At 36.2% G+C, this 72089-nt stretch overlaps 1 protein-coding gene across 5 annotated transcripts; it reads right to left on the bottom strand.

Annotated features, from left to right (window-relative positions):
* Positions 1-28343: 28343 nt before the first annotated feature.
* Positions 28344-50083, bottom strand: LRIF1 (ligand dependent nuclear receptor interacting factor 1). Of its 5 annotated transcripts, none has more exons than XM_060139384.1 (4): positions 45623-46225; positions 33294-34803; positions 31761-32033; positions 28344-30937 (listed from the first exon to the last, which is right to left on the bottom strand). In XM_060139384.1, exons 1-4 carry the CDS (start codon positions 45688-45690, stop codon positions 30500-30502), a joined length of 2289 nt encoding a protein of 762 aa, XP_059995367.1. In that variant the 5' UTR covers positions 45691-46225; the 3' UTR covers positions 28344-30499. The 5 variants fall into 5 exon arrangements, with proteins under 5 accessions (XP_059995367.1, XP_059995368.1, XP_059995371.1 ...); XM_060139385.1 differs by having other exon boundaries at positions 33294-34795; positions 45623-45687; XM_060139388.1 differs by lacking the exons at positions 33294-34803; positions 45623-46225 and adding an exon at positions 49859-50083.
* Between the last annotated feature and the right edge of the window lie 22006 nt (positions 50084-72089).

The raw sequence follows: 72089 nt of genomic DNA, 5'->3' as shown, positions 1-72089 counted from the left end.
TTTCCCTGGTGGCGCAGTGGTTGAGAGTCCGCCTGCCAATGCAGGGGACACGGGTTCGTGTCCCGGTCCGGGAGGATCCCACATGCCGCAGAGCAGCTAGGCCTGTGACCCATGGCCACTGAGTCTGCACGTCCAGAGCCTGTGGTCTGCAACAGGAGAGGCCACAACAGTGAGAGGCCCGTGTACCGCAAAAAAACAAAAACAAACAAACAACAACAACAAATAAAAGAGCAAAAGATATCCCAGAGACTTCCATCTAAACACTAAGGCCCAGCTCCACTCAACAACCAGTAAGCCACAGTGCTGGACACCCCATGCCAAACAACTAGCAAGAGAGGAACACAACCCCAGCCATTAGCATAGAGGCTGCCTAAAATCATAATAAGTACACAGACATCCCCAAACACACCACCAGACGTGGTTCTGCCCACAAGAAAGACAATATCCAGCCTCATCCTCCAGAGCACAGGCACTAGCCTCCTCCACCAGGAAGCCTACAAAAGCCATTGAACCAACCTTAGCCACTGGGGGCACACACCAAAAACAACAGGAACTACAAGCCTGCAGACTGCAAAAAGGAGAACCCAAACACAGTAAGTGAAGCAAAGTGAGAAGACAGAGAAATACACAGCAGATGAAGGAGCAAGGTAAAAACCCACCAGAGGAAACAAATGAAAAGGCAATAGGAAGTCTACCTGAAACAGAATTCAGAGTATTGATAGTAAAGATGATCCAAAATATTGGAAATAGAATGGAGAAAATACAAGAAACATTTAACAAGGACTTGAAAGAACTAAAGAGCAAACAAACAATGATGAACAACACAATAAATGAAATTAATTAAAACTTCTCTAGAAGGAATCAATAGCAGAACAACTGAGGCAGAAGAATGGATAAGTGACCTGGAAGATAAAATAGTGGAAATAACTACTGCAGAGCAAATAAAGAATAAAAAGACTTGAGGACAGTCTCAGAGACTTCTGGGACAAGATTAAATGCACCAAGATCCGAATTATACGGGTCCCAGAAGAAGAAGAGAAAAAGAAAGGGACTGAGAAAATATTTGAAGAGATTATAGTTGAAAACTTCCCTAATATGGGAAAGGAAATAGATAATAAATTCCAGGAAACACAGAGAGTCCCATACAGGATAAATCCAAGGACAAAACCTGAAGACACATATTAATCAAACTATCAAAAATTAAATACAAAGAAAAAATATTAAAAGTAGCAAGGAAAAACCAACAAATAACGTACAAGGGAATTCCCATAAGGCTAAAAGCTGATCCTTCAGCAGAAGCTCTGCAAGCCAGGAGGAAGTGGCAGGACATATTTAAAGTGATGAAGGAGAAAAACCTACGACTAAGATTACTCTACCCAGCAAGGACCTCATTCAGATTTGATGGAGAAATTAAAATCTTTATAGAGAAACAAAAGCGAAGAGAATTCAGCATCAGAAAACCAGCTTTACAACAAATGCTAAAGGAACTTCTCTGGCAGGAAACACAAAAGAAGGAAAAGACCTACAATAACAAACCCAAAACAATTAAGGAAATGGTAATAGGAACATACATATCAATAACTACCTTAAATGTAAGTGGATTAAATGCTCTAACCAAAAGACATAGACTGGCTGTATGGATACAAATATAAGACCCAGATATATGCTGTCTACAAGAGACCCACTTCAGACCTAGGGACACATTCAGAACTGAAAGTGAGCGGATGGAAAAAGATATTCCATGCAAACGGAAATCAAAAGAAAGCTGGAGTAATAATTCTCATATCAGACAAAATAGACTTTAAAATAAAGACTATTATAAGAGACAAAGAAGGATACTACCTAATGATCAAGTGATCAATCCAAGAAGAAGATATAACAATTGTAAATATTTATGCACCCAACATAGGAGCACCTCAATACATAAAGCAAATACTAACAGCCATAAAAGGGGAAATTGAAAGTAACACAATCATAGTAGGGGACCCTAACACCCCAATTTCACCCATGGACAGATCATCCAAAATGAAAATAAATAAGGAAACACAAGCTTTAAATGATACATTAAACAAAATAGACTTAATTGATATTTATAGGCCATTCCATCCCAAAACAACAGAATACACATTTTTCTCAAGTGCTCATGGAACACTCTCCAGAACAGAACATATCTTAGTCACAAATCAAGCCTTGGTAAATTTAAGAAAATTAAAATAGTATCAAGTACCTCTCCTGACCATAACACTATGAGACTAGATATCAATTACAGGGAAAAATCTGTAAAAATTACAAATACATGGAGGCTAAACAATACACTACTTAATAACCAAGAGATCACTGAAGAAATCAAAGAGGACATCCTAGAAATAAATACCTAGAAACAAATGACAATGAAAACACAATGACCCAAAACTTATGGGAGGCAGCAAAAGCAGTTCTAGAGGGAAGTTTATAGCAATACAATCCTACCTCAAGAAAGAAGAAATATCTCAAATAAACAACCTAACCTTACACCTAAAGCAAATAGAAAAAGAAGAATAACAACAACAAAACCCCAAAGTTAGCAGAAGGAAAGAAATCATAAAGATCAGATCAGAAATAAGAGAAGAAGAAATGAAGGAAACAATAGTAAAGATCAATAAAACTAAAGGCTGGTTCTTTTAGAAGATAAACAAAATTGATAAACCATTAGCCAGACTCATCAAAAAAAAAAAAGGGAGAAGACTCAAATCAATAGATTTAGAAATGAAAAGGGAGAAGTAACAACTGAAACTGCAGAAATACAAAGGATCATGAGGGATTACTACAAGCAGGTATGTGCCCATAAAATGGACAACCTGGAGGAAATGGACAAATTCTTAGAAAAGCACAACCTTCTGAGACTGAAGCAGGAAGAAATTGAAAATGTAAACAGACAAATCACAAGCACTGAAATTGAAACTGTGATTAAAAATCTTCCAACAAACAAAAGTCCAGGACTAGATGGCTTCACAGCCAAATTCTATCAAAAAATTAGGGAAGAGCTAACACCTATTCTTCTCAAACTCTTCCAAAATATAACAGAGGGAGGAACACTCCCAAACTCATTCTATAAGGCCACCATCACCCTGATATCATAATCAGTCAAAGATGTCACAAAGAAAGAAAACTACAGGCCAATAACACTGATGAACATAGATGCAAAAATCCTCAAGAAAATACTAGCAAACAGAATCCAACAGTACATTAAAAGGATCATACTCCATGATCAAGTGCGTTTTATCCCAGGAACGCAAGGATTCTTCACTATATGCAAGTCAATCAATGTGATACACCATATTAACAAACTGAAGGATAAAAATCGTATGATAATCTCAATAGATGCAGAAAAAGCTTTTCACAAAATTTAACACTGATTTACGATAAAAATCCTCCAGAAAGTAGGCATAGAGGGAACGTACCCCAAAATAATAAAGGCCATATATGACAAACCCACAGCCAACATCATTCTCAATGGTGAAAAGCTGAAACCATTTCCACTAAGATCAGGATGAAGACAAGGTTGTCCACTCTCACCACTATTATTCAACAGTGTTTTGGAAGTTTTAGCCATAGAAATCAGAGAAGAAAAAGAAATAAAAGGAATCAAGATCAGAAAAGATGAAGTAAAGCTGTCACTGTTTGCAAATGACATGATACTATACATAAAGAATTCTAAAGATGCTACCAGAAAACTATTAGAGCTAATCAATGAATCTGGTAAAGTAGCAGGATACAAGATTAATGCACAGAAATGTCTTGCACTCCTATACACTAATGATGAAAAATATGAAAGAGAAATTAAGGAAACCTTCCCATTTACCACTGCAACAAAAAGAATAAAATACCTAGGAATAAATCTACCTAAGGAGACAAAAGATCTGTATGCAGAAATCTATAAGACAATGATGAAAGAAATTAAAGATGATACAAAGAGATGGAGAGATATACCATGTTCCTGGATTGGAAGAATCAACATTGTGAAATTGACTATACTACCCAAAGCAGTCTACAGATTCAATGCAATCCCTATCAAACTACCAATGGCATTTTTCACAGAAGTAGAACAAAAAATTTCATAATTTGTATGGAAACACAAAAGACCCTGAACAGCCAAAGGAAACTTGAGAAAGAAAAACGGAGCTGGAGGAATCAGGCTCCTGACTTCAGACTATACTACAAAGCTACAGTAATCACGACAGTATGGTACTGGCACAAAAACAGAAATATAGATCAATGGAACAGGATAGAAAACCCAGAGATAAACCCATGCACATATGTTCACCTTATTTTTGATAAAGGAGACTAGAATATACAATGGAGAAAAGACAGCCTCTTCAATAAGTGGTGCTGGGAAAACTGGACAGCTACATGAATAAAATAGAACAGTCCCTAACACCATACACAAAAATAAACTTAAAATGGATTAAAGACGTAAATGTAAGGCCAGACACTATCAAACTTTTAGAGGAAAACATAGGCAGAACACTCTATGACATAAATTACAGAAAGATCCTTTTTGACCCACTTCCTAGAGTAATGGAAATGAAAACAAAAATAAACAAATGGGACCTAATGAAACTTAAAAGCTTTTGCACAGCAAAGGAAACCATGAACAAGACGAGAAAACAATCCTCAAAATGGGAGAAAATATTTGCTCATGAAGCAACTGACAAAGGATTAATCTCCAAAATTTACAAGCAGCTCATGCAGGTCAATATCAAAAAAACAAACAGACAAACAACCCAATCCAAAAATGGGCAGAAAACCTAAACAGACATTTCTCCATAGACGATATACAGATAGCCAATAAACACATGAAAGAATGCTCAACACCACTAATCATTAGAGAAATGCAAATCAAAACTACAATGAGCTATCATCTCAGAGCAGACAGAATGGTCATCATCAAAAATCTACAATCAGGGCTTCCCTGGTGGTGCAGTGGTTGAGAGTCCGCCTGCCGATGCAGGGGACACGGGTTCGTGCCCCGGTCCGGGAAGATCCCACATGCTGTGGAGCAGCTAGGATCCGTGAGCCATGGCCGCTGAGCCTGTGCGTCCGGAGCCTGTGCTCCACAACGGGAGAGGCCACAACAGTGAGAGGCCCGCGTACCGCAAAAAAAAAATAAAATCTACAATCAATGCTGGAGAGGGTGTGGAATAAAGGGAACCCTCTTGCACTGTAGGTGGGAATGTAAATTGATAAAGGCACTAGGGAGAACAGTATGGAGGTTCCTTAAAAAATTAAAAATAGAACTACCATACGACCCAGCAATCCCACTACTGGGTGTGTACCCTGAGAAAACCTAATTCAAAAAGAGTCATGTACCACAATGTTCATTGCAGCTCTATTTACAATAGCCAGTACATGGAAGCAACCTAAGTGTCCATAGACAGATGAGTGGATAAAGAAGATGTGGCACATATATACAATGGAATATTATTCAGCCATAAAAAGAAATGAAATTGAGTTATTTGTAGTGAGATGGATGGACCTAGAGACTGTCGTACAGAGTGAAGTAAGGCAGAAAGAGAAAAACAAATATTATATGTTAACACATATATATGGAATTAAAAAATGGTACTGATGAACCTAGTTGCAGGGCAGGAATAAAGATGTAGACATAGAGAATGGACTTGAAGACATGGGGTGGGAGTCGGAAGCTGGGGCGAAGTGAGAGTAGCATCGAATATATACACTACCGAATGTAAAATAGTTAGCTAGTGGGAAGCAGCAGCATATAACAGGGAGATCAACTTGGTGCTTTGCCATGACCTAGAGGGGTGAGATAGGGAGGATGGTAGGGAGGCTCCAGAGGGAGCGGATATGGTGACATATGTACGCATATGGTTGATTCACTGGGACGAAGTGAGAGAGTTGCATGGACATACATACACTAGCAAATGTAAAATAGATAGCTAATGGGAAGCAGCCACTTAGCACAGGGAGATCAGGTAGGTCCTTTGTGACCACCTTGAGGGGTGGGATATGGAAGGTGGTAGGGTGATGCAGAGGGAAGAGATATGGGGATATATGTATATGTAAAGCTGATTCACTTTGTTATAAAGCAGAAACTAACACACCATTGTAAAGCAATTATACTCCAATAAAGCTGTTTAAAAAACAAAAAAAGAACAAAACAAAACAGAAAAAACCCACAATGATCTATCACCTCAAGTCTGTTAGGATGTCTATTATCAAGAGACAAGAGACAAAAATATTGATGAAGATGTAGAGAAAAGGGAACAATTGTGCACTGTTGGTGAGAATGTAGACTGGTAGAGCCATGGTGGAAAACAGTATGGAGGTTCTTCAATAAATTAAAAATAGAGCTATCATATGACTCAGCAATATCTCTTCTGAGTCTATGTGCAAACGGGACAAAACCACTCTCTTGGAAAAGTATCTGTACTCTCATGTTCTTTGCAGCATTATTTACAATAGCAAAAGCATATAAATAACCTAGGTACTAAGTGTTCATTATGAATGAATAGACGAAGAAAATGTGATACCCACACACAGATTGGAATATTACTGGTCTCAAAAGAAGGGAATCCTGTCATTTACAACAAGATGGATTAACCTGGAAGGCATTATGTTAAGCGTAATAAGACAGAAAGAAAAAGATTAATACTGTATGATATCACTTATATGTGAAATCTTCTTTTTTAAATGTCAAACTCATTGAAATACAATATAAAAGTGGTTGCCAGGGTCTGGGAGGCTGGGGAATTAGGGAGAGGTTGGTAAAAGAATACCAACTTTCAGTTATAAGATCAATAAGTTCTGAGGATCTAATGTGTAACATGGTATCTATAGTTGATTAAACTGTATTGTATAATTGAAAACTGCTAAGAAAGTAGACCTTAAATGTTCTCACTAAAAGAGGAAAAAGTAAATATGTGAGGTACTGGATGTGATACTTAACTTGATGAGGGTAATTCTTTCAGAATGTATATTAATATCATATCATCATTGTACACTTTAAATATCTTACAATTTTATTTGTCATTTATACCTCAATAAAGGTGAAAAAAAAGAAATTCTAAAGATGTATTTGCTTAAAGCAAGTACAAAATGGTGCTAGACAGAAGATCTGAGATGCATAAGTTAATGAGAAAAGAAAGTGGGCAAATGTAAGTGAACATATATGAAACAATAATATTAGTGTTTATTGGAATTTAAAATTTTACTTAAAAGATATACTCAAATTGTCAGACAACAATAACATTTAAATTATGAGAGGTACATATATGAAGTTAAAGTGTTCTGAAATCTGTATAATCTGGGAGATGAGTAAAGATTTCAATTAAATTAAGACTTTGGTAAGTTAAGTTTGCATGTTGTCATTGGTTGGGTTACCACTGAAAGTACGGAAATAACACAAATAGCTGCCAAACTAGTAGAGGTAAAAAATAAAATGTTTAAAAAAAATACTTATTCAATCCAAAAATATCAAGAAAGGACCTTTCTACTAGTGGAACTAACAGAAAGCACCAAATAAAATGGCAAATATAAGCCCAACTACTTCAATAGAGAAACTAAATGTAAAATCATTAAAGGTCCAATTTTTAAAAAAAAAATCATTAAATTGGATAAAAACAAAATTAACCTAACAATAATAACAACAAAAACTGTCTTTACATCAGGCAGAAAGTACTTTAAGGAAAACAACATTATTACAGGTAAAGAATCACTTCATTTCACCAGAAAAAAATTAAATATTTTTATGTACCTAATTACACAGCCCTAAAATATATAAAAGCAAAAATTGACAGAACCATAGGGAGAAATAGGCAAGTAAATAAGTATAGTGGAAATTTTCTAGAAAACGTCTTTCAGTGGTAGATAGAACATTAAAAAAATCAGTAAAGATTTAGTAAACATGATACATAAAATTGACCTAACAGACCCATATAGAATGCTATCCAACCAATCTGAACAATACAGATTGTTTTCAAACACACATAATATTAGTTTACTATTTCTATTTCACAAATTTAGTGGCTTAAAACAACATAAATTTATTCTCTTACAGTTCTGGATATCCGACGTCTAAAATGGACCTTAAGGAACTAAAGTCAAGATGCCATCAGGTCTGATTCCTTCTGGAGACTCTAGGAGAGAATATGTTCCTCTTTTAACTTCTAGAGCCTATGGCATTCCTTTGCTCCTGGCCACATCGCTCCAAACTCTGCTTCCATTGTCACATTGCCTTATTCCCTCTACAGTCAAATCTGCCCCTCCCTCCTTCTTGTGATTACATTGGACCTACAGGGATAATCCAGGATAAATTCTCCACCTCAAGATTCTTATCACATCTGCCAAGTCCCTTTTATTGTTAAGGTAACTTATAGGTACTGGGCATTTAGACATCAACATTTAGGGGGGCATTATTTAGTCTACCACATAAATAAACATTTACCAAATTTGACTATATAAACGATCATAAATCAAGTCTCAAAAATATCAAGTGATTAAAATCATACAGGGTATTCTTTTACCATAATGCAATTTTGCTAGAAATCAATAACAAAAGATAACCAGAAAATCTCCATATATTTGGGAATTAAGAAGTAGACTCCTAAACTGACATGCATTAGAGAAATAAACAATGACAATTAGAAAACTTTTAAACTGAAAATAAAAAATACATACTCTTAAGGGATAGTGGTTGAGAATTTTTCAAAATAGATTAAATGTACAAGATGGAGTTAAAACAGTGTTATACTGAGATTTAATTTCTAAATTCATATATTAGAAGATAAAAAAGATTGAACATTTAAGATCTGTGTATTCACCTCGGGAAGTCAAAACAGAACAGAAAAATAACCTGAAAGTAAAGCAAAATAAATAATAAAAAATAAGCAAGAATTAGTTATGCAACAATATGTAATAGGTAGGATCAATAGTACTAGAAATATTCTTTTTAAAAATCTGGTATAAATCGGGACTTTCCTGACAGTTCAGTATTTAAGACTCAGTGCTTCCACTGCAGGAGGTATGGGCTCATTCCTGGCCAGGAAACTAAGATCCCACATGCTACATGGTGCAGGGCCCCTGCCCCCCAAAAGAAAAAATCTAGTATAAACGAAAAACTTCTGGTAAGATTGTACTGGGAAAAAAAAGAAAAAGGCATAAATGAAAAATATGAAGAATGAGAAGAGCTATCCCTAGAAATTCCAGAGAGATTAAGAGTATTGTGAATAACTTATGATGATACATTAAAAACACTAGTTGAACTGGGAAAAGTCTTAGACAATTTTTTTTTTTTGCCGCACTACTCGGCTCATGGTATCTTAGTTCCCCCACTAGGGATTGAACCCAGGCCCACAGCAGTGAAAGTGCCAAGTCCTAACCACTGGACCACCAGGGAATTCCCTGGGAAAAGTCTTAAAAAAATAATTTATCAAAACAATTTCAAGTAGAAAACATGAAGAGTCAATAACTGTTTATAAAATTGAATCAATAGTCAAAAATATTCTCATAAAGAAAATCTAGGCCAAGATGGCTTCACTGGTGAGTTTTACCAAATATTTAAGTAAGAAATTATTTTAATCTTCCAAAAAACAAAAACAAAAGAAAAACCAGGGTATAGAAAAAGATTGAATACTCCTCAAGGTAAACTTGATACCAAAACCTAAAAGAACAATATGAGAAAGGAAATTAATAAACATTCTTAGTCATAAATTTACATGCAAAAATCTTAAAATATTAACAGAATTAATTTTGGAATAAATTTCTGGATAAAACATCATTATCATGTTAGGTTTATCTTAGGAATGATACAATCAATGTAACTCACCATGCTGACCAAGTAAAGGAGAAAAACATTATCCCCTCAATAGATGTAGAAAAATCATTTCATAAAATTTAACTATATCACTAAGTATTAAAACAAAAATGAAATACCTTGTAATAAACTAGTAATTAGAAGGGAATTTTTGTAACCTATTTTGATGGATGATGTTATGTGGCCTTTGCTAGGTCACAGCACCCAGATATTTGGTAAAGCACTATTCTAGATGTTTCTGTGAAGGCATTTTTGCATGAAATTAAGATTTAAATTAGCATATTTTGAGTAAAGCAGAATGCCCTAGGTAATGTGGATGGGCCTCACTCAATTAGTTGAAGGCCTTAAGAAAACTGCCCTCCTTCAAAGAAGAGGGAATTCTGCCAGCCGACTGCCTTCAGACTTAAATGGAAAACCTCCCCTAGGTCTCTCACTTGCCAACTTACTCTGTGGATTTTCCAACCTCCTCAGTTGCATGAGCCAATTTCTTAAAAGAAATCTCTTTCTCTCTCTCTCTCTCTCTGTCCCTCTTCTTCCTCTCTGTCTCTTCAGTCCTCCCTTTGTATCTGCAGGGGATTGGTTCCAGGAGCCACTATGTACACAAAAATACCCAGACATTCAAGTCTCATAGTTGGCCCTCAGTATCTGAAGGTTATGCATCTGCATGTTCAAGAACTAGAGATGAAAATTTCAATCTGTGGTTGGTTGAATCTATGGATGTGAGAATTGTAAATATAGAGGGTGAATATATATTTATTGGATAAAATCCACTCATAAGTGGGCCCTTGCAGTTCAAACCCATGTCTTCAAGGGTCAGCTGTATATATAGACATATATGTATATGTACACATATACACACCCTATTGATTTCTCTTAAGACCCCTGACTGATATACCTACAAAAGAGTATTTACCAAAAAAACAAAAAACAAACAAACAAAAACAAAAAACAAACATTATTCTGCATGGGAAAATTTTGAATTTCTTCTCTTTTATATTGAGAAAAAATAATTATTTCATATTAAACCAGAGATTCTGGAGCAAGAGAATAAGGCAAAGAAAATAAATGGATGAGAATGGAAGAAATAAAGCCACCATTATTGGCATATGATATGTGACTGTGTATGTAGGAAATCTAAAGAATCTACTTATAAACTATTAGAAATAATAAGATATACCATCAATATAAAAAATGTATCTTGATATACCAATAGTGTCTAGTAGAAAATGAAATTTTAATCAGATATCATAAAACTTTTTTTAATTAAGTAAATCAAATGACAAATCTAATAATAGATGCGAAGAATATTATGGAGAAAATCACAAAACTTTACTGAGAGAAATTAAGGTAGGTTTAAATAAATGGACACCCCATCTCATGGATTGAAAAGACTGACAAAAATGTCATTTCCCCAAAAATTGATTTATAATTTAAATATTATATTATCAAAAATACAATCAAAAGCACAATAATGTATGAGTATGAGTAAGACAAGAGCTGACAATGATTCTAAAATTTAAATGGAAGTTGACAGAACTGGAAATAGTCAAGATACTCTTGAAGAACTATTGATATAAGGTAGGAGACTTGATCTATGAAATATACACATTATTAAGCTAAGGTAATGAAGATAATATTGGCATAGGGATAGATAGTTCAACCAATGGAATAGAAGACAAAATATAGAAACACACTCATGCATATATGAAAACTTGATATATGACAGATGTGGCACTAGAGAGCACTGGAGAAGTGATGGATTTCTTAATATATGGTGCTGTGACATTTGTGTACCAATATGGAAATAAATAATTGTACTCCTACAAAAATCAGTTCCAGAATCAGTGCTGTTTAAATGACCATACCACTCAAGGCAATCTACAGATTCCAAGCAATATCAAATTACCAATGGCATTTTTCACAGAACTATAACAAAAACATTTTAAATTTGTATGAAACAACAAAAGACCCACACAGCCAAAATAATATTGAGAAAGAGGAATGGAGGTGGAGGAATTATACTCCCTGACTTCAGACTATACTACAAAGCTACAGTAATCAAAACAGTATAGTTCTGGCACAAAAACATACACACACATCAATGGAACAGGATAGAAAGCCCAGAAATAAACCCACGCACTTATGATCAGTTAATCTGTGACAAAGGAGACAAGAATATACAATGGAGAAAAGAAAGCCTCTTCAATAAGCAGTGCTGGGAAAACTGGACAGGTACATGTAAAAGAATGAAATTAGAACATTCTCTAAAACAATATACAAAAATAAACTCAAAATGTATTAAAGACCTAAATGTAAGACTGGATATTCTAAAACTCCTAGAGGAAAAGATAGGCAGAACACTCTTTGACATAAATTGCAGCAATAGTGTTTTGGATCTGTCTCCTAGAGTAATGGAAATAGAGATGAAAATAAACAAATGGGACCTAATTAAACTTAAAAGCTTTTGCACAGCAAGGGAAATCACAAACAAAACGAAAATACAACCTACAAACTGGGAGAAAATATTAGCAAAGAATGCTACCAACAAGGGATTAATTTCCAAAATATAAAAACATCTCATACAGCTTAAAATCCAAAAAAACAAACAACCCAATCAAAAAATGGGCAGAAGCCCTAAACAGAAATTTCTCCAAAGAAGATATAGAGATGACCAACAGGTACATGAAAAGATGCTCGATATTGCAAATTATTAGAGAAACACAAATCAAAACTACAATGAGGTATCACCTCACACCAGTCAGAATGGCCATCATGAAAATGTCTACAAATAATAAGTTCTGCAGAAGGTGTGGAGAAAAAGGAACCCTCCTACAATGTTGGCAGGAATGTAAATTGGTGCAGCCACTATGGAGAACAGTATGGAGGTTCCTTAAAACATTGAAAATGGAGTTACCTTATGATCCTACAATTCCACTACTGGGCATATATACAGAGAAAACTCTAATTCAAAAAGCTACATGCACCCCGGTGTTCGTTGCAGCACTATTGACAATAGTCAAGACATGGACGCAACCTAAATGTCCATTGACAGATTAATGGATAAAAATATGTGGTGTATATATACAATGGAATCTAGTCATAAAAAAGAATGAAATAATACCTTTTGCAGCAACATGCATGGACCTAGAAATTATAATATTAAGTGAAGTAAGTCAGATAAAGATAAACATCATATGATATCACTTATATGTGGCATCTAAAAAATGATACAAATGAACATATTTACAAAAGAGAAATAGACACTTCGACATGGAAAACAAACTTATGGTTACCAAAGAGGATAGCAGCGGTGGGGGGGGAGATAAATTAGGAATTTTGATTAACATATACACACTACTATATATAAAATAGACAAACAACAAGGACCTACTGTAGAGTACAGGGAACTATATTTAATATCTTGTAATAACCTATAAGGGGAAAGAATCTGAAGAAAAAAGAATATATATATATATAACTGAATCACTTGGCTGTACTCTTGAGACCAATACAACATTGCAAATTACATGTCAATAAAAAATGGTTTAAAAATAAAAAGATAAATGAGCATACAATAATACATAAATAAACATTATACTAACTTTTTAAAATTATTTTTAAAAAATCAATTCCAGGTGAAATAAATACCTAACTATGAAATAAAAAGAAATATAAAGTTTTTAGAATATAGGAAAATTTCTTCTTGATCTTGGGGTAGATAAGGAATTTTCCAAAAACATGACAATAATCACAGAAAGAAAAGACTGATGAATTTGATTACTTTCCACATATCAAAAAAATCCCCAAATAATGAACAGACAAACCACAGAGGAGGAGAAAATATCTGCATCACAGATAATCAACAAAAATCTTCTATTCAGAATGGATAAAGAATTCCTACAAATGGACAAGAAAAGTACAATATAGAGAAAATGGACAAAAGACTTGAAATGGCACTTCACAAAAGAGGAAATTCAAATGACTGGTAAACATGATAAATTACTCAGACTCTTTAGGAATCAGGGAAATAAGATACCACTGCATACATACCATTTTGGCTAAGTAAATAAATAAATACTAGAGCTGACTAATTCCTGTGTTAGATAGGATATGGAATATTGGGAACTCATACGCTGCTGATGAGTACATAAATTAATACAACCCCTTGTACAACAGTGTGACACTTTCTGTGATGCAGTAATTCGACTGTTAGATAAGCATCCTACAGAAATGCATAGTTACATGCACAGGGAAATAGTATAAATTTTTGTTTTATAGAAGCATTGTCTATAACAGTTAAACACTGGGAAATTCCTAATGTCTATCAACAATAGAATGGATAAATTGTGACTATTCATGCAATGAAATACTACATGGCAATGAAAATAAATGAACTAAAGGATGATTCTTTAAAATGTAATATTGGATGAAAAAAACAGCACTCTGATAAATATATACAGTATATTTCTATTAAGCACCTATAAAGTTATATGTTATATTTTACACCAAAATATTTTAATTACCATTTTTAATGTATCAAAAATATAAGTATCTAGAAATAAATTTCTAAAAAGTTATGCAAGAGCTTCTTGAAAAATATATTAAAACTCAATTGAGGGGGGACCTTGAAGATGGCGGAAGAGTAAGACGCGGTGATCACCTTCCTCCCCACAGATACACCAGAAATACATCTACACGTGGAACAACTCCTACAGAACACCTACTGAAGGCTGGCAGAAGACCTCAGACCTCCCAAAAGGCAAGAAACTCCCCACGTACCTGGGTAGGGCAAAAGAAAAGAAAAAACAGAGACAAAAAAATAGGGACGGCACCGGCACCAGTGGGAGGGAGCTGTGAAGGAGGAAAAGTTTCCACACACTAGGAAGCCCCTTCGTGGGCGGAGACTGCGGGAGGCGGAGGGGGGAGCTTCGAAGCCGCGGAGGAGTGCATAGCAATGGGTGCGGAGGGCAAAGCGGGGAGATTCTCGCACAGAGGATCGGTGCCGACCGGCACTCACCAGCCCGAGAGGCTTGTCTGCTCACCCGCCGGGTCGGGCGGGGCTGCGAGCTGAGGCTCTGAGGCTCGGGTTTCGGTTTCGGACGGAGCGCAGGGAGAGGACTGGGGTTGGCGGCTTGAACATAGCCTGAAGGGGTTAGTGCACCACGGCTAGCCGGGAGGCAGTCTGGGGAAAAGTCTGCACCTGCTGAAGAAGCAAGAGGCTTTTTCTTCCCTCTTTGTTTCCTGGTGCGTGAGGAGAGGGGTTTAAGAACGCTGCTTAAAGGAACTCCAGAGACGGGCGCGAGCCGCGGCTAAAAGCGCGGACCCCAGAGACGGGCGCGAGCCACGGCTAAAAGCGCGGACCCCAGAGACGGGCGGGAGACATTAAGGCTGCTGCTGCCGCCACCAAGGGGCCTGTGTGCGAGCACAGGTCACTCTCCACACCCCTCTTCCGCAGAGCCTGTGCAGCCCGCCACTGCCAGGTTCCCGGGATCCAGGGACAACTTCCCCGGGAGAACGCACGGCGGGCCTCAGGCTGGTGCAAAGTCACGCCGGACTTTGCCGCCGCAGGCCCGCCCTGCACTCCGTGTCCTTCCCTCCCCGCTGGCCTGAGTGTGCCGGAGCCCCCGAATCAGCTGCTCCTTTAACCCCGTCCTGTCTGAGCAAAAAACAGACGCCCTCCAGCGACCTACACGCAGAGGCAGGGCCAAATCCAAAGCTGAGCCCCGGTGAGCTGTGAGAACAAAGAAGAGAAAGGGAAATCTCTCCCAGCAGCCTCAGAAGCAGCGGATTAAAGCTCCACAATCAACTTGATATACCCTGCATCTGTGGAATACCTGAATAGACAACCAATCATCCCAAATTAAGGAAGTGGACTTTAGGAGCAAGATCTATGATTTTTTTTTCCCTATTCTTCTTTTTGTGAGTGTGTATGTGTATGCTTCTGTGTGAGATCTTGTCTGTATAGTGTTGTTTCCACCATTTGTCCTAGGGTTCTATCCGTCCATGGTTTTTTTTAAAAATTTTTTTCTTAATTATCAATTTTAATTTTAATAACGTTATTATACTTCACCTTCGTTCTTTCTTTCTTTCCTTCCTTCCTTCCCTCCTTTAGACAACAAATCATCCCAAATTGAGGAGGTGGTCTCTGACAGCAAGATTTATGATTTTTCCCCCTTTACCTCTTTTAGTGAGGGTGTATGTGTATGCTTCTGTGTAAGATATTGTCTGTATAGCTTTGCTTCCAACATTTGTCCTAAGGTTCTATCCGTCCTTTTTTTTTTTCTTAATAAGACTTTTTTAATTCAATAACTTTCTTATACTTTATTTTATTTTTACTGTATCTTCTTTCTTTCTTTTTTCCTTCTTCCCCTCCTTCCTTCCTCCCTCCCTCCCTCCCTCCTTTCTTTTCTTCTTGCCTTCTTTCCTTCTTTGCTTCTTTCTTTCTTTCTTTCTTTCTTTCTTCCTTCCTTCCTTCCTTCCTTCCCTCCTTTCCTTCTTTCTTTCCTCATACTTCTACTAATTCCCTCTACTTTTTCTCCCTTTTATTCTGAGCCATGTAGATGAAAGGCTCTTGGTGCTCCAGCCAGGAGTCAGGCCTCTGCCTCTGAGGTAGGAGAGCCAACTTCAGGACACTGGTCCAAAGAGACCTCCCAGCTCCACATAATATCAAACGGCGAAAATCTCCCAGAGACCTCCATCTTAACACCAGCACCCAGCTTCACTCAACGACCAGCAAGCCACAGTGCTGGACAACCTATGCCAAACAACTAGCAAAACAGGAACACAACCCCACCCATTAGCAGAGAGGCTGCCTAAAATCATAAGGCCACAGACACCCCAAAACACGCCACCAGACGTGAATCTGCCCACTAGAGAGACAAGATCCAGCCTCATCCACCACAATACAGGCACTAGTCCCCTCCACCAGGAAGCCTACACAACCCACTGAACCAACCTTAGCCACTGGAGGCAGACATCAAAAACAGCGGGAACACGGCAGATGAAGGAGCAAGATAAAAACCCACCAGACATAACAAATGAAGAGGAAGTAGGCAGTCTACCTGAAAAAGAATTCAGAATAATGATAGCAAAGATGATCCAAAATCTTGGAAATAGAATAGACAAAATGCAAGAAACACTTAACAAGGACCTAGAAGAAATAAAGATGAAAGAAACAACAATGAACAACACAATAAATGAAATAAAAAATACTCTAGATGGGATCAATAGCAGAATAACTGAGACAGAAGAATGGATAAGTGACCTGGAAGATAAAATAGTGGAAATAACTACTGCAGAGCAGAATAAAGAAAAAAGAATGAAAAGAAATGAGGAGAGTCTCACAGACCTCTGGGACATCATTAAATGCACCAACGTTTGAATTATAGGGGTTCCAGAAGAAGAAGAGAAAAAGAAAGGGACTGAGAAATTATTTGAAGACATTATAGTTGAAAACTTCCCTGATATGGGAAAGGAAATAGTTGATCAAGTCCAGGAAGCACAGAGGGTCCCATATAGGATAAATCTAAGGAGAAATACACCAAGACACATACTAATCAAACTGTCAAAAATTAAATACAAAGAAAGCACACTAAAAGCAGCAAGGGAAAAATAACCCACAAGGGAATCCCCATAAGGTTAACAGCTGAACTTTCAGCAGAAACTCTGCAAGCCAGAAGGGAGTGGCAGGACATATTAAAAGTGATAAAGGAGAAAACCCTGCAACCAAGATTACTCTACCCAGCAAGGATCTCATTCAGATTTGATGGAGAAATTAAAACCTTTACAGACAAGCAAAATTTGAGAGAGTTCAGCACCACCAAACCAGCTTTACAACAAATGCTAAAGGAACTTCTCTAGGCAAGAAACACAAGAAAAGGAAAAAACCTACAATAACGAACCCAGAACAATTTACAAAATGGGAATAGGAACATACATATCGATAATTACCTTAAATGTAAATGGACTAAATGCTCCCACCAAAAGACACAGATTGCTGAATGGATATGAAAACAAGACCCATATATATGCTGTCTACAAGAGACCTACTTCAGACCTAGGGACACATACAGACTGAAAGTAAGGGGATGGAAAAAGATATTCCATGCAAATGGAAACCAAAAGAAAGCTGGAGTAGCAATTCTCATATCAGACAAAATAGACTTTAAAATAAGGACTATTAAAAGAGACAAAGAAGGACACTACATAATGATCAAGGGATCGATCTAAGAAGAAGATATAACAATTGTAAATATTTATGCACCCAACATAAGAGCACCTCAATACATAAGGCAAATACTAACAGCCATAAAAGGGGAAATCAACAGTAACACATTCATAGTAGGGGACTTAAACACCCCACTTTCACCCATGGACAGATCATCCAAAATGAAAATAAATAAGGGAACACAAGCTTTAAATTATACATTAAACAAGATGGACTTAATTGATATTTATAGGACACTCCATCCAAGAACAACAGAATACACATTCTTCTCAAGTGCTCATGGAACATTCTCCAGGATAGATCATATCATGGGTCACAAATCAAGTCTTGGTAAATTTAAGAAAATTGAAATTGTATAAAGCATCTTTTCCGACAACAGCGCTATGAGACTAGATATCAATTACAGGAAAAGATCTATAAAAAATACAAACACGTGGAGGCTAAACAATACACTACTTTATAAGGAAGTGATCACTGAAGAAATCAAAGAGGACATAAAAAAATACCTAGAAACAAATCACAATGGAGACACGATGACCCAAAACCTATGGGAAGCAGGAAAAGCAGTTCTAAGAGGGAAGTTTATAGCAATACAATCCTACCTTAAGAAACAGGAAACATCTCGAATAAATAACCTAACCTTGCACCTAAAGCAATTAGAGAAAGAAGAACAAAAAATCCCCAAAGTTACCAGAAATCATAAAAAAAGAGATCAGTAATATATGAAAAAGAAATGAAGGAAATGATACCAAAGATCAATAAAATTAAAAGCTGGTTCTTTGAGAAGATAAATAAAATAGATAAACCACTAGCCAGACTCATCAAGAAAAAAAGGGAGAAGACTCAAATCAATAGAATTAGAAATGAAAAAGGAGAGGTAACAACTGACACTGCAGAAATAAAAGAGATCATGAGAGATTACTACAAGCAACTCTATGCCAATAAAATGGACAATCTGGAAGAAATGGACAAATTCTTAGAAATGCACAACCTGCCAAGACTGAATCAGGAAGAAATAGAAAATATGAACAGACCAATCACAAGCACTGAAATTGAAACTGTGATTAAAAATCTTCCAACAAACAAAAGCCCAGGACCAGATGGCTTCACAGGCGAATTCTAACAAACATTTAGAGAAGAGCTAACACCTATCCTTCTCAAACTCTTCCAAAATATAGCAGAGGGAGGAACACTCCCAAACTCCTTCTACGAGGCCACCATCACCTTGATACCAAAACCAGACAAGGATGTCACAAAGAAAGAAAACTACAGGACAATATCACTGATGAACATAGATGCAAAAATCCTCAACAAAATACTAGCAAACAGAATCCAACAGCACATTAAACGGATCATACACCATGATCAAGTGGGGTTTATTCCAGGAATGCAAGGATTCTTCAATATACGCAAATCTATCAATGTGATAAACCATATTAACAAATTGAAGGAGAAAAACGATATGCTCATCTCAATAGATGCAGAGAAAGCTTTCGACAAAATTCAACACCCATTTATGATAAAAACCCTGCAGAAATTAGGCATAGAGGGAACTTTCCTCAACATAATAAAGGCCATATATGACAAGCCCACAGCAAACATCATCCTCAATGGTGAAAACCTGAAAGCATTTCCACTAAGATCAGGAACAAGACAAGGTTGCCCACTCTCACCACTCTTATTCAACATAGTTTTGGAAGTTTTAGCCACAGCAATCAGAGAAGAAAAGGAAATAAAAGGAATCCAAATCGGAAAAGAAGAAGTAAAGCTGTCACTGTTTGCAGATGACATGATCCTATACATAGAGAGTCCTAAAGATGCTTCCAGAAAACTACTAGAGCTAATCAATGAATTTGGTAAAGTGGCAGGATACAAAATCAATGCACAGAAATCTCTGGCATTCCTATATACTAATGATGAAAAATCTGAAAGTGAAATCAAGAAAACATTCCCATTTACCATTGCAACAAAAAGAATAAAATATCTAGGAATAAACCTACCTAAGGAGACAAAAGACCTGTATGCAGAAAATTATAAGACACTGATGAAAGAAATTAAAGATGATACAAATAGATGGAGAGATATACCATGTTCTTGGATTGGAAGAATCAACATTGTGAAAATGACTCTACTACCCAAAGCAATCTATAGATTCAATGCAATCCCTATCAGACTACCACTGGCATTTTTCACAGAACTAGAACAAAAAATTTTGCAATTTGTATGGAAACACAAAACACCCTGAATAGCCAAAGCAATCTTGAGAACGAAAAAAGGAACTGGAGGAATCAGGCTCCCTGACTTCAGACTACACTACAAAACTACAGTTATCAAGATGGTATGGTACTGGCACAAAAACAGAAAGATAGATCAATGGAACAGGATAGAAATCCCAGAGATAAACCCATGCACATATGGACACCTTATCTTTGATAAAGGTGGCAGGAATGTACAGTGGAGAAAGGACAGCCTCTTCAATAAGTGGTGCTGGGAAAACTGGACAGGTACATTTAAAAGTATGAGATTAGATCACTCCCTAACACCATACACAAAAATAAGCTCAAAATGGATTAAAGACCTAAATGTAAGACCAGGAACTATCAAACTCTTAGAGGAAAACATAGGCAGAACACTCTATGACATAAATCACAGCAAGATCCTTTCTGACCCACCTCCTAGAGTAATGGAAATAAAAACAAAAGTAAACAAATGGGACCTAATGAAACTTAAAAGCTTTTGCGCAGCCAAGGAAACCATAAAGAAGACCAAAAGACAACCCTCAGAATGGGAGAAAATATTTGCAAAGGAAGCAACCGACAAAGGATTAATCTCCAAAATTTACAAGCAGCTCATGCAGTTGAATAACAAAAAAACAAACAACCCAATCCAAAAATGGGCAGAAGACCTAAATAGACATTTCTCCAAAGAAGACATACAGACTGTCAACAAACACACGAAAGAATGCTCAACATCATTAATCATTAGAGAAATGCAAATCAAAACTACAATGAGATATCATCTCACACCAGTCAGAATGGCCATCATCAAAAAATCTAGAAACAATAAATGCTGGAGAGGGTGTGTAGAAAAGGGAACACTCTTGCACTGCTGGTGGGAATGTGAATTGGTTCAGCCACTATGGAGAACAGTATGGAGGTTCCTTAAAAAACTACAAATAGAACTACCATATGACCCAGCAATCCCACTACTGGGCATATACACTGAGAAAACCAAAATTCAAAAAGAGTCATGTACCAAAATGTTCATTGCAGCTCTATTTACAATAGCCCGGAGATGGAAACAACCTAAGAGCCCATCATCGGATGAATGGATAAAGAAGATGTGGCACATATATACAATGGAATATTACTCAGCCATAAAAAGAAACGAAATTGAGCTATTTGTAATGAGGTGGATAGACCTATAGTCTGTCATACAGAGTGCAGTAAGTCAGAAAGAAAAAGACAAATACCGTATGCTAACACATATATATGGAATTTAAGGAAAAAAATGTCATGAAGAACCTAGGGGTAAGGCAGGAATAAAGACGCAGACCTCCTAGAGAACGGACTTGAGGTTATGGGGAGGGGGAAGGGTGAGCTGTGACAGGGCGAGAGAGAGTCATGGACATATACACACTAACAAACGTAGTAAGGTAGATAGCTAGTGGGAAGCAGCCGCATGGCACAGGGATATTGGCTCGGTGATTTGTGACCACCTAGAGGGTTGGGATAGGGAGGGTGGGAGGGAGGGAGACGCAAGAGGGAAGACATATGGGAACATATGTTTATGTATGACTGATTCACTTTGTTATAAAGCAGAAATTAACACACCATTGTAAAGCAATTATACCCCGATAAAGATGTTAAAAAAATTCAATTGAAAGCCATTACAGAAGACTTAAATAAATGGAGAAAGGCACCATGCTTAGAGATTGTATCTATTAACATTGTATACATGTTAATTATCTCCATTTTATTGATTTAATTCAACCTGAATACATGCCCAACAGATTACATTATGGAATTTGACAAGATATTTCTAAAATTTATATAAAAATGCAAAAGATCAAAAATGCCAAGATACTCTCGATGAAGAAGAGTAAGATAGGGTACTTACCAAGATTTATATTAAAGCTATTATAATTTAGACACAAGTACTCACTAGGACATAGATATCCCCTCACTTAAACTTAGTTACAGCTTTTAGATATACTAAGATATGTACATAAGTAAACTAAGAGAAAGACCAGAAGATAAACCCATACATATATGGACACTTGCTATATGATGAAGTTGGTATTACATGTTAGTCAAGAAAAGACGAACTTTTCAATTAAGAATCTTGAAACAATTGGTTAATCATTTGGAAAGAAATGGAATTGAACTCCTTGTTCACACTATACATACACGAAAATCAATATGAAGTGAATTAAAGACCAGTCTTTGAAAGGGAAAAGTTCTAAAACTCTTAGCAGAAATTATTAGAGAATTTAAAAAATAAATTCAGGGTAGTATATAAGTCAGAGTTCAGTCAGAGAAGTAGAACCAGTAGAATGTGGAATATGTGTGTGTGTTTGTGTATGTGTAAAAGGATTTGTTCCAGGAATCTAACTTTCTTGCCTCCTTGTAAGGAGCTATTTTCTCCCTATCTGATCCTGAATCTTCAAGTCCACAGGGCAGGAAATCAGGAAGAATAGATGAATGTGGCATGAGGGAGAGGAAGAACAATCTAGAACACCCAGGGCCAAGCTGAGGGACACAGGATAGATTGAAACCTGTGTCAGTTCTTGTTGTCTGTGACCTTGATGCTACACATGTCCTCTTTGTCACAGAGCTAAACACAATTACTTGGCCAACAAATAAGAGAAGCTGAAGAGAAATCCAGGGGAAGATGAAGTAGTTCCAGATCGGGCCACACCTCATGTCAATGAGATGCACCAGTAGATCAGAGACAATGTGTGTGAGCTACAAAGTGGCTGGTGCTTTGCTTTTGCCCTCCAAGTCTCCTACAGGAGTCTGTCTCTCTTGTAGTCGACCCTAACTAGAAATACTATATACAAAAGGGAATTCTGGGAAATGTAGTTTAGCCTAGCCAAGCTGACATAGTACAAAGCCACCAGAGGTGGAAATATTTTTCTTAAGACACAATGAGCAGGGAATTCCCTGGCGGTCCAGTGGTTAGGACCCTGTGCTTCCAATGCAGGGGGACTGGGATCGACCCCCTGGTCAGGAAACTAAGATCTTGCAAGATGTGGGGCCAAAAAAAAAAAAAAAAGACAAAATAAGCTGTAATAGCACATGTTAAAGTAGTTTTATTCAAGAAGGAAAGATGAGAAGTATATTTTCTGGGCTCCTGAATATTTGAGAATATCTTTTTCTTGATATCATATTTCATTCAGAGCTTAGGTTCGTAGAAAATTCTTCATTTATGATTTTTCCCCTCAGAACTGTAAAATTTGTGCTGTTTTTATTTTTCCCTTAATATTCCTGAAACAAAAGCAGAAATTTATGAAAGTTTTTGGCTACCTTTTAAGCAATATTTTTTGTCTGAATAGTTTATAGTATTCATTCTGTCTTTCTAACCTAAACCTTTTGTCAAAATGTGGTAGATACACAGTAATGTTTCTAGCCATAAAAAAATTCCTAGCCTTCATTGCAGTTAGAGGTGGTCATGTAACGTAGTTTGGCCAGTGATCCAATAACACATGAAGAGAGTTTTTGCTTTCCTAATATATCTCTTCTTTTTTGCCGCTTTTTTCCTGCTCTTGAAACTGGAATAAGACATTGGAGATGAAGCAGCCTCCACATGACTATTCATTCTCTCTTCATGTTCACTGGCAATACATCAGTGAACAAAATAGTCAGACCTCTCCCTAACTTTAACTTAGGTGCAGCTTAAACTCTGCTGTATATCAATGTGTAATAATATAATTAAATAAGTAAAATATGCAGAATATTGATGATGATAATAAGGGCTATGGGAAAAATAATATCAGAATATGGAACTCCAGGAGGCTGGTAGGTGCAAAATAAAATAGGGTGGTGAGGAAACTTTCACTGATAAGATGATATTTGAGTAAAGATGAAAAATGTGAAAGAGCAGCCCATGAAGTTAGCTAAAGGAAGAACAACCAGTGGTATCTGGGAATAAACAAATGCAAAGACCTGAGCCATGAATGTACCTGCTATACCTAAGGAACACCAAAAAGTTAGTTTGGCTAAAATTCAGTGGGGATGGGGAGACTAGTAGGAGATGAAATTAGAGAGGAAGCAGGAGAACAATTAGTGTAGGGCTTTTCCACCATTGTGCAGAATTTGGCATCTAATTTGAGTGAGATAGAAAGCCACTAGAGGATTTTGAACAGTGGAGGGAATGTTCTGATTTACAATTTTTAAATATTTTGTCTTGTTTATAAACTTTTTATTTTGACCTAATTTTAGACTTACAGAAAACTTGTAAAAATAGTACAAAGAGTTCCCTTATATCCCTTATCCCACTTCCCCTATGTTAACATTTTACATCAAAAATGGTAAATTAATACTAGTGCAATATTATTAACTAAGCTACAGGTCTTATTCAAATTTCATATTTTTTCCTTCACTGTGTCCTTTTTCTGTTCCAGAATCCTGCTCTGGGTCCTATATTACATGCAGTTTTGTTTTGATTTTTCCTCCTTAGTCTCTTCCAGTCAGCAACTGTTTTTCACTCTTTCCCTTGTCTTTCATGACCCTGACACTTTGGAAGAATACTAATCAGTAATTTTGTAGAATGCCCCTCAAATTGGATTTGTCTCATATTTTCTCATCATTGGAAAGAGTATTAGCTCAGGCTGCCATAACAAAATACCACAGACTGGGTGGTTTCAATAACAGATATCTATTTCTCTCAGTTTTGGAGGTTCAAAGTCCAAGAGCAAGGTTCCAGCCAATTCAGTTTCTAGTGTGAGCTCTCTTCCTGGTTTGCAGATGGCAGCATTCTCACTATGTCCTCATTTGATCTTCAGTGTGAGCATGCTGGCTCAGCGCATTTTGCTGGCAGGGGTGGTTGGAGGGGACCATTCTGAAGTCTCATAAGGACACTAATCCTATTGGATCAAAGTCCCATCCTTATGACTTCATTTAACCTTAATTACTTCCTTAGAGGCCCCATCTCCACACTGGGGGTTAGCTCCTCAATGTATGAATTTTAGAAGGGACACAAACATTCAGTCTATAACAGGTTTTGTATTTTTGGAAAGACTACCACCTACAAAAATATCTTTATGCATCATATCAAGGGATTCATGATATTGATATGTCTTATTACTGGTGATATTTATCTTGATCATTTGGATAGGTTGGTGTCTGCTAGGCTTCTCCCCTATAAAGTTACTTTATTTCCCTTCATAGTTAATAAGTATCTTTGGGGAGATGCTTTGAGACTGCAAATCCTGTTTCTTCTCAAACTTTTGCTCCCTCATTTTAGCATTCATTGGTGAATCTTGTCTGCAACAGGTATTACTAGGGCACTTACAATGATGATTCTCTATTTCCCCTTTCCATCTACATTTATTAACTGATATTCAATTGTGAGGAAAAGCTGTCCCTTCTCCTTCATTTATGCATTTGATTTTTATATTTGCATAGACTCACTGGGTATATATTATTCTAGGGGTTAAACTCAAACACTGTTTTTATTATTCACATTATTCCAGTTTTGGCCATAAGATGCTCCTTCAGATTAGCTCCTCTGTTTTTGATAAGCCTCCAACTTTGGGGGGAGAATTTCCTTATCTTCTGACCTCACAAAATGTTTTAGGTTCACCTTGTGTTTTCTTTGCTCCAGCCTGCCCTGAAATCAAATTATCTAAGAAACCCTGGTTCCTTATGTTAGAGAATCGTGTTTAGAAACCAAGATCTGGTGCTAAGTGTGCTCATTGTTCTGGAGTGTCACTGCCTCTAGGCCTTCTCATTGAATGAGTTAGTTAGGAAATATATGAATGTATACTAACCCCCCCATATATATATATTTCTTTATCTGTCTGAATATATATCAAAAACCATGAATTTATACTGATGCCTCTTATTGTAATCCAATACCACAGGATTTATTTTAGCCTTCTTCCTTTCCTTATGTCTTTCTCCAATTGTAAGAAGCCTGGCTTTCACTATCTACAATATATGTACTTACTTTTCAATTCTAGTATACACACAAATGTAGTTTCAGGATTGCTAACTCATATCCCTGTGAGAAAAACATTTACTAACTAGATTACAGTGCTTAAGTCTTTAGCTTTGTGCTCACTGAAGATACTGCTTCTAAGTTACTTAGGTTAGTTGTTTCTTTTCCATCCCCTTAAGTATGGTCATTTTATTCTTTCACAATATATTTACTTTCATTTGTTAGTATTTGCATTCCAGTTTGTGTTGTCATCATTTCCTGCTTGGTTTTAATCATTTGCTTATTTAGGGGTATGTGAAGAGTATGCAAGACATTACTCATTCTAAGAGTTCTACAAAAAGATATAATCAGAGAAATGTTACTCTACTTCATCCTTGCTAACCTATTGCCATTCCCCTCTTCTTTCTATCCCTTTCCTTTAGGTATCAGTCTTGTTAGCTTTTGGTTTATCCTTCCTGTATTTTTTTTTGTACAAATAAACAGATGTTTGTGTATTTTCTTATAGCTCTTCTTTCTTATATGAAGGGTAGCATGCTATACTCTTTTGTGCTTTGCTATTTCTCATTTTATAGTATGTCTTAGAAATCACTTCATATCAGTTCATAAAGATCTTCCTCATTCCACTGTGTATACATATCATGGTTTTTTCAACCACTTTCCTATGAATGGGTATTTAGGTTGTTTCCAATACTTTGTAATTAAAAACAATATTATAATTAATATTTCTGTATATATATTTTAATATTGTTGGAGGTATATCTTTAGGATAGATTCTTAGAAACAGAATTGCTGGCCCCATTGGTTGAAAGGTAAATACATATGTAATTTTGTTAGACACCATGAAATTTCCCTCCAGAAAAATCGTACCAATTTGTATTGCCATCAGCAACATATAAACAAGTCTATTTCTTCACAGTCTTGCCAAAATAATGTTTCCATATTCATAAATATTTTCCATTCTAATGAAAAATGCTGAGTGGTGTTAATTTGCATTTACCCAATTTCCAGTGAATTTGAATATTTTTCATGTTTGAAGATCATTATATATTTTATCATAAATTGTTCATATAGTTTTCCCATTTTTCTATTGTTTTTTTTCCTTTCCCCCTCATTACTTATACATTTAACAAAATTACTTGGCTATCGTGATAAATAAAGGTTGTAGGAGGACACTGATGGAAGCAGGGAGACAGTTGGTGCTTTCAATAATCCAAATGAGAGATAATGCAAGGTTGTCACAGTAGAGGTGGTAAATAATGATCAGATTCCAGGTAAATGGAGAAAATTTCCTAACAGACTAGGGCATGAGAAAAAGAAAAATCAAGGTTTACTCCAAGTGTGTACACTTGAACAAGTGGAAGCCTGAATTTGTCATTAACTGAGATAAAGAAGATCTTGGTTGAGGCAAATTGTGGGTGTGGATAATTAGAACGTAGGTTTGGCCTGTGTTAATTTTGAGATGCCCACTGGACTTCTAAATAGAAATGTCAAGAAGGTGTTTGGATACACGATGTTGAAGTTCAAAAGAGAGTTCCTGAATATGGATGGTAATTTGATCCATGAGAACTAGGTGAGACTATCATGACTGAATATAGGTATAAAATAAAAGACATACAAGGACTGAGCTGTATGTAACTCCAATATTATGGATCATAGAGAAGGGAAGGAATCAACCAGGGACTAAGGAGCAACCAATAAGGTAGTAGGAAATCAAGAATATGGTGTCTTGGTAGCAAAGTGAAGAAGAAATTTCAATGACAGACTTATAAAAAGTGTCAAATGCTACTGACAGGTCAAATAAGATAAAGACTAAGAACTGACCATTAGATTTAGCAATATGTTGATTGTTGAACACCTTGAGAAAAACAGGTTTAGTGGAGTGGTCAAGACAAAACCCTAATTTGAGAGAATTTCAGAGTGAGAAGTAGGAGTTTGAGACCATCAGTATAAACAAATTTTGAGAATTTTGCTATAAAGAATTCAAGCCACATTTCCATACCATGGAATTTATTATCAGAAGAAATGTGGTTCTTGATGATTCCATGAGCAACAAAGCCTTAATAGTAAAAGAAGCAGAAAACATCAAAAGGAGAAGGTAAGAAAATGAAATGAAATGAAAATGGATGCAACATGTCTATGAGGATGATTTTAGTTGAATTTATTTTATTTAACAAACATTGATACATTGCTATGTGTCAAGCACTATTCAAGGATTTGTAAATACAATTCATTCAATAATCTTCCAATCCTCAAAATTCATTTGAGATTGCCCTTTTTCCAACCTTTAAATGTAGTCTGACATGAGCCCACCATTTTAACTTCTCTGTTTATACTGTTTCCCTAAGTGAAGTTTTCCAGACCTATGACTTCAAATAATATCTATTTACTGATAGCCTTTAACTATGTATCTCCTAGCCCCCAAATTTAATGTTTTAGCTTGATGGGAAAGTGAATTTTTAATATTTTAGTTTGTATTTTCAATTTTCCCACAATGGACATGTACTGGTTCTTTTATAAAATGTTTAAAATTTTTTCAAAGGAGGTAATAATTCATGAAATTATATTCCCACTGATAGATAAATTAAGACTGACAATTGATCACTGCATCTAGCAACATGGAAGTCACTGGTGTCCTTAACAAGATCCATTTTGGTGGAGTAGGGGGAGAAAAATCTGCCTGGAATAGTTTGGCAGTTCCTCAATGAGTTAGGGTATGACCAGCAATTACACTCCTAGGTATATACCCAAGAGACTTGAAAACATTATGTCCACACCAAAACATGTATCCAAACGTTCAGAGCAACACAGCAACATAACATCCTAGTAGCCAAATGTGTACACAACCAAAATGTCCATAGACGAATGATAAAGTGTGTTATATCCATACAGTGGAATATTACTCAGCAATTAAAGAATTACATACTAATACATGCCACAACACAGATGAAACTTGAAAACATTAAGCTAAGTGAAAGAAACCAGTCACAAAGGGACATATATTGAATGATTCATTCCATGCATATGAATATCCCAAACAGGCAAATTTATAGAGACAGAAAGTGTTGGTGGTTGCCAATGGCTGGGGGAAGGAGGGTCTGGGAAGTGACTGCTAATGGGTATGAGGTTTTTTGGAGGTAATGAAAATGTTCTAATTAGATCATGTTGATGGTTGCACAACTCTGTGAATATAACCACCACTGAGTTGTACACTTCAAAAGGGTGAACTTTATGATATACAAATTATCTTAATAAAGCTGTTACAAAAACCAAAAAGGCAAGAGAATCTAGCTGATGCTCAGTTTGCATTTGTTCTACTCCTTCTCAGTATTTTCTGACTTATTGTTTTCTATTTTGTTGCCAATGTCCAGGTTTTATTTGACCAACACTACTTCCAGGAATTTGTTAATCATTTTTTTTAAAAAAATAACCCTTTCCTCCCCCTTAATCCCCATCTCTACACCATTCTCCAACTCACTAAATCAAAGATAACCAGATAGGAAAATGTCTGCCTCTATTATGAAAAACTACAATTTACCACTTTAAAAAGTATTAAATGTGGCCATGTTCATATTTACTTTTCACACAATCCAAGTCACATATGTACAAATTCCCCCCCCCACAAAAAAAGGAAGCATTTGCCTAGGAATAATAACATATCACTTTAAGCAAACAATACACTATATAGCCTGAATTCTAAAACCCATTTTGTATTATATGAAACTACTTTGTAAAGGTTATAAAACAAATGTCCCTCACTCTTGAGAAATGTTTGAATTTTTAAATAATGCTGCTATAATACATTTTCTTTCATGAAATTAAAAAAAATCTTACAACAATGGTGAGAATGTATCATTTATGGGTAAAGAGACATATAGATATACAAGCCCATTGGAAAAGCTAAGTTTAGAGCTGATTTCCTCTGTTGGATTGTATAATTTAAAAAGTACACAATAATTACCTATTGTTGGAATAACATCTGAGCAATTTAGCTAAATGTACAAACAATAACAAATATTCAAACTTGGGGAATTGAAGTTAAAGTAATAGAAAAATAGAAAACTTTTCCTTCCAAAAAGAGGTATCTAGACAAAGATTCAGATACCCCATGAGATTATTCACAAAAGTCATATAATCAACCTTTTCTGTATTCCTTAAATAAAATTTGATAATCAACTGATGAAAAGACAAGTTTAATATTCAAAGACACTTTCAGAATGCATCTATAATTAACTTAATGCAAAAGTATTTGAAAAAACACAGCTATTTCACTGGTCTTTATGTATAGCAACATTTCATTATTTTTGGCTCATCTTTATACGCATTTCTTCAAGAGCTGCTTCTTTTTCTCTCAGCACCTGCTTAAGTCTTCTTATTTTTTCATCTCTAATGGTTTCTTCTAACTCTGGTGGTGTCATGGGGAAAATATCTTCAGTATAGTTTTTATTGAAGGAATGGCTTTGCTCAAAAGCTGTATTTGAACTCAGTGTGCCTTTCTCTTCATTCCCATGGGTAGAGTGTTCTACCTCAGATCTCTTTTCTTCCCTGGTTTTGTTGCAGCCTCTGAGAATGTTATGGTGTGATACATTTGAAGTTGGTAAAATACTGCTAACGAGTTGGGAACTGGTGACATTAGTTCCTCCATTTACAGTTGTGTTATAAACACTCTCAGTTCTTCTCTTCTTTGTGTGATCCATCTTCTTATTGGTTTTTGCTTTTCTTTTCTTACCAAAACCCTGTTGCAATGTTGAGTAAGATTCCAAAAGAAAAACAAAATATTATTGCTGAATAGTGTGCTCTCGAATTTAACAAAGTTTGCAGATACAAATATTTAGCCATTAAATTCAACTCAACAAAATATAATTCACATATTCCTGCTTAAGTCAAATATTAGAAGCTATATTGATCTACTATGAAAACCTAACAACCATATGTGAAGAGCATAAGAAATAGAATTTATTTATTTATTTTCTCCTCTGTAGAGTAGGCACATAGGGAAGATTATCCCTGGGAAAGGTTGACCGGTTTCAGATCTGAAGTTCAGGACATTATACAATAATGAAATATTTATAAGTAGAATGACAGTAAGCAAAGTTATAGGGATTTTATTTTCATCATTATTGTGTAGATTTCTTAAGATGTTTAAATTAAAGTAATACTTCACTGAGTATCTGCATGCTTATATTTTCCCTGCATTTCTGTCATTTCTTTTCTTTTCTTTTCCTTTTTTATTTTTATTTTTTGGCCATGCCTTGTGGCTTGCGGGATCTTAGTTCCCTGACCAGGAATTGAACTGGGACCCTCAGCAGTGAGAGCTCGGAGTCCTAACCACTAGATTGGTAGGGAATTCCCTAAAGCAACATTTTTAATTAACTGGGGATGCATTTTTACCTGTGCATATATGGTTCTTCTTAACATTGTTTTAGTATAATACATATACATGCAAATTTGGTAACAACTATCATTCATATTAATGCACAAGACTAAAAAAAAATCAAGAAAATTAATACATTCATATATCTTTGGAGTACCTACAAAGGACACTTTAAAATCTATTACCTGTTTTCTCCCTTCCTCCTTCACTATAAACTCTGTCTCTTTGTAAGTATCACTTTTCACCAAACAGCTAAAGGAATCAAAACCTCCTCCAGAGCCCAAATGGTGAGGAATCCGAGTAAGGCACACGCTCAAATCTTTAGTGAGACCAAATATCTTTCTAAGTTCAGCATCATTGTTCAGATATGATGCCTTATTGCTTCTTCCTTGGGAATTGTTCTTGTCATTTCTTTCTTGAGTAACTTTTTCTAATGTTGATGCCATCTCATTCTGGATCTGGAAATAGGAAAAGAAAACACACAAACAATACTGCCAATTACTTAAGCTATTTTATCAGACTAGCAACTAAGTGATTACCTCATCTTACTTAAAATGCTATGCTTTAAAGTCCTAAATGATTGGATTGTATTACTCTTGCCTTACCACCCACACTTGAAAAGCTGAACTTAACTGAGCAAAACCAAAATGTTCTCCTACAATTTTACTTTCTTGTACTAGGAAAGTAACAGGTAGTTAATTCTCAAACAAATGAAATGAGAATACAGACTAATGACAAGTTAAAAATAATCAATATAACATCATGTTGGAAATTGTCATCTTTTGGAAAACTCTTATAGCTTTAATCAATTTGTACTTAATCAGAATTTACCTCCTTACATCTCTGGAGTTCATTGAATTCTGTACTGAAGGGGAGAAATACTGAACATTATTAAGTAGACCTCTAAGAAGGAAAATGTGGGTACAAATATTTAGTGATTACACATACACATATCTTAAGTAGAACAGAAGGATAACTATGTGGATATGTTGAGTAATTGAATGATTCAGAAAGAAGGACTAAAAGAGGAACAGGAGACTTGTATACTAAAAACACAAAAAACAACCAAACAACCCAATCAAGATGTTGATAAATTCTTTTTCCACAAATGACTGAAAGGTATTAATTAGCCATGTCCTGTCCCTTCTACCGTCTACCTAAAAAAGTTGCCAGATATCTCCCTACCACCACAAAACAAACAAACAAATCCCAGCACTGCTCTGTGAATAATATTAATCTCTTCATATACTAAAAGTAAGCTCTTAAGTATATATGTATGCATGTATATGTATTTATGTGTACAAAGATAAGTATGTGTGTGTGTATATATATATATATGTATATATATATATATATATACACACACACACACACACAAAATTTTACTAAGCTTTGAATTCATATTATCCTTCTCCAACTCTTCTAAATCTTGTTGCTCTGTGATTTGTTTGTTTAATTTTGCTTTGAAGACTTGGCATGCCAAATGATTCTAGAGAAAAATACTGCTTCAGCTCTCTCTATTACACTCCTCAAACATTTCCTTCAGATGAAAGCTTTGACTTAATTAAGCATTCATGTGCGTATGGTATGTGTGTGATGAAGAGAAGGATGGGAGAGGAGGGAAAGAGAGGTATCATAGATAACTAACTTTGAGAATTAAGAAAGAAAAATTTTCTATATACATAGATAAAAAGAACACCCTAACATGGGAAAATTACCTTTGGTTCTTGGTCTCTGAAAACACACTGTTGTGAAGTAACAGTTGTTGCATCAACAGAGGAACTTATTTTCTCTATGCTGTGGATGATATTTCCTTTTCTGGGGGAATTTTGTCCTGTACTAAATCCATCTGGAAAGTCTGGCTTTGAGAATAAAGTCTTACTGTGCTTTAAGTAGTTAATGGATTGGTTCATACTATGTGGGTTTGGGGTAGAAAGAGATGGTTTCTCCACTTTCTTATTCTTCTCTGCCCTTAGATTGGCCATGGAAGCAAGCTGGGTATTTGAAAGTGATTTTGTCTCCATCTGGGAAGATTTACTTTTAGCCAAAACAATACTTACAACCTCTCTGGATATTTCTGTGACTGGACTTGAACTTACTATCTGTGATGTATCTTTTCTTGGTGGAATATCAGGAGAAACAGAATTCTCTTGGTCAATTTGTGATGGCAAAACATCTGTCCCCTTTTTAGCCAATAGATAGACTTTCCCATTAAACATAACCAAAGCATTATCTTTAATAGGCATACTTTTGGATTGTGTCCCACTAGGACTGATGGTACTCAATGGTGGCAAATTTACAGTATTATCTCCCAAACTTTTCCTATCTACAAAAGTTTTTAAAATCTTTGAAGCCACATTATTTGAAGATTTAACAGGAACAAGAGATGGAGTGCAAGGCTGTAGATTCTCTTGAAAAATCCATTTCACTGGAGCAGCTTGAGAATGCTGACCACCTTTTAATTGTGTCTCTTTAGCAACATTCATTGGAATCTGTGTGGTGTTTAGTATCATTGGCTTTGCTATTTCTGTAACAGGTTTTGGGTAAATGTTTTGAAAGTTCTTGGTAACTACATTTTTCACTGTATTTACAGGAGATACATAAATAACAGTTGGTATTTGGGAGGCCTCAACTGTTCCTGAGGTACTTGTGGTTGCAGTTGCAAGTATCTTTTGCTGAACTGAAGGAGGCAATGAAGACGCTGGTACAGATTTCACTTCAGCATGGGCTGGAATCTGTAAATGATGCCCAGAAGGCAAAACCGGAGACTTCACAGTCATTGGAAGACTCTGGGTATTTACTAAAATATAAGATGAATCATTTTGTGTTGAGGAGGGAGAAACAGCAAACGTTTGCATGGTGAGTCCATCAATTTTCACACCATGACTCTGAACTTTAGAAACTGATGAGGTAAAATTTTCAGTTCCCACAGAAGTAACTCTAACTTTTTCTGCTGTGTCTACTGTTCTTGTAAGAAAATAGTTTGAAGAACTGGCTGGCTGAAAAATGGGCAATTGAACTGATGCACTTGTGGAGGAGCTGGAAATCTGAGTCTGAAAAGTAACTTGAACTGGATTTCCTGTATTCCCTTTCAAAGCATCAGACATGACTGTAGATTGAACTAGTGGTATAAGATTTCCAGAGGAATTAGGAATTGGAAGTAATTGCAGAAGATTTTTTCCATCCGAGCCAATCGTCTGAACTACTTGGTACATGCAGCCTGAAACACTTAAAAGAACATCGAGTAAATAAATACAACATACTACATGGTATATACATTTTATTTAAAAACAAGTATTTGCAAACACTATGTTTTAAAAATAAAAATTTATAAAATATAATAACGTAAGTATGTAATTTGTCACTTTGAGTTTTCAAAGTGAAATACTGCAAAAGAAAGAGTTTGAAGAAGTAGAAGAGATAATCAAAGGTATGGTCAGCTTTGATATAGATCTCCTTACATGATTAGGCAATGGGTATAAGATATTAGCATTTATTCCTAAAAGTAGACTTTTCTAAGTTTTACCCTGTATAAAATTTCAGCTACTAGAATATGCTCCTCTTAAACTATTAGCATCCTTCCTTCTTTTCCTTAAATTCTTTCCTCTAGTCCTTCTCCTTTACTATTATTGACCAGGATTCTTATTTTACCTCCATTTATGCTTATTCTATTTCCCTCACTTTTTTCTCCCCCTACCCAATCTGTTCTGTATTCTTCCCACTGATAATGACAAGTTCTACTGTCAGCCATTCTTTTGCTTAAGGCATCTCTTAAGATGATACCTTAGTTTGCCACATTTCTGGAGACTAAACTGAGTTACTCATGTAGGAAATAGTTTCTTCTTTGATTTATTGTTCCAGGATGTTTGATGTTTGGTGTTAAATAGCTCTTGGTATGGCAATTACTCATATTAGTTCCAATTGTCAGTCAACCCATATGTATAATAGCAACATCATTTCAGCTGAATGGTTTTCAGTGAATGTGGAATACACTGGAAGTCAATAATTTTTTAACTTAGCCTATTTTGATTCTATTAAAAGTTATCAGCTATTACTTAGCACAGATTATCTGATTTTTTTAAAAAAATCCAATACTAATCTGTATCTGTTTGTACAATCAATTATTTGTAGATTACTTAAATGCAGACACCTCAAGTTATCCTGAAACCATCCTTCAGTTCTTGGAAAATACTAAACCCTCATGGGACTCAGGGTAGTCACACATGCTACTTATTCTTCACCCACCCATATACTCAACTCTCAACATAAATGATACTTCCCAGAAGATACATTCTCTGGCCACCTTAACTACCCTTGCTCTTCCTTCACAGGTAATAATATTACATCTGTTAGTTTCCTTCATGGTACATATCATAAGTTGTCATCATATATTAATGGATTTTTTCCACTGGTCTACATATTGTCTCTCATACTAAATTCCAGCAATATGGGTACAGAGTCCATGTCCTATAGACCCAATATGGCCTTACATGGCTAAGATTAAATGAAAAAAATTTAAGAATGAAAAATAATAATAATTAGAATTCTCAGTAGTGTAAAGGTGTGTTTTTCTGCCTATAGGTGTTTTTAAAGCTTCAGGTATTAATACAAATCAAAGCCAAAAATTCTATGCATCTTAGGAAGCACTGGATTTAGTTTTACCTTTTTGCAACCCCAAATAACATAATTATATACTTATAAATATTTAAAAGTTTTCTGGCCCTTTGATAGCACTTCAAAATGTTATATTTACTCTCAATAAATTAAAAGTTAATCTCTAAAGAAGTATAAACATAAAGAAAAGTATCAATTCTTGCTTTGACAGGTTGAAGAAGAAAACCCACCTTCACCTCCTCCCTATCCCCCAAAAAGCAAATATAAACTGGATCAGAACTTAATTTATTAAACCAAAATTTACTGAGTGTCTGTTATGGTTTAGGCACCAGACTCAGTTATGTAGCTCAGTAAGCTACAGCCTGGGGCCAAGTCTGGCCCTCTCCCTGTTTTTGTATAGTACACAAGCTAAGAATGGTCTTTATATTTTAATTTAAAAAAATCACAAAAATAACATTTTGTGATATATGAAAATTATGAGTTGCAAAACTCTGTATCCATAAATAAAGTTTTATTAGTACACAGTCACACACATTTTTTATGTATTGTACATGGCTGCTTTCTGCTGCAACAACAGAGTTAAGTAGTTGCAGCAAAGATCACATGGCCTATAAAGCCTAAACATTTACTATCTGGTCCTTTACAGAAAATGTTTGCTAACCTCTAAACTAGTTCAGCCCACAATCCCTAAAAGAACTTAAAATGCTGGGTACATGGACATGTAAATAGGCAATTTTTATTGAGATAAATGATGTACTTGGAAGAGTACAAAAATGCTCACTCCTTTTCTTTAAACATTTTCTTCCCAAGGTTTCCTAGATATGACATACTTCTATCCCTGTAGTGACTCCTCAGTCTTCTTTGCCAACTCATTCTGCTTGAATCAACCTTAAAATGTTGGAATTCACCAAAGCTTAGAGTAAATTCTTCTCTTCTTACTCTGTAAGCTTTCCCCCAGATGATTTATTTTATATGCATGATTTCAACTAAACTACCATTTATATATCAACAATTCAAATAGTTATATCTTAGCTCCTTTGAGATTCAGGCTTATATGTCCAACTTCCCTCTTGACGTTTCCATTCAGAATCTCAAATGCACCTAAAACTCAACATGGTCTTTTCCAGTGTTCTTCCTTCAGTAAATGGCATCCGAACTACCTTAGATGCCTAAATCTGAACAAGTAATTCCAACTTTCTTACCATCTGTATTCAACCTATCACAAAATCCTGTTGATATTAACTCCTAAATTTCTCTTGACCTATTCAATCGTTTACAAATCAATTGTTCCCACTCTAGTCCATCTCTGGCTTGGTCTATTATGGTAGCTTCATAACTGGTCTTTTCTTCAGTCTACCATCTCCTTTTAAAATTACTCAGCACTCTAACGCCAGCCCTTCCCAGCTTAAAACATTTCATCAGCTTCCCACTTTCTTTGAGTGGTAGAAAGAAAATCAAGAGATTCTGATGCAATGGAAGCCAAAGGAAGAGAGAGTTTCAAAAAAAATTGGGCAATTCTATTGAAAGTTTCTGAGAGGCCAAGTAGGATGCAGGTTAAAAATGTATACTGGAATTAAGGGCATGAGGATCATTGATGGCTTTAAAAGAGCAGTTTGGTGAGGAAAGAAGTTGGTAGGAGTGAATATGAAGACAACAAGGATAGACAACTCTTTTATGAACTTTGACTGTAAGAGGAAGAGAAAAACTGGAAAGCAGCTGGAAATTAAATGGGGTCAAAGAAAAGATCTTTTCTTTTTTTCTTTTTTTTTTAATGTTAGGTGAACTAGAGCATAAATGCTCATGTGAGTCAACGAAAGGAAGAGACTGGTAATAAAGGAGAAAGAGGGGTAATTAATAATGTAAAGTTTGAAAAGGAGGTAGGAAATTGAGACCATAAGACAGTTGAAGGGACTGAACCTTAAAGAGAGCTGGAGAAGTATGTCCTTTCATCGGAACTGGAAGAGAGGTTAGGTGCATTTGCAGGTAAATTTAAAGCTTTGGTGTTAGAAGGTTGAGGTAATTCTGACCTAGTGGCTTTTACTTGCACTATGAAATAAGGATATGACATCAATTGCTAAGAAGAGCAAAAACAGGGAGAGATTTGAGGATAATCAAAAAGATTTGAAACAGTCTTTGTGAAAAAATAAGCTGACCTCAGAAAATATCAGTCATCAGGCAGGGTTGATGGCCCAGGGAGATAGGTAATGATCATGAATTCATAGTAATACCAACCTGTGCTCATGAGAGTCTCCCTGTTTCACCAGGTATAGGCAGAGAAAGTAAATCACTGAGTTCATCCAAGATTGGGGTGGCTTCAGAAGGGTATAACAAAAATCAAAGAGGAGCAAAAGATTTTAGGGTACTGAAAAAAATTACCAAATGATGAAATACAGAAACTATACTAGATGGGAAGGAAATGAGAACATAAAAGGCTAATGTATAGGGAGAAAATAAAGGGAATGGACTGAGGGCCAGATAAAGAACAGTCAGAGTGGGAATACTTAAACAACTAAGCTAAAATATAGGAACTGGTGTTTGGAAAGCAGGATGCCTAAATCAAGAATTCTGTAGATGCAGCAATTTCATCTGATAACAAGAACTACAGAAGTGGATAGCTGGTGATAGAATGGAGAAAACACTGAGGAAAAAGATCTTTGTACTGAAAGACCAGGTGACAAAGAGGTTATCCATACAGATGCTAAAGTTATGTAGGATTAGAGAGAAGATTGGGATGTGGGTGCCAAGTTCAGTGACAGAAAGTTGGTAGATGGTGTTAATGAACCATAATTAGGACCATCTACCAACTTTCTGTCACTGATATGCCAAAAAGTTGTCTTGAAGCCCACTGTCTTCTGCAATCTATTTTCTTTCCCATTATTCTATGACACCTTATTCTCAAAGATTATGAAATATGTCCACACAGTTAAATCTGGCTTTACTCTATACTCATTCCCTAGGTGCTCTCTGCTGAAATTAGCACTGGTAGCTAATTATCCCTCCATCTTGAACCTCTTTCTACTACGATATCCATTGTGTACAATATTTCTTGTCTTTCTTAATGTTCCCTTTCTTATTCATTTTCTGCATTTTAAGTATCCAACTATGACTTCTCCCCAAAGTACAGTTCTTGACCCTGTTTCTTCTTTAACACATTCTTCCTTTGTAAATCAACCATACTTCAATAAAAAAATAAAATTTAAAAAAGGCATTCTTCCTTAAAGAGTGCACCAAGGTAATAGTTCAAAGCTTCAACTATTACCTTCAACTATCTCTTCTGCAATGATGACTCTCACGTTATATCCTTTTATTCTATCCCCTAATATTGACCTCAATTCCGTATTTGTGATGTCTGACCAAACATTTTCACTTTTAATACCATTACTTTAAAGTTAAAATTACTCTGTACTGAAAACTACTACTCTATCTTACCATCCAGTCATGTGTCAGCACTACTGTTTTCCAGTCACTTAGGTCTTAAATCACCTCGTAATCTCTATCTTTACCACCCTCTTTACTCACCTTTAATTCACCCATAGTACTTTGTATAGATGCTTACAAAGGATAAACATTCAATAAATGTATACTGAATGAATCACCAAGTCTATAAAGTTTTTTTTTCTTTTTTACAGCTCTTACTCATATTCTCTTTCTTCACCTTTGCCACTTCTACTTGCTAGATCAGACCTGCATCACCTTGTATCTAGTCCTCATTATCTCATTCCTGTGTTTGGCTCTGACTTTTAAACTCATTTTTCTGACTGTGGCCATTATCATTATGTATCTCTGGCAGACTAAATTATTGTTTTCATCCTGTTACCTCCTTGCTCAAAGTTTCAGTAATTCATCATTGCCAATTCAGCCTGACATGAAAATCATCTACAATCTAGCCCCAACCAATCTCTACAATAGCCCCAACCAATCTCTACACCTAGAACATCTCAGCATAAAATCTCTGGTCCTACCAGAAAGGTCTCTACTATTCTGGATTGTCTCATGTACATTATTTACTCTAAGCATTCTTTAAGGTTTTTTTTTCTTCTCTAACAATTTAAAACATAGTTATAAACTGAGGATCAATCCATCTTCTCCATGAAATATCTGCTAGTCTCTCAAACTCATATTAATTTCTTCCAAGTTGGAATCCCTAAAGCACTCTCATTGGTGCCACTAATGCTAGGAGTTACATAATGCCTTCTATAAGGCCTTTGATCTATTAGTTAATTTTAAAAAATTAGTAAAGTATTTTTTTCCTCAGTGAGCTTGAAACCCATTATGGTCAGAGACTATATCATTTATTTTGTAACTGTTCTTCCAATACCAAGCACAGTAGGCCCTCAGAAAATTATATAAAAAATAAGGCAGCTCTTTCAAATATTTCAAATATATTGAAATGTCTCAATACCTTTAATGTTTAGTCTTATTTAGTTTATGTACTTCATTTGTCAGTAACACCTGGCTAACACATTAGAAGCTTCAACAGAGCAGAACACATGCTTTTATAATTAATTATTTGCATGGGGCAAACACATTTTAATTGGCATATTAGTTAAACAAATCACACAGAATTCTGATACTTCATTCACATACTTTATTATATGGCCCCTATATTTCCGCTTTATAAAAACATTTATATTGCACAAACTCTTCAAATCTAATCATGGATTTTTCCTCTCTTCTTCATTTCCCCTCCAAAAAAGGGAAGAAAAATACAGTTTCTTCTATGTCAGTATATCAGTAGAGATTCATACAATCTACCAGAGACCATAAATTCCTTAAGGGTAGGTTATTCTATTCATATCTATATTCTCTACACCTAATAGAGCAACTGGCACACTGTAGACAATGTTGGCTGAATTGAATCCTACAAACTCTGATTTTAAAAAAGTCTGTGATTTCCTAGTAACAAATGGAATGAGTTCTAAAAATTAAACTGAAATGCAGAATGCTAAGGAAAGAAGTGATAAATCAGGGTGAAATTCATACTTCTTCAATCAATATATATATTTTTCAGCTATAGAAGAGATCTTCCACTTAACATACTAAAACCCTATGAAGATTCTGTTTTCTTAAAGATCATATTCTGTTAGTTAAGGTTAGAACTAAAACTAAAACCGGACTTTGCATCCCATGCTCTGGTTAGGTCACTTAAGAAGAAGAGTAATCAACATGCTAATTACTTTAAACCAACTAGGATGTGAACTGAGAAACTACACTGGAAAACTAATACAGTTTTAAGGCTTTAAAAGAGAACACAGGAATACATTAGAAAGATTATGGGCTTCTAATCCTGGCTCTTCCAATTATTAGTTGATTGAGTTTGGTAAATTTATTTAACCTCTTTGAATCTTTCTTCATTTGTAAAGGTTTGCTATAACTGGTTGGGATTCTAATAAGCTCCCAATATAAGCTAGATATCATCTTCCACAAAAATATATAATTGGTGTTCAAGAACAAGTAAATGAATCAGATAATCTTTTGAAAATGTGAGAAATTTAATAAAAGATATATTAAACATACTTATTATATAACTTCTGACATTTTTGACTATTCTAATTTTGAGTGAAGCATTTACAGATTAGATATGGAATGATAAAAATTTTGCAGGTTACTGAACATTTCGTAGATAATTTTGCAAAATTTTCAACTGCTAAGAGACTTTCTTCCATCTTACTCTCTCTGATTCAACATTATGTACATACATAACATACACAAGTACATAATGTAATAATATATATGATAATATTTACCATATAATATTATATACATAATAGATATGTTATTGTAAACAGTTGTCATTAACTCTAACCCTAATAAACAGTCCAACAAGGTAGGTACTGCCATTCCTATTTTATAGTTGAGAAAATGAAGATTTAGTAATATTAAATAACTTATTCAGAGACATGCTTTCTTGGGCAATCCCATGCATTTTCTTGTATTTACTTTAGCATAACCCTAATATAACATGGTCCCAAAAATTCATGAATAAACTGAGAGATTAATGAGAAATAGATTTCAGTTAGCCTTATGGTATGTGTGTCTTTCTCTCTCTCTGCCTCTCGTACACGTACACGTACACACACACACACACACACACACACACACAAAAAAATCACAAAAGCTAAGATAATAACACTTACACTGTACAAAACTAAATGCACACTGAACTGACAATGAAACATTATCTGTCTAACCAAACCAAGCCCCCTGCTGAGGACACCCATTTTAGCTCCCTATTTAAGAACAAAAGGTCAAAGGCAGATAGAAGCCAACGGTCTATCACGCTCTATTTTCAGCTCTGACCCTGCCTGAGTTTCAGATTCAAATATCTCACTGATTGCTTTCTTGGTGTGTTCCTCACCTCAATTAATTTACCAATATCTACCCAGAAAATTGGCATCATAATTGATCCACTTTTCTTCATGCCAGTTCACTGACAAGGTCTGCCTATTTTCCTTTCTATATTTCTTTGAATCCAACCCTTGCTCTACATTAGCTAGTGCAGGCTCTCTGAATATCTGAAAGGACAACTGAAATAGAATCCTTATATGCCTGACCCCTCACCCCCAAATCCACACTGCCATCAGTTACCTAAAACGACACCTGACCATGACAGTTCTTTTCTTAAAATCCTCTGAAGGCTCTCCAACAGATGAAGTCTAATCTTTTCAGCAAACCCTTAAGAGCTTTCTATTTATCCCACTTATTACTAGTAATAAGTCATACTGCTGTTTTTTTTAATCAATTCCCTCTTCCTGGCATAGCCTGCATTCATCTTTAATTGGATAGCTGATACTTCCATTCCCCAACTCAGCCACTCCAGAAACCTTTCCTACAATTCCCTTTCTGTATGCCCTCACAGCATCATCCTGTACATAACACTATTAAAAAGTGTATTACATCATATCCACCTCCAGACTTAAGGTTTTTCATGGGCATGGCCCATATCCTACTCTTTAGTCAGCCTCTCAATTTAGCACAGTCTGTCACATAGCAGGCACTCAGTGAACATTTTTTAACCAAATGTTTGAACGATACAGATAATAAGTGGTGACGCAGCATATGAACCTAGGTCTCTGTAACTCTACCTTGTTTCTGTAACTACCAAGGTCTTTGTAACTCTACTGTACCATTCTGACTCCTGCTTTGCTCTTTGCATATGAAGTCCAAATCTAAATAAACTTAATGTTTACTGTCACAAATATCTTCCAGATTTTCCCTTTGTATTATAAGATTAAATTTGGGTTTTACATTTTATGCACTGATAAAGAGATACTTTTTAAACAATAAACATTCTGTATCACATTACTGAAAAACTTTACAGCAGGAAAGAAGTAACTCAAGAAAAATTCAAGTACCTACAGAAAATAATAAAATCATATAGCCATTTTAAACTTATGAAAAAAATGATTTTATACCATCAAAATATAAGAAAATATAAGAAATATAAGAAAATGAAGCTTCCAATAAACTAAAGAGATGACATTAATCCAACTATTTGCAAAAGTATATTTGGACATTATGCAGATTGTTACTTATAATAAAGAATAGAATCAAATATGCAATCAATAACCAAAGTAAATGTCAAATTGTTTCAGAAAAGCATCTTGTAAATGTCTTAAGTATGTGATTTAAAATCGAGGATTTGAAGAAATAAATGCATTCAAAAATGATAAAAAATAATGCATAAACCAATGAGTTAATGAACTCCAGATAACTGATGAATGTAACTAAAACAGAATTCAACTTGTAATGTTTTAAAAATATAGATAGCCAAAAGAAGTAGAAACTGGATAACAGAGTTAAATTACACAATACACAAAAAGTAAGGTTCTTACTCTGTCTAATTTCTGATATTGAAAAAGAATGCAATCCTGAAACAAATTGTGTTAAATTAGGGTAAATCAGATGTTATAAAATATCCAGGTACTAAAACAAGATAGAAGAAATGAACAATCATTAAAGAGTAGTTCTATTTTTGCATATCTATACAGGGCACTACCTCTGCCTTCCCCTTCAACTTCCACCAAAAATAAGCCAACAAAAAACATACATGCACAAAAGCTGGCTGTTGTTAAGATCTGAAATACAATGGTTCTTTTTTGGCAGTTCTTCCATATGGTTTTAGCTCAACACTTTTGGTGACCATTTCTCTTTAGAATATTATGCATACTTTTTTAAAGTGTTTATTACAATTAGGTTTTATAGCTACTTGTAACTACCTACTTCCTGGGCTAAAATTTGTACAGAAGTAAAGTTGTATCCTTACGATAATAATAATAGCTAACATTTAAATAATGCTTTTCTATTTTTCCTATACTAAGTATTTTAGTATATTCATTCTTTTAATCCTTAAAATACCTCTAGGTGCTCTTATTTACAGACTGGAAACCAGGTCACTTGGCCTCACAAATAGTAACTAGCAAAGCTAGCATTAAACCTAGTGAGCCCGATTTTCTTCAATCATAAATGCTCTTCCATGATTTTTATATCTCCATTTCCATGCCTTCTTCTTCACATTTTCCTTCTGCAGGGACTCGTTAACTTTCTTCTCGCCGCTTATTATATACCCACAAACCATGGAGAGTACAACTTAAAATATTCTACCTTAGCAAACAATTTTGTTCCAGTTTTATTTCTTCTTGATTAATATGAGCTTTAAAAAACCACTGAGTTAGTGATAAACTATTGTCTAAATTTACAAATAAGTGTCTAAGAAATACTAGAATCTCCCCCTGACAAATGTAGTTCCTCTACATAAACATCCAATTCGAGACGACATTCTCATTACACCTGCTTCGAATATGCTGTTCAAAGGGATTAACTTTACATGATAATTTCTCTATCTTCACTTTTCTTTATCTTCAAATAAAGCTATTATTCGAAATTTCAAAAAAAAATCGATTCCCTTATTCCAGAACAATTTTTCGGTTTCTATATTCATATACTCTTATCAATTACACAAAAATATGTCCTTTCCTTCTCACTTAACTCTCTTAAATTACAGCTATTTTCCCTTAAGGTCCAGCGCCACCTGAGCTGCACTTGCTAATCCGCGCGGATTGCTGCGTGTTTTTCTGCGAGTGCGCGAGAATCTTCCAGAAGATTTTGCTCACACAGGCGCGCCGGCCATGTTGATTTTCCTCTCCCGTGGAGATCTACTCTGTCAGCCTATGAAACTTCAGACGCTGGAGTCCTGCGGAGCCAGGGCAGAGGCTGACTGCGTCAGGCTCTGAAGAGGTTTTACGTTTCCGACAGGGATGGGCTCTAAGGGCTCTAAGTGCCAAACTGCCGCGAACTTCCCCTGGAGTGCTCACCCAGCGGGATCAAAGGCATCTGAATTGCAGAACGTCAGGAAACGACGGCCGACTCGACATCCTGCTAAGAGACGGGCGAGGTGCGGCCATGTCGAGGGAGATTCGAAACCGGTACTTACCAGTGCGAGGCGTTGCCTGACTTTTCCTCTGTAGGTTTCAGGAAGACCCTCTGTAGGTTATTGGACATTTTAGAGGAGTGGAAGGGACCAGTACATCCAGGAAAGGGGGCAGTGTCGGGGCCGAGGTCCTCCAAGTGGCGAGAACCAGAGCAAGAGAATGTAGGGATGGAGTTGCCCCGTAGCAGCTCAGAGAGGTTAGAAGCTGAAAGGAGAGCGACGGCGGGCTCTCGAGAGGGCGTATCCTCAGGCTTCGGATGGAGGCGGCGCAGCCACCAGAAACCGGAAGAATCGAAGAGGCTGACGGGGCGGGTCCGTCCCTAACCTCTGAGAAAACAGCCCTGAGTCTCCGCCTCAGCGCCTAGGACATCGCTCCAGAGTCACCGGGAATCAGCGCGGGAGGCGTGGCCTTAATGGTGCCGCCCCTATCGGTGCCGGGTCAGTGGTGAAGACCAAGCCAGACGGGCTCGGCCGACCCCGCCCACCGAGGCCGCCAGCGAGAGCAAAGCTCAGCCTAGCAGCTTCCGGCATCGTCACATCCGGTCGCCAAGGTGAATGGCTCGCTAACGCCCCGCCCTTATGCTGCGATCCAATCGCAGGTGATGTTTGCTGTCTCTTCTTCCGGATCAAGTAACGAATCGCCAAAGAAAATTCTCCAGATACCTACGCAAAATAAAATGTTTCCGGGGTCAATCGCAAAGTTTCTGCCTTTGTATTCGCCGCTAGTGTAAGTTTCCTCTCCCGCCAGTGCTTTAAAAGACATCGGAGCGCTCTTTTGAAGCCATATGCACTCCTGGCGTGAGAAAATTTTAGACGCCTGCCTGTGGCAAGCGCCTGTATTATTGCTACTTCCTGAGGGTTTCTTGGTTTTTTTCCTTTCTTGAAGCTTTGCCTCGAGATTTAACCTAATCTCTCTCCACCCCACCATTAATTCTCGCTCGAAATTACTTATTGTCATATAGTTAACTACTTGATTCTCTAAAAGTTTAATTCCTCATATAGACTTACTTTTTGGAATCTTTATTTGGATCTCCAGAGAAAAACTTTGCAGAAGTCTCTTGATTCCCGCTGTTAAAATCTCTTATCTGAGGAACAGGTTAAGTCTCTGGCTTCAGCTGGGACTAGAAGGAAGTTGTGGGAGGAGTGGTTTAGAAGATCCAGTTTTATCAGCTAGAGGCAGTAAAACTGTAAACTGGCTCAAATTTAGGAGATTGATGTATAGTAGCGAAGTTAAAAGGTTTATTTTGGTTTTTTAAAAATGCTGGGTACTCATTCTCCTAACTCCTTAATCAGCTAGTACTGATGAAAGATCTTGATGTTCTGATACAGAACGTAATACTTTTTAACTACTGTTCATTCTTTGTTAAAGGTTAATTTTAGCGATGTCGAATCCTGTGTGTGTAACTGGCATTTATCTTTCAGTCAAATATTTCCCATACTAAAGAGGGGGCAGAGTGGTGAGCCCTTAATACTGTCTTGGTTCTGATCATCATCCTATCTGTGAAAGCAAAACTACTTGAACGAGTTGCCTATTCTTGGCTTGTTACATTTTCTCATCATTCATTTCTTAACTTTGCAGTTTGGCTTCTCCTCATATCCAACAGCACTTCTAATAAATGAAACTCATTGTCACAGATTGGGTTCCCTGGGAAGCAGACTCTTGAGATGGACTTTGGTGTGCCTGAAGCTTATTAGGGATCAGTATCTGTAGAAGGGAAGAAAAGGGAGCAAAACTCGGCAGAGGGAGACGTTGGGTTGTGACGCCCAGTCTCAACAAAGGCCTTAGACTATCCCACACAGAGCTCTAAAATTAAGATGATCTTTTTTTTTTTTTTAAAGATGAACTTTTGAAGTTTTCCCCAGTAGGATGCAGGCTTTGCCAAGGAAGGATGCATGACCTTAGGCAAGGATGATCTCCTTAGCCAAAGTAGTTCCTCAAGATGGCTGATAGCTGAGGCGTGTCTGCTGGCAGCACTCCAGTAACTGGCAGAATAAGACCTTCATTTTGCAAGGGAGGTCTGGGAGATGCATCAGAGTGTCCACTGTACTCATTAAACCACTCATTTAGCTGTTTCAATTGATACTATTTATCACAAATAGTATAAAGATTTGTTCAAATCTTTATTCTGCAGAACTGTTAATTAATTCTTCTTGATGCCATTGCTAATATACTTTCTTGGGTTTCCTCCTACATTTTTATGTACTCTTTTTCAGTTTCTTTTGAAGTTTTATCCCTCACTTGGCCATTAAACAGAAGAGTTCCTTAAACCTTGATGATTGATCCTCTTATTTTCTCAAACTATCCTGTCTCCTCAAGCGATTTCAACCATGCCTGTGGTTTCAATGACCACCTCTAGCCATTTTTATACTAGCCAAACACATAATACTACATGCCAAGTACTATTCTAAGTGCTTTACAAATATTAACTTGTTTACTCTTAACAAGTAGTAAAAATATTACATTCAGATGAAGAAACTGATGCACAGAGAATAGCATAACAGCAGAGATAAAGGGACGAGAGACCAAAAAGAAATTAGAGCACATTAAAATATAGTTCTTGTTAGCTAAAAGAGTGACAAATTTAAGCAAAAACTGACAGAAACGAATAGATTAATGAGTCAACAAATGTAGAGGATTATTTTACACACGTACATCTCTGAGAAATTAATAGTTGAAGCAGAGAAAAGATAGGCATAAATATCAAAATTTTAAACAATACAGTAAACCAGGTTGAGACATCAGATGGTAAATAATCCACTTATTGGATAGTTCACATTATTTTTGAGCACATATAAAATATGTATAAAAATAATGTGATAGGCTACAAAGGAAGCTCTACTAGTGCTGAAGGATTAATTCTATATATACTATGTTTTCCAACCATAAATTGATTAAAATTAGCTATCCAGATAATTAAGAACAGCTTTAAGACATATTTAGAAACTGAATAACCTATTACTAAATTACCCTTGGGTTAAAGATGAAATCATAATGGAAATTAAGTGATTTAAACACATTTGTCATAAAATAAGAACGTTTAAACACACATTAGTTAAGCATCCAATTTGGAAGTATTTTAAAAAGCAAGAGAGAATACCAAAGGAAATAAGAATAAGTAAGTGAAGTATATAACAACAAAAATAATGCAGTAAATTAACAAAGCCATAAGCTGATTCTTTGATAAAATCAATAATAGAGATAGACCTTTAGTGAGATTAATCAAGCAAAAAAAGAGGAAAGATGCAAGTAAGCAAAAAAAAGGTTAAATAACTATAAATACAGCAGAGATTTTTCTTTGCAAGTATTATACATAACAATTATAATACAACATTTGCTGAATCCTGCTACGATGATGAACTAATATGGGCTACTGGTTCCTTTCTCTAAATTATAAAAGGGAAACATATATTCTAAGAACTAAGAGAAATTTTTAAAACTCCTAAGGGAGCTGAAGCCTGTCTTAAAATGAATGTGTAGGGAAGAAAGTAGCTGCAGTCCAAGCACAGAAAACAGGGAAAGAATAGGTTGGGAAAAGACAGGTTTAAGTTATTTCTGTTGTCTCTCTCCCACATTGCCCTGGGATTATCAATGTCTGTCCACTCAGAAGAAAGTTAAGGAATAGTCCAGATTTGTTATTTTTCTTTTTAATCTCCAATTATTTTCGCTTTTTAAAAATCTCTTTTTTTCTCTTCCTCACACATACAGCATGCTAGGAGTGGGAGGTGGGCAGGCTGGCAGGAATAGCATGCCCTTCCACAAGTAAATTTCAGGTTTTTCACAAGGCAAAGTGCCATGTTTACTATAGTATTTATGTATTTATTAGTCATTTAACATGTTAAAAACTGTACTTACATTTTTATTTAGTCCTTGTCTTTTGTTTAGTATGTCAGAATTTTTTGGTGTTGTGCTCATAACCTCATTTTCCCTTGAGTAAAATGGGGTTTTATTGCATAATTTTGCATAGTGTGGTGATTTTTATGAATGTATATGTCATGTTATATCAGAACTGACTACAAGAATAGTCAAAAACTTTTTAAAGTCACTTCTGGACAAGACAGAGTAACAGGGACTGTATTTACCCTCCTACCTGAAGCAATGACAATAACAACAACCAGACAAGAATGCATGAAACAACACTTTTCAAGACAATCAAATAATGAACAATGTCTTAGCTTGGGCTGCCATAACAAAGTACCATAAAATGAGTGGCTTATAAAAAACAGAAATTTATTTCTCACAGTTCTGGAGGCTGGAAGTCTAAGATCAGGGTGCCAGTGTGGTCAGATTCTGCTGAGGGCCCTCTTCTGAGTTGCAGACTATCAACTTCTCATTGTATCCTCACATAAAAGAGAACAGAGAAAGGAAACAAGCTCTCTCTTGACTCTTATAAGGGCACTAATCGTTCATGAGGACTCCACTCTCATGCCTTCTCCTAATTACTTCCCAAAAGCCCATCTCCAAATATCATCACATGGGGGTGGGTAGGGTTTCAACATACAAATTTAGGAGGATGCAAAAATTCCCATCAGACAGTGATCCCTGAAAGATGGGAAACAAATGAGGTAAATCTTACAAATGCCTCAGATTACTGCTTTGAGAGAGTTTCCATACTACAGCTCAGGGAGGGAAAACTGAGGAAGAACATGTCAGCCTAGCTGAGTTGTGAAGATGGAGTTGATGGTCCAGGATACAAGGCAGCTACAGTTGATAAGATAGACTATTAGAGGAAATAATTGCATTGAAGAAGAATCCCAGAGATCTGTACAGTCCCTCTTGAGTATTCAGCAGAGTAATAATAAGCACAAAACTGTAAGGAAACAATCCAAAACTGGGGAAAGAACCATCCAAAAGGAATAGAGGGAAATAGTATCTAACACACACACAGGGCTGGAATCAGTACTCATTCTCACATCTGGACTGGAAAAGTTCATACTTCATGGGTGCTGTATATAGTATCTCCACACTCCAGATCTACCTAATGCACCACACAAACAAGACCTGAAAGTATCAAACTGTTTCCAAGTAAAATAACTGTATCCCAGAGCAAAACTCAAGAAAATGTTTAGCAATATAAAAATATCCAACACTCAATAAGGTAATAGTGACAATGTTAGAATCCAATTCAAGATTATCAGGCATACAAAGAGGTACTAAAATATGATCCATAATGAAAATCATCAATCAAGCAAAACTAGATGTAAGATGTTAGCTCCTAGGTATGGTTTTCTTTGTATTTATCTTATTTAGGATTTATATGCCTTCTTTAATCTGTATTTTGATAATTTAATTTTCAAAAATTGCTCACCAGTATTTCTTCAAATATTGCTTATCAATCCCCCCTCCCCTCTCTCTCCCACACACCTTACTGTATCCAATTACACATATGTTAGACCATTTATCAATATCTCATATGTCTTTTATGTTCTATTCAATGTTTCCTACCTTTTTTTCTGTGTGCTTGATTCTGGATATTACCCTGAACTCTTTCTCAAGTATATTGCCTACCTCAACTTCATTTAGTTCTTTTTTTTTGGTTTTATCTTGTTCCTTCATTTTGAACATGTTCCTTTGTAGCCTCATTTTGCCTAACTTGCTGTTTTTATTTCTATTTATCTGGAAGGTTGGTTAAGTTTCCCAACTTTAGAGAAGTGGCCTTTTGTAGGAGAGTCCTATGTGTCCTAGCAGCACACTCCCCTCTTGTCACCAGTGCTCTATACTCTAGGGATACCCCTCATGTGGGTTGCATGTTTCCTTCTGTTGTTGCAGGATGATTTCTATGAGTGGTCTGGTAGGCTTGGTTGGTTGTCTTGTGGAGAGGCTGCTGGCCACTGGTTGGTGGGGTCAGGTCAAGAGGTGGCTGGCTGTGGAATCCCAGTGGGCTCCTGGTCTAGTCCTCACTCAATGGTGAGTGGAGTCAGGGTCCAGGAGACTCTGGGGCGCTGCCCAACAACAGGTGGGTGAAGCCAGGTCCTGAGGCTAGTGCTGGCTAGGAATAAACCTACCTAAGGCAGTAGAAGACCTGTACTCAGAAAACTATAAGACACTGGTAAAAGAAACGAAAGATGACACAAACAGATGGAAAGATATGCCATATTCCTGATTTAGAAGAATACATAATGTTAAAATCACCATACTACCCAAGGCAATATATAAATTTAATGTGATACCAATTAAAATGCCAATGACATTTTTTACAGATCTAGACCAAAAATTCTAAAATTTGTATGGAAACACAAAAGACCCTGAATAGCTAAAACAATATTGAGAAAGAAGAACAGAGCTGGAGGTATCACACTTCCTGACTTCAGACTATACTACAAAGCTACAGGAATCAAAACAGTATATATTGGTACAAAAACAGACACATATATCAATGGAACAGAATACAGAGCCAGAAATAAAACACACATGGTCAATTAATAGAAAAAGGAGGCAAGAATATACAGTGGGGAAAAGGCAATCTTTGCAATAAGTGGTGCCAGGAAAACTGGACTGCTACATGTAAAAAAAATGAAATTAAAATAAAAATTTTCTGGGCTTCCCTGGTGGCACAGTGGTTGAGAGTCTGCCTGCCGATGCAGGGGACACGGGTTTGTGCCCTGGTCTGGGAAGATCCCACATGCTGTGGAGCAGCTGGGCCTGTGAGCCATGGCTGCTGAGTCTGCACGTCCGGAGCCTGTGCTCCGCAACAGGAGAGGCCACGACAGTGAGAGGCCCGCGTACACCAAAAAAAAAGAAAAAAGAAATAAAAATTTTCTGGAACTTGCCTGGTATTCCAGTGGTTAAGACTCCACACTCCCAATGCAGGGGGCCTGGGTTTGATCCATGGTTGGGGAACTATATCCCACATGCCACAACTAAAATGATCTCACATGCTGCAACTAAAAAGATCCCACATACTACAACTAAAACCTCGTGCAGCCAGATAAATCAATCAATCAATTTTTTTTAAAAAGAAATTTTCTCACAGAATATACAAAGATAAGCTCAAAATGGATTAAAGACCTAAATGGAAGACTGGAAACCATTAAACTAATAGAAGAAAACATAAGTAGTAATCTCTTTGACATCAGTCTTAGTAACTTTTTTTGCTATGTCTCCTCAGGAAAATAGGGAAAACAAAAGCAAAAATAAACAAATGGGACTACATCAAACTAAAAAGCTTATGCACAGTGAAGGAAACAGTCAACAAAATGAAAAGTCTACCTACTGAACAAGAGAAGATATTTGCAAACCATATATCTGATAAGGGCTTAATATTAAAAAAATATATAGGAAGAACTCATGCAGCTTAATATCAAAAAACAAACAAACCAATTATAAAATGGGCAGAAGACCTGAATAGACATTTTTCCAAAGAAGACATACAGAGGGCCCACAGGCACCAGAACAGATGCTAAACATCATTAATCACCAGGGAAACACAAATCAAAACCACAATGAGATTTCACCTCACAGTCATTAGAATGGCTATTATCAAAAAAAACTACAAGTAACAAGGGTTGGAGAGGTTGAGGAGAAACAGTAACCCTCATATACTGTTGGATGGAATATAAAATGGTACAACCACTTTGAAAAACAGTATGGATATTCCTCGGAAAACTAAAAATGGAACTACCATATGACACAGCAATTCCACTCCTGGGTATTTATCCAAAGAATGTGAAAACACTAACTTGGGTAATTCCCTGATGTTCCAGTGGTTAGCACTCGGCACTTTCACTCCCATGGCCCAGGTTCAGTCCCAGGTTGGGGAACTAAGATCCTGCAAGCTGAGTGGTGCCGTAAAAAAAAAAAAAAAAAAAAAAAAACAAGAAAAAAGCCCACTAATTTGAAAAGATACATGCACCCATATGTTCATTGCAGTATTATTTACAACAGCCAAGATATGGAAGCAACCTAAGTGTCCATCAACATATGAATGGATAGAGAGACGAGGGGAAGATGGTGGAAGAGTAAGACGACGAGATCACCTTCCTCCCCACAGATACACCAGAAATACATCTACACGTGGAACAACTCCTACAGAACACCGACTGAATGCTGGCAGAAGACCTCAGACCTCCCAAAAGGCAAGAAACTCCCCAGGTACCTGGGTAGGGCAAAAGAAAAAAAGAATAAACAGAGACAAAAGGATAGGGATGGGACCTGCACAAGTGGGAGGGAGCTGTGAAGGAGGAAATGTTTCCACACACTAGGAAGCCGCTTCACAGGTGAAGGCTTCGGGTGGCGGAGGGGGAAAGCTTCGGAGCCGCGGAGGAGAGCGCAGCCACAGGGGTGCAGAGGGCAAACCGGGGAGATTCCCGCACAGAGGATCGGTGCCGACTGGCACTCACCAGCCCGAGAGGCTTGTCTGCTCACCAGCCGGGGCGGGCGGGGCTGAGAGCTGAGGATTGGGCTATGGTCTGAGCGCAGGGAGAGGACTGGGGTTGGCGGCATGAACACAGCCTGCAGGGGGTTAGTGCACCACGGCTAGCCAGGAGGGAGTCCGGGGAAAAGTCTGGACCTGCTGAAGAGGCAACAGACTTTTTCTTTCCTCTTTGTTTCCTGGTGCAAGAGGAGAGGGGATTAAGAGCGCCGCTTAAAGGAGCTCCAGAGACAAGCGCGAGCCGCAGCTAAAAGCGCGGACCCCAGAGATGGGCATGAGATGCTAAGGCTGCTGCTACCGCCACCAAGAAGCCTGTGTGCAACCACAGGTCACTATCCACACTCCACTTCTGGGAAGCCTGTGCAGTCAGCCACTGCCAGGGTGCGGGGATACACGGACAACTTCCCAGGGAGAACACACGGCGCACCTCAGGCTGGTGCAACGTCACGCCGACCTCTGCCGCTGCAGGCCTGCCCCATACTCCGTGCCCCGCCCTCCCCCACGGCCTGAGTGAGCCAGAGCCCCCGAATCACTGGCTCCTTTAACCCAGTCCTGTCTGAGCGATAAACAGACGCCCTCTGGCGACCTACACACAGAGACGGGGCCAAATCCAAAGCTGAGCCCCTGCGAGCTATGAGAACAAAGAAGAGAAAGGGAAATCTCTCCCAGCAGCCTCAGAAGCAGCGGATTAAAGCTCCACAATCAACTTGATGTACCCTGCATCTGTGGAATACATGAATAGACAACGAATCATCCCAAATTGAGGAGGTGGACTTTGAGAGCAAGATTTAAGATTTTTTCCCCTTTTCCTCTTTTTGTGAGTGTGTATGTGTATGCTTCTGTGTGAGATTTTGTCTGCATAGCTTTGCTTCCACCATTTCTCCTAGGGTTCTATCCGTCCTTTTTTTTTCTTAATAATTAATTTTTATTTTAATAACTTTATTATCTTTTATCTTATTTTATTTTACTTTATCTTCTTTCTTTCTTTCTTTTCTCCTTCCTTCCCTCCTTCCTTCCATCCTTCCTCCCTCCCTCCATCCCTCCCTCCCTCCTTTCTTTCTTTAATTCCATCTTTCTTTCTTTCTTTCTTTCTTTCTACTTCTACTAATTCTTTCTACTTTTCTCCCTTTATTCTGAGCCACGTGGATGAAAGACTCATGTGCTGCAGCCAGGAGTCAGTGCTGTGCCTCTGAGGTGGGAGAGCCAACTTCAGGGCACTGGTCCACAAGAGACCTCCCAACTCCACATAATATCAAATGGCTAAAATCTCCCAGAGGTCTCCATCTCAATGCCAGCACCCAACTTCACTCAATGACCAGCAAGCTACAGTGCTGGACACCCTATGCCAAACAACTAGCAAGACAGGAACACAGCCCCACCCATTAGCATAGAGGCTGCCTAAAATCATAATAAGTCCACAGACACCCCAAAACACACCACCAGATATGGACCTGCCCACCAGAAAGACAAGATCCAACCTCATCCACGAGAACACAGGCACTAGTCCCCTCCACCAGGAAGCCTACACAACCCACTGAACCAACCTTAGCCACTGGGGACAGACACCAAAAAAAAAACAGGATCTATGAACCTGCAGCCTGCAAAAAGGAGATCCCAAACACAGTAAGTTAAGTAAAATGAGAAGACAGAAAAACACACAGCAGATGAAGGAGCAAGATAAAAACCCACCAGACCTAACAAATGAAGAGGAAATAGGCAGTCTACCTGAATGAATTCAGAATAATGAGAGTAAAGATGATCCAAAATCTTGGAAATAGAATAGACAAAATGCAAGAAACATTTAACAAGGACCTAGAAGAAATAAAGATGAAACCAGCAATGATGAACAGCACAATAAATGAAATACAAAATACTCTAGATGGGATCAATAGCAGAATAACTGAGGCAGAAGAACGGACAAGTGACCTGGAAGATAAAATAGTGGAAATAACTACTGCAGAGCAGAATAAAGAAAAAAGAATGAAAAGAACTGAGGACAGTCTCAGAGACCTCTGGGAAAACATTAAATGCACCAACATTCGAATTATAGGGGTTCCAAAAGAAGAAGAGAAAAAGAAAGGGACTGAGAAAATATTTGAAGACATTATAGTTGAAAACTTCCCTAATATGGGAAAGAAAATAGTTAATCAAGTCCAGGAAGCACAGAAAGTCCCATATAGGATAAATCTAAGGAGAAATACGCCAAGACACATATTAATCAAACTGTCAACAATTAAATACAAAGAAAACATATTAAAAGCAACAAGGGAAAAACAACAAATAACACATAAGGGAATCCCCATAGGGTTAACAGCTGATTTTTCAGCAGAAGGTCTGCAAGCCGGAAGGGACTGACAGGACGTATTTAAAGTGATGAAGGAGAAAAACCTGCAACCAAGATTACTCCACCCAGCAAGGATCTCATTCAGATTTGATGGAGAAATTAAAACCTTTACAGACAAGAAAAGCTGAGAGTTCAGCACCACCAAAACAGCTTTACAACAAATGCTAAAGGAACTTCACTAGGCAAGAAACACAAGAGAAGGAAAAGACCTACAATAACAAACACAAAACAACTAAGAAAATGGGAATAGGAACATACATATCGATAATTACCTTAAATGTAAATGGACTACATGTTCCCACCAAAAGACAAAGATTGGCTGAATGGATACAAAAACAAGACCCATATATATGCTGTCTACAAGAGACCCACTTCAGACCTAGAGACACATACAGACTGAAAGTAAGGGGATGGAAAAAGATATTCCATGCAAATGGAAACCAAAAGAAAGCTGGCGTAGCAATTCTCATATCAGACAAAATAGACTTTAAAATAAAGACTATTACAAGAGACAAAGAAGGACACTACATAATGATCAAGGGATCGATCCAAGAAGAAGACATAACAATTGTAAATATTTATGCACCCAACATAGGAGCACCTCAATACATAAGGCAAATACTAACAGCCATAAAAGGGGAAATCGACAGTAACACATTCATAGTAGGGGACTTTACCACCTCACTTTCACCAATGGACAGATCATCCAAAATGAAAATAAATAAGGAAACACAAGCTTTAAATGATACATTAAACAAGATGGACTTAATTGATATTTATAGGACACTCCATCCAAGAACAACATAATACACATTCTTCTCAAGTGCTCATGGAACATTCTCCAGGATAGATCATATCATGGGTCACAAATCAAGCCTTGGTAAATTTAAGAAAATTGAAATTGTATCAAGTATCTTTTCTGACCACAATGCTATGAGACTAGATATCAATTACAGGAAAAGATCTGTAAAAAATACAAACACATGGAGGATAAACAATACACTACTTAATAACGAAGTGATCACTGAAGAAATCAAAAAGGACATAAAAAAATACCTAGAAACAAATGACAATGGAGACACGATGACCCAAAACCTATGGGAAGCAGCAAAAGCAGTTCTAAGAGGGAAGTTTATAGCAATACAATCCTACCTTAAGAAACAGGAAACATCTCGAATAAACAACCTAACCTTGCACCTAAAGCAATTAGAGCAAGAAGAACAAACGAAAAAACCCCCAAATTTAGCAGAAGGAAAGAAATCATAAAGATCAGATCAGAAATACATGAAAATGAAATGAAGGAAACGATAGCAAACATCAATAAAACTAAAAGCTGGTTCTTTGAGAAGATAAACAAAATAGATAAACCATTAGCCATATTCATCAAGAGAAAAAGGGAGAAGACTCAAATCAATAGAGTTAGAAATGAAAAAGGAGAAGTAACAACTGACACTGAAGAAATACAAAGGATCATGAGAGATTACTACAAGTAACTCTATACCAAAAAAAGGGACAAACTGGAAGATATGGACAAATTCTTAGAAATGCACAACCTGCCAAGACTGAATCAGGAAAAAATAGAAAATATGAACAGACCAATCACAAGCACTGAAATTGAAACTGTTATTAAAAATCTTCCAACAGGTCTTCCCTGGTGCCGCAGTGGTTGAGAGTCCACCTGCTGATGCAGGGGATGCAGTTTCGTGCCCCGGTCCGGGAAGATCCCACATGCCGCGGAGTGGCTGGGCCCGTGAGCCATGGCCGCTGAGCCTGCACATCCGGAGCCGGTGCTCCGCAACGGGAGAGGCCACAACAGTGAGAGGCCCGCGTACCGCAAAAAAAAAAAAAAAAAAAAAATCTTCCAACAAACAAAAGCTCATGACAAGATGGCTTCACAGGCAAATTCTATCAAACATTTAGAGAAGAATTAACACCTATCCTTCTCAAACTCTTCCAAAATATAGCAGAGGGAGGAACACTCTCAAACTCATTCTAAGAGGCCACCATCACCTTGATTCCAACCAGACAAGGATGTCACAACGAAAGAAAACTACAGGCCAATATCACTGATGAACATATGGGCAAAAATCCTCAACCAAATACTAGCAAACAGAATCCAACAGCACGTTAAAAGGATCATACACCATGATCAAGTGGGGTTTATTCCAGGAATGCAAGGACTCTTCAATATACACAAATCAATCAATGTGATAAACCATATTAACAAATTGAAGGAGAAAAACCATATGATCATCTCAATAGATGCAGAGAAAGATTTGACAAAATTCAACACACATTTATGATAAAAACCCTGAATAAAGTAGGCATAGAGGGAACTTTCCTCAGCATAATAAAGGCCATATATGACAAACTCACAGCCAACATTGTCTTCAATGATGAAAAACTGAAAGCATTTCCACTAAGATCAGAAACAAGAGAAGGTTGCCCACTCTCACCACTCTTATTCAACATTGTTTTGGAAGTTTTAGCCGCAGCAATCAGAGAAGCAAAGGAAATAAAAGGAATCCAAATCGGAAAAGAAGAAGTAAAGATGTCACTGTTTGCAGATGAGATGATACTATACATAGAGAATCCTAAAGATGCTACCAGCAATCTACTAGAGCTAATCAATGAATTTGGTAAAGTAGCAGGACACGAAATTAATGCACAGAATTCTCTGGCATTCCTATACACTAATGATGAAAAATCTGAAAGTGAAATCAAGAAAACACTCCCATTTACCATTGCAACAAAAAGAATAAAATATCTAGGAATAAACCTACCTAAGGAGACAAAAGACCTGTATGCAGAAAATTATAAGACACTGATGAAAGAAATTAAAGATGATACAAATAGATGGAGAGATACACCATGTTCTTGGATTGGAAGAATCAACATTGTGAAAATGACTCTACTACCCAAAGCAATCTACAGATTCAATGCAATCCCTATTCAATTACCCCTGGCATTTTTCACAGAACTAGAACAAAACATTTCACAATTTGTATGGAAACACAAAAGACCCCGAATAGCCAAAGCAATCCTGAGAATGAAAAATGGAGCCTTAGGAATCATGCTTCCTAACTTCAGATTGTACCACAAAGCTACAGTCATCAAGACAATATGGTACTGGCACAAAAACAGAAAGATAGATCAATGGAACAGGATAGAAAGTGCAGAGAAAAACCCACGCACATATGGTCACCTTATCTTTGATAAAGGAGGCAAGAATGTACAGTGGAGAAAGGACAGCCTCTTCAATAAGTGGTGCTGGGAAAACTGGACAGCTACATGTAAAAGTATGAGATTAGATCACTCCCTAACACCATACACAAAAATAAGCTCAAAATGGATTAAAGACCTAAATGTAAGGCCAGAAACTATCAAACTCTTAGAGGAAAACATAGGCAGAACACTCTATGACATAAATCACAGCAAGATCCTTTTTGACCCACCTCCTAGAGAAATGGAAATAAAAACAAAAATAAACAAATGTGACCTTGAAACTTCAAACTTTTACACAGCAAAGGAAACCATAAGCACGAACGAAAGACAACCCTCAGAATGTGAGAAAATATTTTCAAATGAAGCAACTGACAAAGGATTAATTTCCAAAATTTACAAGCAGCTCATGCAGCTCAATAACAAAGAAACAAACAACCCAATACCAAAATAGGCAGATGACCTCAATAGACATTTCTCCAAAGAAGATATACAGACTGCCAACAAACACATGAAAGAATGCTCAACATCATTAATCATTAGTGAAATGCAAATCAAAACTACAATGAGATATCATCTCACACTAGTCAGAATGGCCATCATCAAAAAACCTAGAAACAATAAATGCTGGAGAGGGTGTGGAGAAAAGGGAACACTCTTGCACTGTTGGCGGGAATGTAAATTGATACAGCCACTATGGAGAACAGTATGGAGGTTCCTTAACAAACTACAAATAGAACTACCATATGACCCAGCAATCCCACTACTGGCATATACCCTGAGAAAACCATAATTCAAAGAGTCATGTACCAAAATGTTCATTGCAGCTCTTTTTATAATAGCCTGGAGATGGAAACAACCTAAGTGTCCATCATCGGATAAATGGATTAAGAAGATGTGGCACATATCTACAATGGAATATTACTCAGCCATAAAAAGAAACGAAATTGAGCTATTTGTAATGAGGTGGATAGACCTAGAGTCTGTCATACAGAGTGAAGTAAGTCAGAAAGAGAAAGACAAATACCATATGCTAACACATGTATATGGAATTTAAGAAAAAAATGTCATGAAGAACCTAGGGGTAAGACAGGAATAAAGGCACAGACCTACTGGAGAATGGACTTGAGGATATGGGGAGGGGGAAGGGTGAGCTGTGACAAAGCGAGAGAGAGGCATGGACATATATACACTACCAAACATAAGGTAGATAGCTAGTGGGAAGCAGTCGCATAGCACAGGGAGATCAGCTCCGTGCTTTGTGACCACCTGGAGGGGTGGGATAGGGAGGGTGGGAGGGAGGGAGATGCAAGAGGGAAGAGATATGGGAACATATGTATATGTATAACTGATTCACTTTGTTATAAAGCAGAAACTAACACACCATTGTAAAGCAATTATACTCTAATAAAGATGTAATAAAAAACCAAACCATATGAATGGACAAAATTATGATACACACACACACACACACACACACACACACAGGAATATTACTCAACCATAAAAAGTAATGAAATCTTGCCATTTGCAACAACATCAATGGCCCTACATGGTATTATGTTAAGAGAAATAAGTCAAACATAGAAATACAAATACTGTATGATTTCACTTATATGTGGAATCTAAAAAACAAAGCAAATGAACAAACATAACAAAACAGAAACAGAGATATAGATTCAGAAATCAAACAGGTGGTTCCCAGAGGGAGGTGAGTGGGGGCAGAAAGAAATAGGTGAAAGAGGTACAAACTTTCATTACAAAATAAGTCACAGGGTGTGAAATGAACAGTATGGGGAATATAGTCAATAAGTGTAGTATATTTGTATGGTGACATATTGTTACCAGGTTTATTGTGGTGCTAAATTTGAAATGCATAGAAATAGCAAATCACTATGTTGTGTAACAGTATCTAACATAGTGTTGTAGGTCAATTTTACCTCAAATGTAAATAAACTCATAGATAAAGAGATCAGAATTGTGGTTTCCAGAGGTGGGGGTTCGGGGGAGGGGGAATTGGATGAAGGTATTCGAAAGGTACAAACTTTCAGTTACAAGATAAATAAGTATTAGGGATGTAAGTTACACATGATGAATATAATGAACACTGCTGTATGTACATACAAAAGTTGTTAAGAGAGTAAATCCTAAGAGTTCTCACACAAGGAAAAATTTTTTTTCTATTTCTTTAATTTTGTATCTGTATGAGATGCTGGATGTTCACTAAATGAATTGTGCTAATCATTTCATGATGTATGCAAGTCAAATCATTATGCTGTACACCTTGAATTTATACAGTGTTGTATGTCAATTATACCTCGATAAAACTGGAAGATGAAAAATTGGTGAACTTTGAATAAAACAGTTTGTCCTTCACAATGTGGCTGGGCCTCATCCAATCAACTGAAGACTCCTCATGGCAAGAAGGAATGCTCCAGCCTGTTGGCCTTTGGACTTGAATTACAACATTGGCTCTCTCCTGGATATCTTGTTTGTTGGTCCGCCCTGCAGATTTTGGACTTGCCAGTCTCCATATTGTGTAAGTCAATTACTTAAAATAATTCACTTTTTTGTGTATATATACATACAAGTTCTCTTAGTTCTCTGGAGAATCCTGACCAATACAAGGAGCAAACTGAAGTCATTGATTTCAGACTTTTTTTTTTCTAATATAGACATTTACTGCTATAAATTTCCTTTTAAGTAAAACTTTAGAGGTGTCCCATTAAATTGTTTTAAGTTAATAGACTTTATTTTTTGAACAATTTTAGGTTTATAGGAAAAACTGATTGAAAAGAACGGCGGGTTGCCATATAACCCTTTACTCTCCCCACAATTTCCCCTTTTAGTAACATCTTACATTATTGTGGTACATTTGTTATAATATATGTACCAATGATGCATTATTATTAACTAAAGTCCGTAGTTTAAGTTACACAAGATTTTGTTTTATTTTATATTTTTTTGGCAGTGCCACATGGCTTGCAGGATATAAGTTCACCTACCAGGAATCGAACCTGTGCTCCCTGCAGTAGGATCGCATATTCCTAACTGCTGGACCACCAGGGAATTCCATAGTTTACATTAGGCTTTACTCTTTGTGTTGTATATTCCATGGATTTTGACAAATGTATATTGACATGTATCCATCATCACAGCATCACACAGAATAATTATTTTACTATGCTCAAAATCTCCTGTGTTCTACTCATTCATTCCTCCTTCTTTACCTACCTGCCTTCCTCCACCAAAACCCCTGGCAACCACTGAACTTTTTACTATCTCCATAGTTTTGCCTTCCCCAGAATATCATACAGTTGGAATCATACAATATGTAACCCTTTCAGATTGGCATCTTTTACTTGGTAATATGTACTTAAGGTTCCTCCATGTCTTTTCATGGCTTAATATCTCATTTCTTTTTTATCAATGAACATTATTCCATTACACGGATATATCACAATTTTTTTCCATTCACCTATCAAAGGACATGCTTCTTGTTTACAAGTTTTAGCAATTATGAATAAACTTGCTATAAACATTTATGTGCAGGGTATTTTTGCACATAAATTTTTGCACATAAATTCTTTTGCATATAAAATTTCAACTCATTTGGTAAAACACCCAGAAGTGTGATTGCTGAAACATGTGGTAAGAGCATGTTTAACTTTGTAAGAAACCTCCAAACTGTCTTTCAAAGTGGCTGTACCATTTTGTATTCCAACCAGCAATGAATGAGAGCTCCCACTGTTCCAAATCCTCACCAGCATTTGGTATTTTCAGTTGTTTAGATTTTAGGCATTGTAACAGGTGTGTAATGCTATCTCACTGTTGTTTTAATTGCAACTCCCTAATGACATATGATCCTGAGCATTTTTCATATGCTTATTTGCCATCTGTATATCTTCTTAGGGGAGATGTCTTTTTAGATCTTTTTCCTATTTTTAAATTGGGTTGTTCATTTTTTTGTTGTTGAATTTTAAGGGTCCTTTGTATACTTTGGATCCTTGTCCTTCATCTGATGTGTATTTTACAAAGATTATCTCCCAGTCTGTGGCTTGTCTTTTCATTCTATTAACAATGTCTTCTGTACAGCAGATGTTTTTAATTTTAATGAAGTCCAACATATCTTTTTTTTTTCTGAATCATGCTTTTAGTGTTGTATCTAAGAAGTCATCAACAAACCCAAGGTCACTTAGATTTTCTCCTACAATATTCTAAGAGTATCATATTAATTTTGACATGCTGTGCTTTTTTACCCACTTGGTTAAAAATACTTTCTAAAAGAAAGCCAGAGTAACAATACTTATATCAGACAAAAATAGAGTTTAAAATAAAAACTATTATAAGACACAAAGAAGGACACTACACAATGATCAAGGCATCAGTCAAAGAAGAAGATATAACAATTGTAAATACATATGCACCCAACATAGGAGCACCTCAATGCGTAAGGCAAATGCTAACAGGCACAAAAGAAGAGATTGACATTAACACAATAATAGTGGGGGACTTTAACACCCCACTTACATCAATGGACAGATGATCCAGACAGAAAATCAGTAAGGAAAAACAAGCCTTAAATGACACATTAGACCAGATGGACTTAATTGATATTTATAGAGAATTCTGTCCAAAAGCAGCAGAATAAACATTCTTTTCAAGTGCAAATGGACATTCTCCAGGATAGATCACATGTGGGGCCACAAAGCAAGGCTTGGTAAACATAAGACAACTGAACTCATATCAAGCATCTTTTCCAACCACAAGGCTATGAGATTAGAATTCAAATATAAGAAAAAAACCTGCAAACACATGGAGGCTAAACAATATGCTACTAAACAACCAATGGGTCACTGAACAAGTCAAAGAGGAAGTAAAAAAAATACCTAGAGACAAATGAAAACAAAAACACATAATTTACAACCTATGGGACATAGCAAAAGCAGTTCTAAGAGGAAGGTTTATAGTGATACAAACTTACATCAGGAAACAAGAAAAATCTCAAATAAACTACCTAACTTTACACCTAAAACAACTAGAGAAAGAAGAACAAACAAAACCCAAACTTAGTAGAAGGAAAGAAATCATAAATATCAGAGAAAAAAGAAATGAAATAGAGACTTAAAAATTTGTTTTTAATTTAAAAGATAAATGAAACTCATAGCTTGTTCTTTGAAAAGTTTTTTTTTAATTTATAACCTCTAGTCAGACACATCAAGAAAAAAAGGGAGAGGTCACAAATCAATAAAATTAGAAATGAAAAAGGAGAGGTTACAACCAATAGCACAGAAATACAAAGGATCATAAGAGACTACTATGAGCAACAATATGCCAATAAAATGGACAACCTAGAAAATATGGACACATTCTTAGAAATGTACAGTCTCCCAAGACTGAACCAGGAAGAAATAGAGAATATGAACAAACCAATTACAAATACTGAAATTGAATCAGTAATTTAAAAACTCCCAACAAACAAAAATCTAGGACAAGATGGCTTCACAGGTGAGTTCTACCAAACATTTAGAGAAGAGTTAACACCTATCCTTCTGAAACTATTCCAAAAAATTGCAGAGTAAGGAACACTTCTGAAATCATTCTATAAGACCACCATCACCCTGACACCAACACAAGACAAAGATACCACAAAAAAAGAATAACTGGCCAATATCACTGATGAACATAAATACAAAAATCCTCAACAAAATAACTAGCAAACCAACTTCAAAAATACAGTAAAAGGATGATACACTATGATCAAGTGGGATTTATCCCTCGGATGCAAGGATTTTTCAATAGTCACAAATCAAACAATATGATACACCACATTAACAAACTAAAGAATAAAAACCATATGATCACCTCAACAGATGCAGGAAAAGCTTTTGATAAAATTCCATATCCATGTATGATAAAAACTTTCCAGAAAGTTAGCATAGAGGGGATATACTTCAATATAATAAAGGCCATATATGACAAACCCACAGCTAACATCATACTTAACAGTGAAAAGCTGAAAGCATTCCCTCTAAGATAAGGAACAAGAGAAGTATGCCCACTCCCACCACTTTTATTCAACATAGTCTTGGAAGTCCTAGCCACAGCAAACAGAGAAGAAAAATAAATAAAAGGAATCCAAATTGGAAAAGAAGAGTAAAACTGTCACCATTTGCAGATGACATGATATTATACATAGAAAATCTTAAAGATGCTACCAGAAAGCTACTAGAACTCATCAATGAATTCAGTAAATTTGTTGGATACAAAATTAGTATACAGAAATCTGTTGCATTTCTATACACTAAAAATGAACTATCAGAAAGAGAAATTAAAGAAACAATTCAATTTACCATTGTATCAAAAAGAATAAAATACCTAGGAATAAACCTACCTAAGGAGGCAAAAGAACTGTACTCAGAAAACTGTAAGGCACTGATGAAAGAAATTGAAGATGATGCAAACAGATAGAGAGGTATACCGTGTTCTTGGATTGGAAGAATCAATATTCTTAAAATTACCATACTACCCAAACAATCTACAGTTTCAATGCAATCCCTATCAAAGTTCTAATGGCATATTGCACAGAACTAGAACAAAACATTTTAAAATTTGTATGGAAACACAAAAGACTCTGAATAGCTAAAAGAATCTTGAGAAAGAAGAACAGAGCTAGAGGAATCAGGCTCCCTGACTTTGGAATATACTACAAACCTACAGTTAAAAAAAAACAGTGTTGAAAAAAGAGTGGATATATGTATATGTACAACTGATTCACTTTGCTGTACAGCAGAAACTAACACAACATTGTAAATCAACTATACTCCAATAAAAATTAGTTTTAAAAAATTAAAAAATGAACACAGTAAGGTACTGGCACAAAACAGACATGTAGATCAATGCAACAGGATAGAAAGCCCAGAAATAAACCCACACTCTTATGATTAATTAATCTATGACAAAGGAGACAAGAATATGCAATGAAGAAAAGACTGTCTCTCCAATAAATGGCGCTGGGAAAACTGGACAGCTACATGTAAAAGAATGAAATTAGAATATTCTCTAACACCACATACAAAAATAAACTCAAAATAAAGACCTAAATGAAAGACTGGATACTCTTAAAACTCCTAGAGGAAAATATAGGCAGAACACTTTTTGACATAAATCACAGCAATGATTTTTTGGGGTCTATCTCCTTGAGTAATAGAAATAAAGACAAAAATAAACAAGTGGGACCTAATTAAACTTAAAAACTTTGCACAGAAAAAAAAACATAAGCAAAACAAAACTTATGAACTTGTAGAAGATATTTGTAAATGATGCTACCAACAAGGGATTAATTTCCAAAGTGTACAAACAGCTTATACAACTTAATATCCAAAATACCAAACAATCCAATCAAAAAATGGGCAGAAGACCTAAATAGACATTTCTCCTAAAAGATAGACAGATGGCCAACAAGCATGTGAAAAGATGCTCAATATGACTAATTATTAGAAAAACGCTAATTAGAATTACAATGACATATTACCTCACACCATTCAGAATGGCCATCATAAAAATGTCTACAAACAATAAATGCCAGAGAGGGTGTGGAGAAAAGGGAACCCTCTTATATTGTTGATGGGAATGTGAATTGATACAACCACTATGTAAATCAGTACGGAAGCTCCTTAAAAAACTAAAAATAGCTTGCCATATGATCCAGCAATCCCACTCCTGGGCACATAAACAGAGAAAACTCTAATTTGAAAAGATACATGCACCCCAATGTTCATTGCAGCATTATTTACAATAGCCAAGACATGAAAACCACCTAAATATCCATCAACAGATGAATGGATAAAGAAGATGTGGTATGTATACAATGGAATACTACTCTGCCATAAAAAAAGTATGAAATAATGCCATTTGCAGTAACATGGATGGACCTAGGGATTATCATACTAAATGAATTAAGAAAGAGAAAGAAAAATATCATATGATGTCACTTATATGTGGAATCTAAAATATGATACAAATGTACTTGTTTACAAAACAGAGACAGACACACAGACATAGAAAACAAACCTATGATTACCAAAGGGGAAGGGGGGTGGGATAAATTAAGAGTTTGGGATTAGCAGATACAAACTACTAGATATAAAATAGATAAACAAGGTCCTACTGTATAGTACAGTGAACTATACTCAGTACCTTGTAATAAACCATAATGGAAAAGAGTATGAAAAAGAATACATATATCTATATCTATCTATCTATCTATCTATCTATCTATCTATCTATCTATCTGAGAGAACATTACTCAGCCATAAAAAAGAATGAAATAATGCCATTTACAGCAACATGGATGGGCCTAGAGATGATCATACTAAATGAAGTCAGTCAGAAAGAGAAACGAATACCATATGATATTACTCATATGTGGAATTGAAAAAAATGATACAGGGCTTCCCTCGTTGTACAGTGGTTGAGAGTCCACCTGCCGATGCGGGGGTGCGGGTTCATGCCCCGATCCGGAAGGATCCCACATGCCGCGGGGTGGCTGGACCCATGAGCTGTGGTCTCTGAGCCTGCACGTCCGGAGCCTGTGCTCCGCAACGGGAGAGGTCACAGCAGTGAAAGGCCTGCATATCGTAAAAAAAAAAAAAAAAAAAGAGGAAAAAAGAAGAAAATGATACACGTGAACTTATTTACAGAACAGAAATAGACTCAGACACAGAAAACAAACTTATGGTTACCAAGGAGGAAAGTGGGGTGAGGGATAAATTAGGAGTTTGGGATCAACAGATACACACTTCTATATATAAAATAGATAGACTCCAAGGACCTACTGTATAGCACAGGAAACTATATTCAATATCTTATATTAACCTATAATGGAAAAAAATTTGGAAAAGAATATATATAACACAGAACTGAGTCACTTTACTGTATACCTGAAACTAACGCAACATTGTAAATCAACTATACTTCAATTAAAAATTTTTTTGAATACCTTCCAATTTCCTTTTGATTTCTTCTTTCACCAATGGGTAATTTAGAATTGTACTATTTAGTTTTCAATTATTTGGAGATTTTTCCAGGTATCTTTCTATTATTGATTTCTTAATTCTATTTTAGTCACAGGATATGCCTTGTGTGAATTGAATTTTAGATTTGTTTTACAAATTTCATTTTAAAACTTTGGTTTTAAGTCAGAATTTCACTGAATCTATAGTTTGTGTAGTATTTTCATTGTTATGGTGTCATGTATTTCTACTCATGAAAACTGTTATGTATCTTTATTTACTCATATTGTCTTTGATATGTTGTTATAAAATTTTACAATTCTCTTCTTAAAGATCTTGCACATCTTTGTTAGGTGTATTTCTAGGAATATTACTTTTTTGGCTATTTTTTAATTGAGGTGAAATTTATGTAACATAAATTAACTATTTAAAGTGTACATTAGTACATAAATTAATCATTTAAAGTGTAAATAAGTGTCATTTAGTACATTCACAATGTTGTGCAACATTACCTCTATCTAGTTCCAAAACATTTTTATTATCCCAAAAGAAACCCATGCTCATTAGCAGTCACCTTTCATTCCCCCTCACTTGAGCTCCTGACAATCACTAATCCATGCCTCTATGGATTTACCTATTTTGGATATTTCATATGAATGCAATCATAATATATTACCTTTTGTGTCTGGCTTCTTTTACATAGTATAATGTTTTCTAAGTTCATATCCATTGCAGCATGTATCAGTACTTCATTTCTTTTTATGGCTGAATAATGTTCTATTGAATGGATATACCACATTTTGTTTATGCACTCTTCTATTGATGGACACCTGGGTTGTTTTCACTTTTTGGCTATTGTGAGTAATGCTGCTATGTACATTTATGTACAACCTTTTATTTGAACACCTTTTTCAATTCTCTGGTAATTTTAAATTTAACTTTTTGAGGAATATCTAACTTGTTTTTAACAGCAGATACATGATTTTACACTATCACCAGAAATGTATGTGGGTTACAATTACTGCACATCCTGGCCAACACTTGTTACATTCCAATTTTTTTAAATTATAGTCACCTTCACATGTGTTAAATGGTATCTCATTGTGGTTATTATTTTTATTCCCCTAATGATTAATGATGCTGAACATCTTTTCATGTGTTTATCAATCATTTGTATAACTTCTTTGGACAAATGTCTATTCAAGTCCTTCACTCATTTTTGAATTGGGTTTTTAAAAATTGAGTTCTAGGAGTTTTTTGTATATTCTGGATATCAGTCCCTGATAGATGACTTACCAATATTTTCTTCCATTGAGTAAGTTGCCTTTTTAATTTTTGTTCTGTATCATTTTATTTTTAAGTGTTATTATTGTGGCTATATACACATGTCATAGAACTTACCATTTTAATCATTTTTATCATATAACTTTCAGGTGTATAGCATGATAGTTTAACATCTGTGTACATAATAGTGATCATCACCACAAGTCTAGTTACCATCCATCACCATACTGTTGACTCCCTTCACCCATTTTGCCCAAATGCTCTTCCTCTCTGATAAACACAAATTTGTGCTCTGTATCTGTGAATTTTAGTTTATTATTTTAGTTTATTTCGTTTTTACATTTTGTTTTACAGATTCCAAGTGTGAGTGATCATATGGTATCTGCCTTTCTCCCTCTGACTTATTTTACTTAGCATAACACCCTTAAGGTCCATTCATGTTGTCACAAATGGTGGGATTTCACTCTTTTGGATGGCTGAGTAGTATTCCATTGTATATATACATCCCATCTTCTTTATCCATTCATTCATTGATGAACACTTAGGTGGTTTCCATGTCTTGGCTATTGTAAATAATACTATATAAACATAAGGGTGCATATATCTTTCTAAATTAATGTTTTCATATTCTTTGGATAAATACCCAGAAGTGGAACTGCTGGATCATATAGTAGTTCTAGTTTTCATTTTTTGAGGAATCTCCACACCATTTTCCAAAGTGGCTGTACCATTTTATATTCCCACCAACAGCATATGAGAGTTACCTTTTCTCCACAACCTCTCCAACACTTGTTATTTGTAGTCTTTTTGATAATAGCCATTCTAATGAGTGTGAGGTGAAATCTCATTGTGGTTTTGATTTGTGTTTCCCTGATGATTAGTGATGTTGAGCATCTTTTCAGGTGCCTGTTGGCCATCCGTATGTCTTCTTTGGAAAAATGCCTATTCAGGTCCTCTGGCCATTTTATAATTGGGTTGTTTGTTTGTTTTGATGTTGAGCTGTATGAGTTCTTTTTATATTTTGAATATTAACCTCTTATCAGATATATTGTTTGCAAATATCTTCTCCCATTCAGTAGGTGACCTTTTTGTATTGTTGATGGTTTCCTTCACTTTGTAAAAGTTTTTCAATTTGATGTAATCCCATTTGTTTATTTCTGTTTTTGTTTCCCTTGCCTTTGGGGTCAGGTCCACAAAAACATTGCTAAGACTGATGCCAGTGAGATTACCACCTATATTTTCTTCTCGGAATTATATGGTTTCTGCTCTTACATTCAAGTCGTTAATCCACTTCAAGTTAATTGTTGTGTATGGTGTAAGCTAGTGGTCTAGTTCCATTCTCTTGTATACAGATGTGGAGTTTTCCCAACACCATTTATTGAAGAAATTTTCCTTTTCCTATTGTATGTTCTTTGCATCTTTGTCATAGATTAATTGTCTATATATGTGTGGGTTTATTTCTGTTCTGTTGATCTATGTGTCTGTTTTTGTGTCAGTACCATACTCTTTTGATTACTATAGATTTGTATTATACTTTGAAATCAGGCAGTGTTGTACCATCAGCTGTGGGTTTATTGGGGGGTTTTGCCTCAAGATTGTTTTGGCTATTCAGGGTCTTTTTTGTTTTCATATGAATTTTAGAATAATTTGTTCTAGTTCTATGAAATATGCCATTGGAATTTAGATAGGGATTTCGTTGTATCTGTAGATTTCTTTGGGTAGTATAGATATTTTCACAGTATTAATTCTTCCAATCCATGGGCACAGAATATCTTTCCATTTTTCATGTCTTCGTCAGTTTCCTTCATTGGTAGCTTATCGTTTTCGGTCTATGGGTCTTCACTTCCTTGGTTAAATTTATTTTTAGGTATTTCATTCCTTTTTGGTGCAATTGTAAATGGGATTGTTTTATTAATTTCTCTTTCTGATAGTTTGTTGATAATGTATAGAAACATCACAGATTTATGTATATAGATTTTGTAACCTGCAAATTTACTGAATTTATTAGCTTTAACCATGTTTTTGTGGAATCTTTAGGGTTTTCTATATATAGTATCATGTCTACAAATAGAGACAGTTTTACTTGTTTCTTTCTGATTTAGATGTCTTTTATTTCTTTTCCTTGACTAATTGTCATGATTAGGACTTCTAATACTATGTTGAATAAAAATGGCCAGTGCAAGCATCCTTATTTTGTTGCTGATCTTAGAGGAAATGCTTTCAGCTTTTTACCATTG

This window comes from Lagenorhynchus albirostris, chromosome 2 (genome assembly GCF_949774975.1).
Source record: "Lagenorhynchus albirostris chromosome 2, mLagAlb1.1, whole genome shotgun sequence".
Classification (NCBI taxonomy): Eukaryota; Metazoa; Chordata; class Mammalia; order Artiodactyla; family Delphinidae; genus Lagenorhynchus; species Lagenorhynchus albirostris.
Note: the sequence above shows the minus strand (reverse complement) of the source record. Positions and strands in the feature narration are given on the sequence as shown.

Bases quoted from the DNA above. Each gene is read 5' to 3' on its own strand.
- LRIF1 (XM_060139384.1), bottom strand. From the start codon at position 45,690: ATGTCCAATAACCTACAGAGGGTCTTCCTGAAACCTACAGAGGAAAAG. The intron at 32,034-33,293 runs GTAATTTTCCCA...TCCTATTTCCAG, and splicing joins TCAGAGACCAAGAACCAAAG to ATCCAGAATGAGATGGCATC. The intron at 30,938-31,760 runs GTAATAGATTTT...ACATTGCAACAG, and splicing joins AGGAGGAAGGGAGAAAACAG to GGTTTTGGTAAGAAAAGAAA.